This window comes from Prinia subflava, chromosome Z (assembly GCF_021018805.1).
Source record: "Prinia subflava isolate CZ2003 ecotype Zambia chromosome Z, Cam_Psub_1.2, whole genome shotgun sequence".
Lineage (NCBI taxonomy): Eukaryota > Metazoa > Chordata > Aves > Passeriformes > Cisticolidae > Prinia > Prinia subflava.
Genome location: NC_086283.1, coordinates 3,980,800 through 4,047,739, shown reverse-complemented (window position 1 = coordinate 4,047,739; position 66,940 = coordinate 3,980,800). Strand labels below are relative to the sequence as shown.

General features: G+C 40.5%; 1 protein-coding gene across 1 annotated transcript; it reads right to left on the bottom strand.

Moving 5' to 3' along the window:
* Window positions 1–6,288: 6,288 nt before the first annotated feature.
* Window positions 6,289–49,999, bottom strand: GATB (glutamyl-tRNA amidotransferase subunit B). Its single transcript, XM_063422963.1, has 13 exons — window positions 49,804–49,999; window positions 47,728–47,878; window positions 33,793–33,906; window positions 30,495–30,693; window positions 29,374–29,496; window positions 26,410–26,523; window positions 25,263–25,347; window positions 24,863–24,907; window positions 22,780–22,969; window positions 16,173–16,306; window positions 15,731–15,809; window positions 8,993–9,127; window positions 6,289–6,745 (listed from the first exon to the last, which is right to left on the bottom strand). The coding sequence occupies exons 1-13, from the start codon at window positions 49,968–49,970 to the stop codon at window positions 6,617–6,619; spliced, it is 1,665 nt and encodes a 554-aa protein (XP_063279033.1). The 5' UTR covers window positions 49,971–49,999; the 3' UTR covers window positions 6,289–6,616.
* Window positions 50,000–66,940: the final 16,941 nt, after the last annotated feature.

Sequence of the window (66,940 nt, the reverse complement as noted above, 5' to 3'; positions counted from 1 at the left end):
GTGGTCAGACCCCTGCTCTGACTAAATGCACTTTATTTTTTAGTGGCCCCCAGCTCTTCAAAGCATGTTGTGGCCCAGCATCAATGTACTTCATTTGTTACACACTCAGTTGGAACCTCTTATTTATAAAAAGGAGCATTACTTGGATTCTCAAATATGTAGGTGCTTAAAGTGGTGTTTTGTTGCTGACTGTGCAAATCTTCTTTTTGTTCATTGATTATAATGGTTCTTGTGTGGCAGCTGGATTAAATTAAGACTGAAGTCTCTGGGCTAAAAGCCCTGATGGAACTTTTGTGCACATGCTGCATTTCTCAGCTTTGGCACTTCAGCAGACTGTCCGCATACAATTACGTATTGTGGACTAAATACCTGCAAACCTACATCTCTGATGAAGCCAATGCCACAGCAGCTGTGTTTTATTGCAGTCTACTTTAAAAATAACACGCCTGGATTTAGACCAAAAAATAACATGGACGAGTCAAATCTGAGACAATTAAACTGTGTCCAGCTCACTGCTGCTGTGTCAGTTTGGCCAGAGCTCAGATGAAATGCCAACTCGTCCTCAAAGGAGAGGGAGTGGCTCTGGGTCTCAGAATTCCTTGCTGCAGCTTGAGCCAACAACTCGTGTCTCCTGGTGTCCAAGCACAGCTCGGTGTTTAGAAACACTGATCAGTGTCTTTTGTGAATCTCCAGGGTCGTAACATTGGTTTCTGAGCTTCAGTGTGAAAAAATCTAGCAGCTTCTAAGACCACCCAGAAAGCGTGGCCTCTTGAGCAGCTAAAATACAATTCACTGAAGGTTATGCCTGCCTAGTGGGTTAGACAATTACAGCTGTGGTTGATGCAACCGTACGCTAGGAAAACTTACACAGAAGGCTGTGCATGGAGGGAGCATTCCCTACAGTGAAGCTGTTGGCTCTTGAGAGGATCACGGCACTACAGCTCTGCAGCTGCAAGTACTGAACCCAGCTGGAGGCCTTTCTCCAATGGCTGCCATGACAAGGCAGGGAATGGTGCATGGGTTACTTTGCAGCCTGTGTTACGAAGCGGGATAACGCGGGATCTGGCACAGCTGGCACCAGTCTTCTTCTTGGACAAAGCCAGCAGGCAAGATGGGAATTGTTCACAGGGTCATGAATTGGACCCCTCCACCCAGATAAAGGGGAGAAACCCAAGGTCAGGATCGCTCACCAGTTATTTCTGCAACTGGTCAGTAAATGCTGGAGACAGTTGTGAAATGCCTGTACACCCTACAGGAGATCTTAAGGATCTGGGACTAGGGTGGTCCTAGAGGGAAGGCTCAGTTCCACTGGGAGCATGCACAGCTGTGTTGTTCATTAAAGTACCTTCTTTCTGCTGCTTTGTTCCCTCATGGTGGCACCTGAACACTTCCGCAGTTTGCTTTATTGCAGTTAAAATTCAGGCTGTCTAGCCTAATGTGGGATGTGGGCTAGAGTACCGTCAGAAGAGAAGTGGTTCCCAGTAGTTTGGTGTTTCCACTGTGGACACCCCTAGTTACTGATGTGGCTTGGCACAGGGACTCCTGAAGAGGAAGTCTAAATTTGCCATCACAATGGGCAGAAAAATGCACAGCAAATCACAGGTCGTGACAACTTGGGATTTTGTGTTTTACTGCATTCCTCACACTTTAGCAATAGAATCCTCTCTATCTGTGTATTACCTGCACATTTGCAGCTTCTGAGGGGACAGGGGACTACTTGCACTTGAAGCCAACCCAGTGCAGGGAAGCATCTGAGCATTTGGGTTGATAAATGTAGACTTTGTGCCTGCTGTAACTTGGTTTTAAGTGGCCACTGCCTGATTCAGAATCCGATGTGTGTATGAATATGTGTAAACAGGATTTTAAGAAGATGTCGGCAGTGAGGGCAAACCAACCAGGAGCGTGCTATTCCTTCTCCCTTGTGCAATTTGAGAACAGAGAGCTGACTGAAAACCCAATTTGGGGTTTTTTTGTGTGTGAAAAAACAAACACTCTTCAGGTTGAGCCTGCCCACAAGGCCATAAATCCCTGAGGAGGGGCTGCTGAGGTCAGTAGTTGTGTAAGTGTAGGCGGAGGGTGCTCAGAAGAGACATGAGAGCATCCCAGAACCCCGACGCCACACCGCAAAGCAGGGTGGAAAGGGGCCACACTGAAATCACAGCTGAACACTCTGCTGTAATTTTTTAGTTAAGGTTCCTGTCGTGTACTTCTATTTTTAACACAGTTAAAATTAAACTCTGCAGCCAAGGCTGAGTGCTAGAAATTCTTTCTTCACTACTTAAAGCATTGCCAGCATCTTTTTAGACAACTTTCTTCTCCTCTTCTGCAGCCTCAGGTACAGAATACTTCAGCTATATGGGATAGTAAGTATCAGCTCTCCGCCCTCAAGCCTGACCTCCTAAAAGACTTCCAGCAATGAGCAGATGAGATGGTTGTGACAGTGTCTGGTATCAGCTTTTAATTTGTGAGCATTTTCCTTGGTCCTCTGTTCATGGATACTAACTGCTGAAAATCTGCATGGTACTGTCCTTAATTCACCCTGCCTGATGCTGTTGCACAGATGGCATCTGCAATCATTAGATCAAAGAGCACTGGAGTAGCTAAATGAGACTTCCAAGTTGGGGTCAAAGCCTCAATTTTCATTCTGGAGTTCCAGCCACGATACAACCACACTTGAAACAGCCTCCTCGTCTGCAGGATGTTCTACACCCAACACTTCAGTCAGGCTCTGCCTTCTGTCCTGCAGACCCACCTGTCCTGTAGGCTTGTTTTATTTGTGTTAACAATAGCAGGCACAAAATTCCTTGAGGCAGCTTCTGCTTTTTTTATGTGCTCATCAACTGCTGCTAAGCAGATACAAACCAAAAGCTGTTTGTTTTGCTCAGTACAGTACTCCACTTGTTGAGTAGTTAAAATTTGCCTTGAGCTCCATTTAGGGGAATGGGAAGGTGGTGGTTGTATTTGGACTGTGGTATCAGGCCCGTGGCATGCAAAAAGGATCCCATGTTGTGGCTGTATTGGTTCAGTCAAATTGGTTCAGGCAAAAAGGATCCGATGTTGTGGCTGCACTGGTTCAGACTGATGAGCCCCTTAATGCAGGCTGGGATAGTGGGAGTGAAGTGAGCTGGCCCTACTGAGCCTTTCCATCACTAGGTCTGAGCACTGCCAGCTACCACTGCTTTGAAGTTGGTAGCTGATAGCTCTACAAATGTTAAAAAGCTTCATTATCTTGATCTCAATTGACTCAAACCACTTTTTTTTCCTATCAAAAAGAAATTTACATTTCGTATGCGTCTGCAAAAGAGTTCTTAAAAAATTTCAGGCGTGACTGTTTCATAACATAGTGCAAAATTTATAGAATATGGCTGTTCTTTCCCTTCTCTGGAAGACTATTACAATTATCCATTTTTAATCTTTCTTGTTATCCATTGTGTCTGGCAGGCGGAGGTGAGAATAGATTGAGACTTAACATAAATCACAGAGTGGTTTGGGTTGGAAGAGACCTTAATCTAGTTCTAACCCACCCTCCCCACCATGGGCAGGGACATCTTCCACTAGGGCAGGTTGCCCAAAGCCCCATCCAACTTGGCCTTGAACATTTCTAGTGATCAGGCATATACAGCTTTTATGGGCAACCCGTTCCAGTGCTTCACAGTAGAGACTTTTTTCCCAATATCCAATCTTAAACCTGCCCTCTCTCATCTTAAAGCCATTCCCCCTCATCCTACCACTACATGCTCTTGTTGTTCTCCAGCTCTCTTCTTGGCCCCCCTTGAGGTACTTGAAGGTGCTGTAAGGTCTCTCCAGAGCCTTCTCTTCTCCAGGATGAACAGCCCCAACTATCCCAGTCTGTCCTTACAGGTGAGATGTTCCAGGCCTCTGATCATCTTCATGGTCTCCTCTGGACTTGCTCCAACAGGTCCCAGTCCTTCCTGTGCTGGAACCCCAGAGCAGAATGCAGCACTGCAGGTGGGCTCTCAGCAGAGCAGAGCAGAGCAGAGGGGCAGAATCCCCTCCCTCACCCTGCTGTCCACAGGGCTTGGGATGCAGCCCAGGACACATCTGGCCTTACAGGCTGCGAGTGCACATGGCCAGGTCTTGACAAGTTTGTCATCCCCCAGTACCCCCAAGTCCCCCTGATTAAGCCTGTCCAGAGCCCTCTGGATGGTATCCCTGTCCTGCAGTGTGTCAACCATGCCACACAGCTTGTTGTCACCAGAGAACTTGCTGATGGATGAGAGAGCACTCGGTCCCACTGTCCATGTCACCAGCAAAGATGTGAAACAGGGCCAGGCCCAGTGATGACCCCTGGACAAGCCCACTCATCACTGGCCTTCACCTGGACATCAAGATGCGGACTTCAGCTCTTTGAGTGCAACCAGCCAGCCAGTTCCTTATCCTCCGTAGTGGTCCACCCATCAAATCCATGTCTTTCCAGTTTAGAGATAGGGATGCCATGCAGGGCGATGTCCAGTGCTTTGCACAGGTGCATGATGCGCTGGCACTGACTCAGAGAGAAGCTGGCTGATGATTTTTAACAGATTTTTGCACCATATTAGCAAAGTACAATTCTATAGTAAAAGAGGGGCTAAGAAGAAGTACCCATGGAGAGAATTATCAGCAGTAGCCCTGCTACATCAGTTGAGATCCTTCTTTTAAATCACCTTAACTATTACTCTTCCAAATACCTTGTTTCTTTTTAAAAAGCACCCAATACAGCAGCCTTCTGCTGTGCCACAGCAAACTCTAACCTTGGAGGACCACCTCTGGGAAACAACTTTGTTTTCTAAACTGAAGGAGGGTCTCTAAACTTCAAGATTTCATGGAGAAACCTTCGTGCCTTCTTGTTTCTTGCTGCCATGGCAAGAGTTGAACAGAATTCCAACAGTTTGTTGTATAATCTAAACCTTTATTGAACACTTACCTGAAAACTCGTACCACTCTTAAATAAAATCAATAGTTTTTGGTCATGATGTGAAAAGTGATACTGGAAGTTTTAGTGTGAAGGTCAAATTACATGAAAATCCTGGGCGTGGTTACTGCTTTTTGTAAGCTGTATGATGATGTTTGAATTGTAAAGGTACTTTTTTGTGAATAATAGGTATACATCTTCTTTGTTAAATGTATTGAAAACCAAAGGGTTTTTTCCTTCTAATGAAGGATTTTGCACTTGAACCTCAGCCAGTTTGTACAGTAATGTGCTCCTCAAGACATAACAACAGTGCTGTCACTCAGGAGGAGGAGCTGCCATCTTTGAACTAGCCTGCTTTGAACTAGTGCTGCAAAAACGTTTGCCAAAGGTGACTGAAGTCCCAGGGCCACACCTGCTGCACTCCTGTGACGATGTCTGCCCTGCAGGCACATCCTAAAAAACAATTCTGAAGAACTAGCTATGAGGCCTGAGGTAGGTGTGATCTTTAAAAAGGATGGCATAATCTCCAGGAAGGATTTAAGAACTTCAAGCATCTGGTACTAAATAGAATTTATTTCCCTACTACATGAAAATTTGACAGGCTCCTTGTTGCATTTCTTGTTAAAGACTCCATGAATAAAATTGGTTGGGATGGGGAAGTTTATTCCAGATCTCTGCATTTCAGTGAGTACTGAAAACCAGGAACTGAAAAACAGAAGATGTAAAAAAACCCCAAATAAAAACTACCAGCACAAAACACCCCTTAGGATTAAGTAGTGGAGAAGTACTGAACTCCAGCTGAATCCCACTCAGTTTTGGTAAGCCAACTGCATGTTCCATTCCTTCCCCAAAGCAACAGAGTTTCAGATGACAGCAGAAAACCACGTGCCAGAGAACAGCAGCCCCGGGCATTAGGCATTTGTAACACACGGCCAAGTTCTTGCCTGCAGAGAAAAAAACGCAAAACTGGCGCTAGGGCTGTCCTGTGCAGGGCCAGGAGCTGGACTCCAGTGATCCTTGTGGATCCCTTCCAACTCTAGCTGTTCTGTGATTCTACTTGTTCTGCTGTAGATTGTACAGGGCTGGCAGAAGCCCATCTGCTGTTCTGAACCTCTGAGGCCAGAATGGGATGTGACCCCCAGAAGGGCTCAGGCACACACCTCTCAGGCACTCCTCAGAACTGAGAGCAGGCAGCAGGTACGTGGGTGCAGAACTGGGAGAAGCCGAGCAAACAATCTTACAATCTCGATTACTTCTGGGTGTTTTAGTCATTGTTGCTGTTGTGCTCACACTGACAGTCAGTTACAGTGTGCATGCCCAGACTGAGTATTTGAGACTGTAAATTTCCCTTCTCATAAACAGGCAGACAGAAAAGCTGAGTTTGTACCTGCTTTATTAGAAAACTAACCCATGCACTTTCAGCTCTCTGCATACTCACAGACACCTCTGGGAGCTTGTTTCCCAGGGCTGTGTGGAAATCACATTTCCAAGTGCTACATCAAAGCACGGGAGATGCAGATGGCTGTATCCTGCTTTTCTCTGGCCCATTTGCCTTTGGCTGCTGCATCCAGGGAAGGCTGGGACTTCAGGCTGCTTGAAGTATAACCAACAAGCACAGTGCTGCACAGTGAGACACCAAAGTTCATTTGCAGACAGAATGAAGCACACGCTTCTTTAGTTGCTTGTGTGCTTTTTCTCTTGTGGCTACTCTGATAGCTTCTTCTCTAATAATTGCTTCACCAGAACAGGATTGGACCGTCCTTGTGTCTTCCTTTGTACCAGACCAATTAACTTATTTAGAACTTTTCGATTTCCTGCCTTTATTGCCATAACCTTTAAAGAAAAAAATGCAACAGACACATTGTTACAGGAAAACCGAACATCTTCACTCATTCCCAACCAAGATATGAATATTTTTGTTCTTTTGACTATTGTGATAAAAGACTGCATTTTAGGCTAAAGTTTTATTTATAAAAATTGCCTTTAGCTTTGCAATAAGCTCCTGCTCTGCTCCCATGGGAGACCAGCAAGAGTCCCTACAGCAGCAGGGCCGTACAACTAATAGAAAGAGCTCCTCTTATTGAAAGAGTCAGAAGACACTTTTGGATTTTATAGTGTCTGCAGCTTGAACAGCAACTTCCTGGGAAAGAGCCAGAGAAGTGAGATGGACTTTCCTTGCTAACAGGATCTACTGTTTTACTGAACATAATGTCCTGTAACAACAGATAATTTGCATTGAATCAAAATCTATTTAATAATATTGGTGAGGTCCTTCAAGCGCACACGTAGGTGTTTTTTATTTCCTTCAAGTGCATAATCCTTTGCAACAAGATGATTAATTTAACTGGTCAATTATGACCTCCTATCAGACAGCCTTTAATACACAATCATCTGCTGCATTGCAAGGCCATGTTTAAAAGCTGAAAGGATCAGAGATTTCACCTTTGGGCCTTCTTAAAGGAGATGCTACTGCTGAAAGACAAGCATCTGGCCTTCCTACTGTTTGTGGGGCAGAGAAGGCATTCTCTACCTTGTCAGAGTACCGGGCAGAACACAATAGATGCAGAGAAACAGGATGACGTATTTGCAGATATGCAGGGAAGGGCTGCAAACACAGGAGCCGTGCACTGTGCCAATACCAAATTCAGATGCAAATACTGCTTCTCATTACAGTCTTTGAATTATTGCCAGTCTAAAGTCTTCTCTGTTACACAGTGGAAAGGACTCATTACTGTGGATCTGCTAGAAATTACCTATGTGGGGCAGAGTGCGATACAGTCCCAGTCCTGCACAGTTATAAAGTGCTCAGTGTTGGTCTGAGCAGCTGTTTAGAAGCTATTTCCTTTTGAAAAAAGTTACTCTCAAAACACATTGAAGTAGGAGTCTGGTTATGGACCTTCAGCTCCTGCACTTCCCAGTCAGTTCTAACATTCTCTCCCTCCCTGCCTGTGCTTTCATACCAGCCTGAAACACAGCAGCACTTCTATCAGGCTCTGCAAATGAGTCAAGTCGGATGGAGGTCATGCCGACCTACTGCAAGCTCATTTTATCAAAAGCTCTTGCAGAGCTGTTAGCATCCCCCAATGAGATCTGGAGTGGGTGGTATTGTTCTCAAAAGATGTTAATGTTTTTTTCGAAGTGGCAAATGGAGCTAGACATTGTTTATATTAGAAGCATGCTATTCACTTCTGCTTTTACATTTTTGCTCCAGAGAATATATAAGCACTTGTTTTCATTTCGCTTTTTATAAAGCAGATTATATAGACTCTGTCAAGATCCCTTCCCACTCCTCCCTTTCATGATCAACAAGGGTTTTTTCCATTTTTTTCCAGCCCAGACCTTGTTAGGCTGAGCCACACTGGCTGCTGTGTGTCTTTCCAAGGAGATGGGAAAGAGCCAATCATCCCCAATGAATGGGCATTCATTGGAATGGGCGGAATGGGCAGCAGCTGTGGAGCCACTGCTGCTGCCACAGGGCTCTGACTCCTCCCCACCCCACAGCCACTGTCAGGCAGGAGCGCCAGTGAGGCTCCTCTCCTTGGCAGTGGACAGAGACAAGGACATGGCAGAAAGTCAGGTGCAAGTAGAATTTCTGCCTTGTCAGCTCTGATACAGTCTGTAATTCCATGACTAATATATGCCTTGCTGGCAAGTAACTTCAGTCTCCAGCTTCAGAAGAGTTTAAAAGTGTTGCCCCAATATCACAACAGATGACAAAAAAATCAGAGTTATGTGGCTGGGTGGCAGGGTCAGGTTAATGGCAGTACAGCTGGAGAGGGACAGGGCTCTGCAGTTTTGCTTTCCTGCATTAAAGTTTTATGGGCTCTCAGAATGACTTAGCACATTAGCCAGACCGGTAATTTGTTTTGCGGATCATTTTGTGTAAGCTTCAGTTTCAAAAAACCCACTTAGTAAAATAAGAAAGAAGAAAAGCCTGATAATATCTTGGCAGCAGCTTTACTGCTCTGGCTCTAAAGCTCAAATGCCATCAAAAAGGAAAAAAAAAGGAGGCTATTTTAACCCCCTTTCAGAGTTACAGACTGCCACAGTGCAGAAGGTTCCCAGCACCATCATAATCACCTCATTTTCTTGTCCATCAATCACTGCCTGACAGATCTGTTCAAGCTCTTTCTGATCCCGTAACAGTTCAAGTTTCTGTTCTTTAACAATTTCAAGGGGAGTCTTCCCTTCTCCCTTCCACAGTTCTGCGAACACCTGAAAATCACAAAAAAAGCAGCAAAGGTCAGTGGCTTGACTTACCAGCATTATTTACATGCAGAATTTCGGTTATGGATCCAAGAAGCCCTATTTTCGCTAAGAGGAGATTGTCTAAACGTGAACAAGCCCAAGATTAATCATGTGACTCTCTGAAAGAGCCCTCATACCCCTCTCCTTTTCTGCCAGCTGTACTGAGACAAAGCATTGCCACTTCCTGCAGTCCAGGTTAATGGTTCACAGCAGGTGCTGTGCAGCCTCCTGCAGTCCGGGCCCTGCCTGCTCCCCCAGTGCCAGGGTCTCTCCAGGGGGATTTTCTGAGCACAGCCCCCTATTCCTCATGCCTGGAGCTGCCACTCCCTGGCTGGGAGAGGAGCCACCACAACAGGGAGGGCTGCAAGGCTGCTCCTCCATCAGTACTCCTGCTCTTCTCACATCATTCACAGAACTGCCTGGGAGCAGCAAGGAAATGCATCTCCATGAGCAATGACTCTGCCTGGGAACTGACGATTAGCTGACTATTGCACCAAGTACAATCCCAGGTAACTCATCCCATTACCAGTCCACTCCAGCAGGCTGTAATGAGGATATGTATGACAAAGCAGAAGAAAAATGGTGCCAAGCAGAATGAATGCAGCAGCTCCAGCCCACCTATGCATCATCTCCAAGTACTGGACTGCTGGGCAAACCCAGGCCTGTGGAATAATCACTTGTTAATGCTAGTGTTTTCCTACACTGCAGCAGGGCTACTGCACTGGAATACACTTGAGAGGAGAGAACATTTATAAAAAACCAATTTCCTTGGGCAGTCATTTTCCGTATTCCCTTTGCTTTTATTTCAGGCCATGGGAGGAGAGTAAGAAAACCCTTATTAAAACAGCTCGTTGTGCTCCATCCTGAGCTGAAGATATAATTGTATGTTTGGGCCATTGCTGTGTCCCAATATGGAAATGAATGTCATGTCAAAGTTTCAGCACTAAATATTCCCTGTAGGATGAAGAAGCGGCTGGCATAGGAAGACAAGGAGGGGCATTCAAACAGCATATTAAATAATTTGCAGGGCAGCAAGAGAACTCAGGCAGAATGAAGCACATAGGATGGGATCTTAATTACCCCAGCAATTTGCTTCAGCATGACAAATTTTCAGGTACAAAAGACCTTTGGTTAAAGAGTTCTCAAGTCACAGCAAGTATTTAAGAACCGTGCATTCATACCATTGCTACAATAGGATATTTGTTTGCCAGTGGCACTCTGAAGCTTTTTATCGGATCTTATCAACTCTTCTGGAGACCTTGTGAGAGGGTAATGACACATGGCTGTATTATGGCAGCTACATCTTAATTTTTCCTTGTGAGAGGGCCAAAGGCAGATGACAATACTGAAGTTACTGATAAGCAGCCATAGTTTCAATAGCTAGAAGTAAAGCTTTCAGATCCTTTCACACAGCACTTAGAAGATGGCCAGGGTATCAGACCCAGTCAACATGGGTTTACAAAGGGTAGGTCATGTCTGACCAACCTGGTCTCCTTCTATGACCAGGTAACTCGTCTGGTAGATGCAGGAAAGGCTGTGGATGTTGTCTATTTAGACTTCAGCAAGGCCTTTGATACTGTCTCCCATAGCATACTCCTATATAAGCTGGCAGCCCACGGCTTGGACAGGAGCACTCTGTGCTGGGTTAGGAACCGGCTGCATGGCCGGGCCCAGAGAGTGATGGTGAATAGTGCAGCATCCAGCAGGGGCCAGTCACCAGTGGTGTCCCTCAGGGGTCTGTACTGGGACCAGTTCTATTTAATATTTTTATAGATGACATGGATGAGGGCACTGAGTCCTTCATTAGTAAATTTGCAGACGACACTAAGCTGGGAGCATGTGTTGATCTGTTGGAAGGGAAGAGGGCTCTGCAGAGACTTAGATCAGTTGGATGGATGGGCAGAGTCCAACAGCATGAAGTTTAATAAGTCTAAGTGTCGAGTTCTACATTTTGGCCACAAAAATCCCCTACAGGGTTACAGGCTGGGTACAGTGTGGCTGGACAGTGTTCAGGCAGAAAGGGACCTGGGGGTGCTGGTCGACAGCCGGTTGGATATGAGCCAGCAGAGTGCCTTGGTGGCCAAGAAGGCCAATGGCATCCTGGCCTGCATTAGGAATTGTGTGACCAGCAGGAGCAGGGAGGTCATTCTTCCCCTGTACTCGGCGCTGGTGAGACCACACCTTGAGTACTGTGTCCAGTTCTGGGCCCCTCCGTTTAGGAAGGATATTGAGATGCTTGAGCGTGTCCAGAGGAGGGCAACAAGGCTGGTGAGGGGCTTGGAACACAAACCCTGTGAAGAACGCTTGAAGGAGCTGGGGTTGTTTAGCCTGGAGAAGAGGAGGCTTAGAGGTGACCTTATTGCTCTCTACAACTTCCTGAGGGGAGGTTGTAGACAGGTGGGGGTCGGTCTCTTCCACCGGGCAGAACAAGGGGACACAGTCTTAAGCTACGTCAGGGAAGGTACAGGTTAGATATTAGGAAAAAAATTTTCACTGAAAGAATAATAAAGCACTGGAATTGTCTTCCCAGGGAGGTGGTGGAGTCACCATCTCTGGATGTGTTTAATAAAAGACTGGACATGGCACTTAGTGCTGTAGTCTAGTTGAGGTGTTAAGGCATAGGTTGGACTTGATGATCTTAGAGGTCTCTTCCAACCTCATTATTCTGTGATTATACTGAATAAATCAGTACTGTATATGATGTCTTCTACAAGATCTTCCTTCTAGTGTAATATTTAAAAAATCAACATGCCAGTGCTACATGGAATAACCCTAGAAATAAATATATAATATCCAACAGAGATTCAGCCTGTTGGCTGCTTGCCTTTTTTTATGGTGGTGTTTTCTTGGTGGTTTTTTTCTGGGGGGGCGCGGTTCTTGTTTGTTTGTTTGGTGGGTTTTTGTTGTTGTTGCACTCCATTGCTATTCCAGGCAACCCATCTGCTTCTTCTCTGAGGGATGAAGAAAGGTTTCTCTGTCCTGGAGGCCTCCCAAGGCACCCATACTGTATGTCACCCCTCAGAATGAGCCCTGTCCTCGCCAGCCACAGCACAGCCTCTAGCAAAACACCTTGGAATGTCTAAAGTACCGCGCAAATCAGAGTGGACAACAAATAAGCCCTTTCAGTCTCCAGGAAAAAGGCAGACAGGATTTTTAGGACTGGTACGTATTCCAGCAGGATGCCATGGGCTGCAGGAAGAGGAAATCTGCAATGAACAGAATCTGTGCAGCCAACCATAGCAGAGTTACCCAGGAGCAATACAAACATCAGGCTGACTTAGATCAGGGACAGGACAGCTTGACAGAGAGAGATCCAGCTCTGATTCCCTGTTATGCCTATGCCAAATATTTCCTGGCACTGACGAAAGCTTGCCCATTAGAAACCCTGAAGGGACCAGATTTTCTCTGTGACAGCTGCATCATGTGTCCCTTTCCATTTGGTAACAAGCATCTCCACTTAGTAGAGCAACAATGTTATCAAGGCCCTTGCTTGTTTACAGGTATATAGGAAAGCAGAAAGAGATGTGGCCAAGACCTGTCACAAGACGCACTTTTAAAAAATGTGTTTCTTCACTTGGCAAGGAGTACGAATCTAAAGAAAGCAGTTTAAAAAATTGTTTCAGCTCATTTGCACAAAATTCCTGCACCTGCACAGGAGGATCAAATTATGAAGTCTCCAGAGCCAAAACGTGAATCTCAGGCCTCATTTCCATCACTGGAATCTCAGTAGCTTCTACTATTGATTCTTGCCTGAGCGTGATTAGATTTTAATGATGTTCTGTAGTCTCCACCTATGCAGGCATAACAGCATTGGTCAAGATGAATTAATCAGGACTTACATGTCTGGCTGTCATGGGCATCATATCAAACATTTTGCAACTGGTGACCGCGCCAGCTAACTGCTGTGCCTAAGAATGCTCCAACTGGAAATCCTATCTGCAGTGATCTGCTGCCAAGGGCAGGAGGAAAGCAGCAGGCAGCATCACTCCAGCAAGTCCTGTGGGCACCTCTCCTTCCAGTGACGGAAGCCTTCACGTCTGGCAGGTGTTCCTCAGCCTCTCAGAGAAGCAGGGGACAGGTTGGGTCCAGTCCTCCAGATGGTGTATTCGTAATTGTCAAAGCAGATGGTTCTGTTTAGATCTGGTACTGTACTCATTTCCCTGCTATCTACTTTAAAGTAGGGGTGCCAACCAGGTCTGTTGAAGTTATTCCTACGTGGGTGACTTATGCAACTGCAGCTGCCAGCAAAACCTAAGGTCTGCTCTGTTCCACAGCCTGCTGGGTATGGATTCCCCATGAACCAGTGACAAGTGTGTCTGCACGGAGTTGCTCCACCATGGCTCTTGGCAGCAGGGACAAGTTTTCACTTCCCTGGCCCAGGAACCAGCCTCCTCCCATAATGCCATAACTCAAAGGCAGGTCTGTTATGCCAGACACTGACCTGCTGCCAGCCTGGCAACTTGAGGAGCAAGGCCCATTGCAGGCACATTCCCCATCAGACTGGTTTCAGCCCTGGGTGAGCAGCACTTACTCCTCGCACCGTGGGCTTCAAAATGGTGCCTCTGGGCTGGGCCACAGGCAGTGTGTATCCACCTGATCCAGGACATGCTCACCCACAGCCCCACATGCCAGCAGAGCTGGAAGCTGCTCCCTCCTTTGGACAGGCATGCCAGCCTGGAACTGCTTCGGAGACCTCTGGAGTGGGACACTATGTTTGATGGCAAATTGGGCCTGAGCTCTGTAATTACCTACATGGTAATTACGTGAGCACACAGTGCCCTTGGCATCGCATCCTACCACACAACGCTCGGTGTGTACAGACAGTGCTCACAGCTTTTTTCTGCCTGTTTTACTGCCTTAGCAGAGCCCAAACACAAAACCTTTTAAATAATTTAAGTGGTTAACAGCTTCCTGCAGTGAGCATGTATATGCACACATGTCTGTGTGCTCACCCCATCGAACCCTTCCATCCCTCCCCATTGGATCGGTGTCTGCCACTGCAGATCATGCTCCCCTCCCCAAGAGCTGCAATTCATCTGCTGGTGTGTATATATAGCCCTTCCTGCCCTCGGGCCATCCAGCGTCTCTGCCTACTGCTGAGAATTGTTACAAACATTTGTTACTCTCCTGACATCTAGGCAACCAAAATACTTTTCTAAATGTGGCAAGGTTTCTGCAGTTTGATAGCATCATCACTCGGTGAGGGCAAACACTACTGCGATTTCTGGGTCCAGTTTCAGATCACTGGGGACAACATGCACATTACAAGGAGTTGGTAATTAAACAACAAATGCATTTCTGAAATTCTTGACACTTCATAACCTGTCAGAAGTGCCTGGCACACAAATATATCACAAAGCAGAAAATCCCATAGAAGACCCTATCCCTACCTCCACAAGGAAGAGACTTCAGACTGAAGTTCTGAAGCTTTCTTTTCAAACACAGACACCAAACTGATGGGTGTGCCACAACCCTGCAAGCACAGAGCTGCTCTGCATTCCAGTGCTTTTCCTATTAATACTTTATCTCCTTTTTGAAGCTTTTACTTTTCGAATACAAAATTTCCAACCACACATGCCTGAAGCCAGGCACTTAAATCCCTATTTATGATGCTTGTCTTATGCAGCTGGCTATCCACAGACACAGACCAAATTAATTAAGAACCACAAGCATCTGCAAAAAAAGAAAATAAACTAGAAAGTTCATTCACAGTTCATTAACAGTTTCACTGATAAAAACTGAAACAGTCACCTAATGCACTTATCTACAGAATAATAATTAATCTGAAAAGACCAATCATTCCACATAAATGAGCTTGCAGCAATTTAAGGTGAATGACTGATTATGGCCCATCACAAAAAAGCCTCTAAATTTTGTCTACCAACACAGCAGTACTGTTCCCATCATAATCAGTTCACAATTTTAGATATAAATCATCAAGAGCTGATTTTTCAGACTTAGGTAAGATGGAAAAAAACCTCCAGCTTTACTTGTTTGAGAGCTTCATGACAGCACTTGCTCAAAGAAGCAAGGATAAAAGAAAGGCCAGACCTCTGCCACTTTTGACTCAGATACGCCAATGCAGAACTCCTTTTGTGACTACACTTGGATGAATTCTATCCTTTGCCATGTGCTAATGCTTGGGAACGTAGACCTTACTGTCTCCAGGAATCTAGAAATTGATACCGTGATCTTAACTGCAAGCCATGGATTAGCCCCCCACTGACCCTTCATGAAGGCCTGACTGGAACAGTGAAATCGAGATCTCCTGTCTGCTCTGTTCAGAAGCAGGATTTATTTGAGTTCAGTTCACATTGTTTCAGTCTACTATTAGGCTTCTGCCCCCTTCTAACAGGGAATATGCAGATATAGCTCTAGGATTATATACACACATAAGGCACTTGCATCTATTATATGCATTTAGTATAGATACAGAAATTATCCTTTACCAACACTCTAATTACCCTTTAAAGCAACCATTGTACTGGTACACAATGATTATAAATTTGCTACACAACTGAAATAAGCAGCCACAGATCCAGAGTACAGCAAAATCAAAAAGGTACTTACCTGCTTTGCTGCTGTAGAAGAAATTTCTTTTTTTTCTAGAAGGTTCAAGAGTTCAGCCAGAAGAAAAGAACTGACTGGGCTAGGGAAAAAGTGGGCAGACATTAGCTCAGAGAATAAGGTGACCTATAATAATGTATCTGTTACTGCTGCTTGCCTAAAGATCAAAGAGTTTAGTATGACAAGCTGTTTTTCCTCATGTTTGGTACTAATGGACTGACTATGCCTTTCCATCATAGCACTCTAAAGACTGACTGCTGCTCATGATCCTCTTCTCTGCCACATATTTGTCTAACTCCATTCAGCAGGACAGAGCGAAGGAATGCCTGGAGTAACAAACTTCACAGGTAGCAACTAAAGCAGCCATGAGCAATGGAGTGACATGGTACTAGTCATGAGAAAAGGATCACTTTGCCTCACTACTGTAGCAATGAAGAAGACTGACCTTTCCTTTACTGTAAGGGAATGTTGTTTCAAGTAACTGAGCAGGTCATTCAGAATCCAGCCGATTACCTTCTTTGGCTTCATTTGGGTCTGTTTTACCACACTTTCAAAGAATTCTGCTAGTCCGTCTTCATTCTGTTTAAGAAAAGTTAAAGGTATCAAAGGGATACTGGAGGGCAAACGTGATTACAGAATCACACAATCGTTAGGATTGGAAGGGACCTCTGGAGATCATCCAGTCCAACCCCTCTGCCAAGGCAGGGTCACCTGGAGCAGGTGACAGAAGTTAGAGTTTACAATTAATTATACAATTATACTCGGCATATAAATGCTCAGTTCTAAAGCAAACAGTTGTGAATTCACTGGACAGTGACAAGACTTAGGAGTAGTTTTACTTGTAACAGCAAACAATCTTATGCTTTGAACAGGAACATACAGTTTATCTGTCATCCTGTCTGGTGAAACTTCCAACAAATAAGTGATCATTTTTCTCTTAATGCCTCCCTAAAATTAGCATTTGCACAGAAGCTTTCTCACCTTTGCAAGTGTTTTATGTATAATGCTAGAAAATACAATGCTGCCATCTCACAGGCTGTCTTACTCTTTACATACCTTTTACCAAGAAGAGCCTTTTCCTGAAATTGTCTGCAGCTACTTCACTTTTGATCTTGAAATCACTTCTATTTATTTTGGATTGAATTAATAAGTTTAGCTTACATTTACCCTCAGTGATATGGAAAGGTCATATGTAAGAAGCAGAGGTTTATTTTTCCATTTTTTTTCCGAGAAGCTATGGTAAGCTTTTGCTCAGCACACTAAAAGCTCAGAAGATACAACAGTGGGAGATTCAATTTATAGCCTAAGTGAATTCTGAGATTGTTTTTAGAAGAACAGATACTGTGCAGTCTGTTGAATGCTGTGGTGTTTGTCATCAAGGCATTGATGGACCTTTACATGCAGCACAGAACTCATTAAGTTTACTGAGGACTGAAGAGGTATGAAGTGGCAGCTCCTTCCTTTTAAAGGAGAAATCCTAATCCAGCATGCCACTGGACTTCTGCAGTATGTGCTATAAACACACAGAAGGACAAGCCAGCTCTCAGAAGTCAGGAGGTAACAGCTTAGCCAAGGAGCTAATTCTAAGTGTACAGTCATCACAGCAAAAACATTTCTCAATCACATACTGACTGCAGCCAGATCTCTCAACAGTTATGAGCAAAAAGAGAGCAGGGCAACCAAAAACAAAGCCTGAGCTCCACTCACATCCCACCAAAACAGTGTCATTTGTCCTTGTTAAAGGCCATTTACTGCCATAGCAGTATAGAATTTTGGACTTTCCTTCTCCAAACTTTCACAACACAAACTTCCTAAAGCTCTGGATACCACATTTTTCATTAATAATGACGACTTTTGATGGCTTTTGAGAAGACTGAAAACTACTGATCTCTATTCTGTAAAACAGAACAAAATTTACCTAGATTAATGTCTGTGCTGTAAAACTGGTGTGACAAAAATCAGACCCATCCCCTTTACCTTCAGACTATGACCAAAGAAACCAAGTTGTCAGTCTGGGAAACTACTGAGGTCTTTTGTGAACCAAGGTAAACCTTCTAACTCCCACTAGTTATCTATCTAATATACACACACATCATTCTCTTCTTCTCCAGCATTCTAATTTAACTGACAGTTACTCCCTAATCAAATTATGAAAAACTAAGGCTAAACAGACTAGAGGAATAAATTCAACTTAAACAGTAAAGGAATGACATGATTACCAAAGCACAGTAAACTTGATTAAAAACTGTGTATGTTAAGCAGAATTCCTAGAATGATGTATTGCCAAGTACTGAACTCTTTCTAATTCACCACAGGATTCAACAGCACAAACAAACACTCATTATTTAAATAGTGGGTTCCTTTACACAGCAACGATTGTCCAATCTAGGTATGAAAAAAGTGAGCATGTCTGAGTGCTGGTTTCTTTACAAATGCTGCAGCAGGTTTTATAAACATTCCAGGCAGAGTAGGTCTAGCTACAACATTATGCCCAGGCAAATAATGTCTACAGATGCCACATGTCTGAATGCAGCTACACAGCTCAGACGCAGCACGTCCAGCACTTCCCTTCATGTACAGGCTACAGAATGTATCCCTAGCAGTGGGCACATCCACATTTCTGGATACTTACAGGCTGGCTGGAGTTACAGTTCTGATCCTGCTGCCAGACCTTAAAAAAAATCAAGGACAAACATATGCAGCCTTTGCATTTTAATCAGATGTTTTCCAGGCAGCAAGTGCAGAAAAGCCCAGGAAAACTCTGGGAGACAGACTTGCATATGTTATCAAGTCTCTGAACCCCATACTCATCACTTGTGCACACATAACCAGATACATTCTCCAAAATTCCCTTGCATTTCACTTTGGTTTTTTTAAAGTGACTGTCATTTTCTGTAGCCAAAGAGAAGGAAAACCCAGTAATGCTAGACTGAAGTAAGTAAGGCAGAGTGTCAAAACATCAGAATGACTGACAGAAATGAAACATTTTCCTTATATTCTTGTCATATTAAAAAAATGCAGTCATAACTTGATTAGCTTCAATTTCTAGATACTGCACTACTTGACTTTAATTTGGTTTACATTTTGGTAAACTTTCTTCCTGCCAAATTCACTCCAGCTACCAGCACACTCACAGACCTGTCCCTTGCGGCAAATCTGAGCTGAAAACCACTGCATGCTCCAACATGCTGGATTCACAGGAATGCTGACTGCCTGTTCTCTCTTCATTCTGAATATTCTAAACTTCACTGAAAGAAAACCAGAAATCTGGAATACTAGCATCATGTTTGTGATCCAGGCCACTCCGTGCTCCCATTGGACACCAAATATGCTGTAATTTATTTATGCGAGTCTCACTGGCACGAAACTTGACATACCAATATTTCAATCAGATGCAAATTTCTTTCTTAAAAATGGATTAAAATGATAATTTCATAGCACCAAGATGTAAAAAACCCTAGCAGTGTAGTGATTTCAGGTACCCTTTAAACAAGCTTAAAACAATATTTTATTTTACATAATACCAGGCGTACACTCTTTAGGGACATTGGGACTGTAATGCAAACTTATACTTTTAAAGACCAATAATGTTTCCCAAAGAACTAAAGAAGAAAACTGCTTCAATGTTCACAAGTAAAATGTCATTTGCTGCTTTGTTATTCCCATTTTCACCATCACATCTCCTATAATAACCAACTGTGACGTAACAACTGCTGCAAAAATGTACAAGCTGTCAGGGTAAAAAAAACCCAGAACATCCAGTAGACAAACAAAGTTCAAACTTTTTCCTAAAGCTTCTTGTAAAATTATTTGAATTCTAAAAATTAGCACAAGTTCATCTGCACACTAACGTATGAGAAAGGCATGGCATAAAACAAAATGGTCAAAACCAATTTCTCCAGCAACCCACTTCTGACTGTTTGAAGGAGTCACCAATGTGATTGTTTCACCAGGGCAATCAGCCCAAACGGAACAGCCACTTTTATCTGAGTAAGCTGAAGAACAGTAGATGCACAGGAAGACTTGGAATTCACATGACAAAGGAAGTGATCAGACTGGTTTTTTCTCATGCTGTACAGTGACAATTGCTGTATTTTCTGGTTGGCCCTCAGCACACATTTTGAAAATGAAGCATTGGGTTAACCCATTAATATATTAATGTCTACATTAATGTCTACGCCAATAGATCTTATTTTTTTACTGAACAGATAGGAAGATGAACATACTGTGACACCATAACTGGCAAAATTGTCAGAGATCCTTCCTGACTGATGTATCTGCTGGCTTACCAGTTTACAGAGCATGTAGAAATTCAATGAAGAAACTGAGTACCCAAATACCATGGAGTCTACATGGCTCAAAGAATTATAATCTTATGAGTAAGAATAGTTTTGCATGATGAAAAATCAAAAACATAGTTTATTTCTGCAATTCATATAAAACTGCCAAAAAATGAAGCCATTTACATTTAAGGCATTTCAGACATGAAGACATTAATAGGGTACTTCTTCCCTTTCAGTACATGCTGTATTAGACAGAGGAGGAATCTCAGTTTTTCAGCACCACGGTAAGTACAGGCAGCTCCTGCATATGAGGACAAAGCTCTGGAAGCAAGCTCAGGAGCTAACCCCTGCGTGCTGCTGCACGTATGTTTGATTGTAACTTCAGCACAAAATCTTTATCGAGTTGGTACAGAACACACTTTGCATTTTAGAGCCATTCCTCTACAACTGCCATTTATTTAATGAGCACTCCTGGGTGCTCTAACCTGAAGGAATGCTCATTAGATGTGTGCATCTGGCCCTGTCAGCAATCCCGTGCAGCCTCTGATGCAAGCTGAACGCAGTGCTGGACACGGCCCTTCCCGATGAATTAACGTTAACGGGTGTCCCAGTGCACAGGCAGGCAGCTCTGGTGGGGAGTGTGCAGGCTGACATTCTAATGCACAATAAAAAGAGACCTGCAACGTAGAACGTGCTCACTTCATGCATTCAAATGGATGCATTAGCTTATTGCAAGCTGAATCCCAAATTTCAGCTTGGAGCACATTAATTGTTTTACACGTTGCAAAAACGAAAAAAAGGAAAACGGGAAAAGCAAAGGCAATAAAGGCTTTCAGAGAACAGCTGAAAGAAAGTGCAGTTGATTAGGCAAATATATAAGGCTAGTTGGCAGAGATGACAGAAGCCACCCATATCAGCAACTTGATATGCACAAAAGGCGGGTGATGCCAAGTGAGAGGAGTGGGTGCCCTGGGTGTGGCTGCCATGGAGTTTATGTTCTAAAGAGGGTGCTGAGGTTTGAATTTGTGACAACAGCAATGCCAGCAACACACAGGTGTTCTGGCTACTGCTGAGCAGCACTTTCTTTTTCCACTCTGTCCCCCACAGCAAACATGCCAAGGAGAGCACAAAGGGAGGTGGGGGACACAGTCTAACAGCCAACCCAAACTGGTACTATTTCATGCCCTGCTCAACAAGGAAAACTGAGGGAACGGCATTTTGGGGGATGTAGTCAGTGTCACTGGCTGTAGACTGGCAGCACGTCACTCTGCTTGTGGGAGTGGTGAGTGATTGTATTTACATCACTTTTAGGTTTTCCTCTACTCTATTCCTTAAGTGTTTCTCAAAACAACAATCCTTACTTTTGTTTTTCCAAATCTCCTCCCTGTACTACTGGCTTGGAAGATGAGCAAGCAGCTGTAGTACTTAGCAGCTGACAGGACCAACACACTACAGAGAGGAAGAAGCAGAAAAATTCAGAAAAAAAGGATGCAGGACCTATCTACCCTTTCTACTCTTACGTTTATTTTAATATGTTAGAAATATGTGGACAAATGCATGCATGGACAGGAATACTGGCCGCAAAATCATGTTTTGCAGCTTATACAATGAAACAGAAAGGTAAGAACTGCTGACACCTCTTAATATTATGACTGCAGTCTTGTGACTTTGATGAGAATTATGACTCACCTGCCCACCAAACAGTCTGCAACTCACTAAAATGGCACAGCAGCACAAAAGCAGTTTTCCTAACAGCTTTCCTCAGAATGCAGAATAATTTTCTTTCTGTGGAATCAGCCTCTGTACAAGTGTATTAAATTACACACACACAAAAAAGGGATATGAGGTAGTTATGTGCACTGCTCTCCCTTCATTTATAGTCAAAGGAAAGGATCTCCTCCAGAGGACAATTTAAAGTACTTACAGTTCTGCTCTGAATCTCACTCTGAAAAAGTCCTTTTCCTTCTCTCTCCACTAATGACAGTGGTAACCAAAGCAGGACATTCTCCTAGCTTAGCTGAGTATGTGAAATGTCTAATCTAGGATAAGTATAGTAACTCCCTCCCCAGAGTTACCACTGTCAAAGAGAGATGGCAGTTTGCATTTAACAAGCTCATAGTCCTTTAGAATAATTTTGAGAGTTACCAGATTTTGCTGTCACTTCCTTATTTATAACTGTATTTGTCATGTCATGTCCCTTCTCCCCTCTTCTGAAGCTATCTCTGGTAAACTGCACTATGAGGTCACAGTTGATACTGTGCAACCATTGAGTATATTTCCCTAAGAATAAATCTGGGGGGAAGTAGAGGGAGTTTTTCGAATTACGTGGAAGGTAGGTCAAGGACGTCAAGGTTTAGACTTTGGATTTTGATTCATGTTCATTAAATATGGTCTGTGTGCGCAGCCTTGCAGCAGGCCCAGAGCTGAAGAGCAGACACTTGCTGGCAAGGGTCTGTATCCAGAAGCTGTACATTTGTTGCAGCCAGTCAGGGGTGCATCGATGTCCAGACAGACAAGATCAATATTAAGTACCAGTTATTCGACTGCGCTTTGCGTGAGAAACGCTTCTTGGCACACTGTGTCTGGTTCATTTTTTTCCACCATTCTATGGGTATGGCTCCAAAGTACCAAGTATGCATTGGACACACTTCCAAGTTAGAATATTCATAAGGACTGACAGCTGGTTAATATGACATTTGTAAATCTTTTCAAGAATTGTCCAACTCTGACGTTTCTAGGCTTATTTTAGCACTTGATCAATAGACCTACCAATAAGGTGAAGCTGTGTTCAGGAAGAATCCCATACTGTTCAACAAGCTTTTCTCTCTTCACACTGGGGAGGTCAGGAAGTCTCTCATGAATCCAATCAATATTTATCACTTGCTGATGGTTCATATTAGCTGGCAAAGATTTTGCATCATACAGAATCAATGGGGGAAGGTTTGGCTCTGGCATGAACCTAGTAAAAATGAAGAAAAACTCCTTTATAATTATTTTCACTTGGAAGCTGAACAACAAGGAATAAAATTTATATCACAAGTTTATACTTCTCTGAAAGTTGTATCACCCTTTCAACTAAACAAAATATTAAAAATTAATGACTTGGTATATCACTGGTAAGTAGAAAGATATTAAGGCCCCAAACTGTTGCAAAGCTTTTATTTTTTTTTTCAGGACTTTCCCACCAATTGTTAAAGAGTTCATAATACAGAAGGGGTAATTCAAACACTTCTGCACCAACAATAATAATAAACAGTCCCAACAGCACCAGTGAAAGATATGGAAACAGCCCACTCTTTCTGGCATCAAGCATAAATTACAGACCTGGACAAATATGGAAGTGGGCTGGCAGGGAAGAACTTGGATTGACAGCCAACTGCCAGGAGTGATCTGGGCAGGTTGCAACCTTTTCCAGACAAACTTCAAAAACCTTGATGAAATCTCATGCTGTGCTAAAAGCAAAGTTACTGTGCTCAGCAGGGTGCTATCACAGAACAAAAGGCTCCCTTAAAGAGAAGGCCAATTCAAATGACTCAAATAACTGCGATTGAAGCAGAAACTTCACTCTTACATGATGAAATGAGGGGTTCAAAACCACTAGAATAAAGGGCATTGGGCTATAATGATTTCTATTTAAAATCTGCCTAAACATGGATTTTAAGATTAATGGATAACGTGCAGCACTAAGACACAAAAAACCCTAAAAAACACAGTTTACTTTTAAATACTGTTCATAATCTTAGTACTAGTAATAATATTTACGGTCTTTTTTAGACTCATCAGCTTTGTCTAGGTTTTAATGAATCTTCTTTTGCATTTTTTAAAATTAGTCTTTTTAAATAAGCCGCATGCCTGCCCTTACCATAACAAGGAATTCACAAATGATCACTGCTGCATTTCTACAAAAACATAATCTAAAAGGCAGATTTAAATTCAAAGTTTGTGGGATGTTCTCAAAATTGTTGCTCTGCTGTAGCAAGATCAGTGGTAGAATATAATATCTAACAGCAACACAGAGCTGACAAAGCTAAGGGGTTCTGGAAGTTCTCCTGCAGAACAGCATGTCTCCTGCTGGAAAGTGAACTCTGGGAGTAATAGGAAGCTCTCTCTGGGATGCAAAGCTAGGGAACTACTGGGAGGATTGGCACTACAATGGCCCTAAGCAGCTGTGCTGCTGCCTTGCAGTGTTGCCTCAGAACTCATTTCCTGCTTTCCAACAGGATCCATGTGTTGTTCCCTTGGCCCTACAGTTAAATCCTTCCTGGGTGACTTTACAGTTCAGTGATTGTCATCTCACACTTATGGAAGGCAAAGTACCCAACAAGGTAACACCTTCATTAGGTCTGCAAAGAACTTCAAGGTAGAAACCTGCCTATGAAATGCTGACACCTTTCAATAACAGCTAGGATTTTCAAACAGTGTTTGTGATCTGTGATCACAGAATCTAAGCATGGAGAGGCAGGGCCTGGTAGCTGAAAACCGTTTCCCTCGTTTACTTAAAGCAGGTGCAATGCTGAACTCGGAATATTCTGATGTTTTATGTCAGGTATTCTTACGAATACACTTATACTGCCATAAAGTAAACCTTCAACTTTCCCACTCTGAGCTGAAGTACTCCCAGCCTAGTCTTTGGGACAGGTCCAGAGGTTTTACCAGAAATGAGACACAAATCCAGATCTGAACTGCTCAGACTAGCATGCATTTTGATAGGTCTCTGACCCTTCCAGTGGAAGGTAAACTTCCAACACATACTCACAGTACTGACTAACTTTACATCCTTATTACACTGGCTACACTTCAGAAATTTAGTAAATTCTCAGTTTGTGAAATGTTAAGTCTATTAAAAAAATACCGATAATCCTGTTTTGCTTCTTTGTCTCTCATTGGTACTGTGCACCTAAAATAAAAACAAAACAAGATGTGGTAAGAGATACATCACAGAACTAGTTTTATGGCAAAACCACAACCCAAAACCTCTCCCTCATGAAAATCAGGAGAGCCTCTTAAAACCACTTCAAAAAATAAGTGTAAGAGGGCAGTCGTTTTCACAGATAAGTCCTGATACAGCACACAATCTGTTGTGAAAAAGCCTCAGCCTGAAATTATTCCCCATGAGGAGGCTATACTTGTGAACATTAGCTTTACAAGACACAAGTTGAGCAACATTATATTACAACTCCTGATCATGTCAGTAGGTGTATGTGGGCACACAAAAGCAGCTATTCCTGTGTTCCTCCAAAATAAAAACTCACCCAAGCTTGGAATCAAAGGCTCTTGTTTCATTCAGAATTGTCCCTCCATTTTCAAGTTCTTCAATTTGCCTCTGTATTTCATAGTCTGACGTTAATAAAAGAGAAAAGAATAAGCTTGTTAGACTACACTATTAGCTTTAGTGCACTGCACTATTTAATTTTTCACTGCTACGCCACTGTTTTAACCTTGATGAAATCAACAGAAGTAGTTATAGGCAGAATTATCAGTCACTGTCTCTCCAGCATGGCTTCTTTCATTTTGTGTTTTTCTCATCTGGTTTCATTTCCTTTAAATGGAAACCATTTTCTCCCAGGCACTGCAGTCAAGTCATACATTGCTGGTGACCTTGCAGTCACCTAGTTCAGCTTTCTTTTGGAGATGTAACAATCAGCATTTTTTTCCTCATACCCAAGCTGCATCTGAACTTCACACACATCATGCACCATACTCAGGGAAAAACAATCATCTCCACTGGAGGACACAAAACCACTGCTACCATATTTCAGTACGTGCTAGGCACTGCACCAACTGCTTCATTCTTCTCATAGGCAGAGGTTTTACTGCAAAAAACCTGCAGACTAATGCCTGCTCCTCCAAGAGTATCCCATACTATGATTTATTCTGTCAGAGGGCAGCATGAGTGGGGCTACTCCATAAAGAGGGATAAGCCAGGAGTAGAGGGTGACCAGAGCCCAGGCCGTGCTCTCATGGTCTGATGCTGTCCCACAGCACTCTGAACAGCGTGAGCAGGAGCGGGTGCTACTAATAGAGTCTTCTGACAGGGCCAGTTGAGGTGAGGGCATGAGCTGAGTCCCGGGTCCACTCAGAGAGCTCAGGGAGAAGCAGAAGGAACTAAGTCCTGAGACAGGACTGGGAACAAGACTACAGAACAGGTCCAAGGTCTATCAGGAGACAGGACTGAAAACTGGCACTCCTGTGACACAGCCACTCAGGCAAGGTCTGAAGGTCCCAGCCTGAGCCTAAATGGAACTCCTGTACCCACAGGCAAGTCACATGGAGGAGACACCCAGGTGAAGCTCACCAGGGCATTTAAGGCAAATTACTGCATTCAGGAGCCTGATATATTTCATCTCAGACCACATAAAATACCTAAAATGCTCTTATAATGAAGCAACCACCGTTTACCTATTGCTTTTGCCAGAAATCGTAAGCTATTGATATTCTTCACTTCAGTCCTCACTCCATAAGGCTCTCCAGGATGATGCACAGAAACATTGGCATCCACTCTCAGCTGACCCTCTGTAAAAGGAAATTTTATTAACAGAACAGCTTGCCCTGTACACTGGAGTTAAGAACCTTGGCATGCATTAATAAACTGCATGTTATGTGCAGAGCCTTAATAGCAGACTTCTCTATGTTCAGAAAGGAGTAACAACCACTTCATCATAGCCTTCTGTTTGTGATTCCATCTCAAGGCACTGCCTTGAATCATTCAAAATAGTTTTAAATCATTGCTAATAATTCATCTCAGAAACTGCATGGTGCAGTGCAGCACAGATCCTCTAATCCATACAGTGAAAAGAGCTTCTGATTCACAGCTCTTAAATAAACGCCAGAATTAGACAAGCAAAGTGGTGGATTGTGAGCTTCCATTCCTCTCAAAGCAGCACAAAAATACCTTTTGGAATTACAATTTGATGGATATATACTACCCTAACATGGAACACAAGAACTTAAGGTTATGCTGAACAGATTTACTGAGGTGTTCTTAGAAATTTACAGCTCAAGGACAAAATGTGAGAAGCAGTTGATTTTTTTGTAATTCTCATCCTCTCCTTCAGGAAATTGCAGTCTTACCTCCCAAAATGTCCCTGGCTGCCAAAAACTGTACAAAGTTTTATATAAAAGTGTTGTGTACTCTCAGTCCAAAATGGACCAATCTCCTTAAAAAAATGTAACGACTCAACCACAAGGAAATCATAATTGTATCTTTCTAAGTATTGTCCCTCTAAAGACATCTCTTCTGAGAAGAAAAGATTTGCCACAGTTATCAGCTGCTGGGAATGCACAAACAGGAGAGGTTATATTACATTCTGGAATGTTAAGAAACATTATTTTCCCCATATTACACAGTGAACATCTGTAGCCTTTCCCTGTGTTTTTTTTAATTCATTTTTTAGTTTTAAATACAGATAAAAAGAAACAAATGCCTATTGATTGGATACATTATATGATAGAATTATAAATGAGTGCAAAATGACTCAGTGTTAAAACTGTGGAGACGCTATGGCTTCAGAACCCATTCCGGTCAATAGATTTAAATTGACCGGCGAGGCTTTGGTACAATTTGTAAAAGCAGGCTGGATGACAGCACATTAATTTCCTCTGTCTTCACAGAGCCTTGCCAGACATGCAAATGAGACAAAGATGCTGGAATGACCCAACATCTCTTTCAAGGGAAGAGTTTTGCATGTGCTCCCTCTTTGGGGTGAAACTTGTACTTGTTCCAAACGAGGAATAGTCTTGTCATGTCCTTGCTTCATCTGAGACGTGACCCGTTTCTACTTGGATGTAGGTGTCAGTGTGACCAGACAATGAATTTAATCAGGCACACGTGAAACGTGAAAGACCCAGGCTGCAAAAGTTCAAAAAAAAAAAAAAAAAAAAAAGGCGGCTTTTTTTCTTTAAGCCTAGATTACTTTTCTTTCACTTTACAATGAAAGCATCTTTTCATCTATTTGTTGTTAATGAAATAACATCTGATAGAAACGGGCATGTCTTCACTGTACATGCAAAAGCCCCTAAAAACCCCTACTTAGAAAGAAAAAAAAAATCCAAATACTTTTATAGCTAACTACCCTGGAAGAAAAATATTTCCAATATTTTCTCAATATTTCCAATTTTCTCATATAAAGTCAGAAATCTCCCTGTGATAAAAGATATCACAGTGCAGTTCCAATGGCAATCTTAGGGCAAATTCAGTAGTGAAAAATGATTGTATACATGTATGCCCACACAAGGCCCTTGAAGAAGCATCCAAACTGGCTGCTTAATACTTATTTGACATGTGGGACACTTATGTGAGAACAGATTCAGAGAAATAGATAATGACTAGCTATTATTATTTCCCACTATATTAAATTAAAGTTGTGTAAGTAGCCAACATTTATTGGATCCCATTAATTGTGTGATACACAGACCACTCTGACTCAGTTTTTCAGGAGACATCCACTTGTATAATGGACTGAATTTGTTGCCAAATAGTGAGGCCAACTGTCACAGGCCAAAATATAGCTTACACTGTGAACACTAATAAGCAGCTGCTAATTGTGGATATGTGTGGAGGGATGAATGCCTGAAACCACTTACAAATTCTTAAGCAGATGTCTGCTATATGCTACCTGTAACCATGGGCTGGTTGTAATTGGTAACTTTAAGACTGAGGAAAAACGGCATGATCTGAATCTTATAATTAATGAGATAGAATCACAGTTAGGAGACTGAATGCAGGCTATGCTTCTGCACATCACCTACTGTGAAAATTGGAGCCTTAAAATTACAGAAAGAGCTGGTGTAAGCAACATTTGCTGCAAGAGGAAGTGATGTCAGAAAGATAGGTAATCTGGGCTAAAATTAAACCCAGCACCTATTTCTGTACATGCTGTTGTTTACTCCATCTCATCTATGACACCAGCACAAGTCTACTGCCTACATCAATTTATGATTAGCTGAGACCTGACACTTAGAAGATGATCCACGCTCCCACTGCTTTGTCTCTTTGTCCCTTCCATACTCTACAATTAATCCTTGCTACAGATCTTCTGTGCTGCAGTGCTGTGGCACACAAGATGGAGAGAGACAGGGAGAAGCACCACAGGAACTCTGAGGACGTTTCTTCCTGCCTAGCTTTATCCTGTAAAATTATTGTGTGAGTAAACGCAACATCTAGCATGGCAAAGCTCTGCAGACAAAGGCAGGCCTATAAGCATGGCAAACATTAGGACAGACTCTGAGAATTGTAAAGACAACAGCTAGAAAGGGCTATGCATTATAAGCAACCACAGAGCAGAATAACCAGAAGCTGCAAAACTCCTGCAAAATGCAGAGAACTACTGGTGACAGGGGAACATGCCTTCCTCCCCTCAGCACCTGCCATGACTGCCTGGCTGCTCCCAAGCGTTTGCAGAATGAGCTGAAGCTCTCTGACTGCTGCAGCTGCTTCTTCCCCACAGCACATATCAGGCTCCATGACAACCTCCATGAGACCGACTCCTATCAGGGAAAGAGACAGGAGATTTTCAACAATAGCTTTTGATCTTGGCATAAGAGAGTGCAACTGGCTAACAAATGAAAGAACTTGGGCTTCCTAAAAAAAAAAAAAAAAAAAAAGCATATAATACTACCCTCATGTATTATTTAGTAACTGCCGCAATGGGCCAAGCTACAGATTGCTATAAAAACTTTTCCTGATATTTTTTTAAAGTAATAGACAAACTGCAGGCAACTCTCCACCCTTTGATGACAAGCAGATCAGAAGGACCCATTCCTCTTCTGCCTTTCTCTAAAAGGACTCTCACTTAAAGATAGTTGGGTTCCAGATGCAAATTTATTTATCTTAAACCAACTTTGGAGCAGGCAGAACTGTAAACAGATATAGTCTAGTTTTTAGCTTCAGGACATAGCTTTCAAAGAATCTGAGCAGCCACAGCCCTCAGCTTCAATGGACACCAGAGTACTTCATCCCAGTTAGGCTAGGACAGCCAGTTGCTGCCCATGTTGTGCAGTCCTTTGGATCACTCCATTTACAATTTCCAAGTTGAAAGAGAAAATCTACATTTCTTCAAAGCTAATAATTAAAAGAAATGTCTGACTCATGCACCAACAGATTCCAACAGCTGCTCTTTCTATACACAAACTTGATTCACTATGTTATATTTTATTTTTTTTAACAACACATACAGTGCAGAGCTTAAATAGCTGAGTGGCTCTATGTGACTGACACAGTTTTGAGCAAATTGGAGCCAAGAGATTTCTAACTTGCTACTGCCAATTGCCATCAACCAACAGCAAATGAGAAAGGTTTACTGGCCATTAAAAAAAACAAGTATTCATCTGTTTCAAGTGTAACAGTAATTTCCACAAATTATTTTTTCAAGGAGAGAGCCATAAAGCTGTTTTTATTTTTTGCCTGTTTCCTGTCATCTATTTACCTTTAAAGACCCATCTTAACCCAAAAGAAGGAGAAAAATAGGAAAATAATCCAAGCCTACCAGCCCTATTCAAGTCCACAAGGGTTTGGCACCTTGAGTCATCATGGAGACTTTTTCCACTGTCTTGCTCCAACTGAATTTGTTTAATCCTCACAGTTTTGGTCACCATATGGTTCATCTTGTTATCTATGCAGAGACTGTATGACAGACTTCCATTCACTGCAATAGGAACTCTTTGCTGAGTGATTTGATAGCCAGCCTGTCAACAAAATTAGATTTATACTCAACTGAAACATTCACTTTTCAGAAAGCAGACCACGTGCAAATATAATTGACTAAGAACAAAACTGAAAATGCAACATCTTTCATAGTGATCTATATAAGAGGAGAGAATACATGTACATATAAATTCAAAAGTTACTCTTCTTAGATGGAAATGCTTGCTTAAGCTAGAAGATGAGTTAGAATTCAACATAACTGGAAGAAGTCTGAAAAAAATATGAGAGTGAAGTCTGGAAAAAAATATGAGGACTCCTCAATACAGATAAATATAGGACACCATACTAATGTGAAATAATCAATAATCAACTGCACAATCTCTTGCCAAGTATGACAGAATTCTGATACTGCCCTGGGGCAGGAAGTGGACTGGAGGAGGTTCTTCCACGCCTGTGGTCCCATGATCATGTTACATCTTGTTTGAAGCCAGTTACTGTACTTCCATCCCCAAGCTGGGGCTATAGCTCATCTTCCCAACAGGTTGCATATCCCTCTCTGTCTTTCCAAACTGTACTCATTAGAGGGGAGGAGAGAGAAGGGATAGAGGTGTAGAAATCAAGAAAATGAGAAAGCTCTAGTTCATTAATTTAGCAATTCAAAGACAAGACACTGCAACCCCATGTAAGGCACATGGCTGATAAATGCCACCTCATGCCCGGGACTCCACTCAAAGGGGAAACTGCTGGCCAAACTGTGGCTGCAAGGTATTGGAATAACTGCAGTGATGTAAAAATAGAGAAGTCAATCAATGACAGCTGAGGTGGGGTCCCCTTTGCTTCCTCCTACCTCACCTGCCTATGGCGCTAGTGGTGAAAAATTTTAAAAATTTAAAAAAAAAATTTTAAAAAGCCAGACAAAGTATTTGGGAGGAGTATTTGCATATTTTGCAGGGACAATGAGCTTACTCTAAAATCTAGAGATGGTGAATTCCAGGATGCTGCAGAGCAGTGGTCTGGCCCTGTCAACACCCCAATTTATATATGCAGTGAAGTGCATGACCTACTAGACATAATCACTGTAAGAAAAAATAGAGTAACTGACTCTCTGCAGCCTATGCTAATCACAGGCTCTTCTCATCTCCTAAAAGTTCTCATTAAAATGATTTTTTTAAAGCCTGAAATATTGAGTGACAATAAATAATATGAATCCCATTTCCCATCCAAAGCCCCATTTTCAGGAGTAACAATAATCTCATTGTCAAATGACCCTATGAGCTGGATTTATCTGTTCTAGTCAGCTCATTAGCCTAAACTCTGCATCTTATTACAGGGTTCCTGACTAGACTGTTCACTATGAAATGCAGGTCATGCAGTTTATTGTCAGTGCTTAAACTGCAGAAGTTAGTCAGTAAAAAGCCAGAATTACATGTTTCAAGCTAATAAAACATGTCAGCATCTCCCTGACCAAACCTCAATGCTTATGTGACCAGAGGATCCTGCAATTCATGTTGGCAGAGAACCACAGTTTATTCCACTTCAGCTGTTCTCTAGGACACACGGATATGGATTCTTTCCCAGGACAACATGCACCTATATGGCTGCTATCACTAGACCGATAGCAGCAGACATCACAAGAATATGAGAGTGATTTCAGTTCAACAGAGAAAGCACTAAAGGTAATTTGCAAACAATTTGTCTGTGATGTTTTTGATGTTTCTTCATGACGCGTAAAGAGATTTCAAAAGTCATACTTATTTCCTGCTATTTCACCTTTTTCCCCTTCAGGTTTGAAATGGGCTTTAAGATAGTTCTACACGTTTTAAAAAAAAGTATTGGCAATTCAAACTGCTAAGTTTGCTTTTCACATTCCCAGCAGGTCACTGCACAGCTCCCAATAAAAGGGCCTCTTAGTGGCTTACAAATATTTGCAAAGTTATCCCTAGAAACCAAATCAAAATTATAGCAACTTCACAGAAGCCTCACCCACCTAGAAGAAAATAAAAACAGAAAATAAAACCAGAAATCTCTTCTGAGATCCTGGTCTCCAGTGGAGAACTATAATATAATTCTCTTTCTAAGGTGGGAAGCAATTGTATTTGAAAATGTTTTGTGTAACTTCAAAATATTTTCAATGCCTGAACAAGAGTGGGAAAGAAAGTAACTTGATTAATAATACAGCATCTTTACAGACTCATCTGGGATCTGAGAGGTCTCCCACTCTGCTTCTCTGGATGCCTGAGACTCCTCACCTAAAGAGAGGACAAGCTAACATGCCTGATCTTTCCCAAATAAAATAAACCCATATATTTTTATTTTAATGTCATCAGATCTTCACCCCAAAAACACAGAAACTAAAAATAACTTCCTCCCTTTGATAGACTAGTGTTAAACTGAACATTCTGTACAAATAAGCTCATGCAAAAGTAAGTTAAAAATTAGAAAGGTTAATAACATTAAAGAGAAAAAAAGGCTCAAACACTGCTGCATCCTGTTGCAAGGACAGAAGTCAGGTTCTTAAACTACTTCAATATTTCTACATCCATATCAAATGCAGCAAAATACATCTGACTTCCAGTGGCACATTCTACACAATATGAAATCTACCAACAAATCACACTGCAAAGACTCGATTTCTCAGTTGTTTCGTTTTTTTTCACTTATTGGAACCATGACTGGAAAAGTTTTGAAGGGAAATTAAATATTTTTAGGTCCCTAAGAACACACACAAAAGACACTATTGTGTATCACAGACAATAGTGACACTGGAGCCTGTGTTTATACATTCACTTTAAATGAAGGACTTTTATCAGATTGCTTTTACCCTAACAGACAATTAGTACAAAACACCAGGAACGGAGAACTTAAGGGACAAAGCAGCTCCAGCTCCCAATCCAATTACATCAGGCTACTGGAATTGTGCAGCTAAGCAAGGAGTAAGCAATCACAGCAATCATATTCAATCAGTGAGCACCAGGGCACAGCTGCCTATTCCATCAGGGCACAGTGCAGCATCCTGTCGGGGTGAGCAGAGCACTGACTGCAGACAGAAAAAGCATCTCTACACTCCTCCCCTACTGCCATCCAGACTCCGGACTTGTGCTTCCTCCAGCCAGGAGGGACTAGCCATACTGCATACTTACAGGAAGATCTGCATAGAAGTAGTGTTTTCTGTCAAACAAGGACTTCTTGTTTATGCTGCAGTTGAGAGCCAGGCCTGTCATCACTGCTGCTTCTACACATCTCCTGTTGAGAACCTAAGGAAACATGACACATGGTTTTGCTCAGATACTCAGTATGTTACAAATGTGTCTCCCACACACTGCCTTATAAGGAGCACATATTCAATTTCACTTGCCTTCAGTCACCATTAGATCTCTTTCTTTGTGTGGGTAGTTCTTATTCATCATTAAAATTGTGGTAGCTATAAATCTGCAAAGCTTTAAGATGAAAAAACAAGCTATTCAGTCATTTTGTCATACCACATATGGAGGTGTGCACTGTTCTGGCTTGCTACTTTTGCAAACATTCAGTGCTTTTGAATCTTTGAGGGTACAGGAGACAAATCACAGCACATAATAACTGACTTGTAACCAGCTGTCAGATCATACTGGGAATTTGAAACACAGTGGATTTGCACTAGGGACTGCAGTGCTGTTACAGCAGAACACCCCAGAACACCTGTAACCCCAGAACCACAGCGAATTGATGAGTATCTACACAAACCATAGATTTTAATGCTTTGCTTAACCAGGACGAATTGATGCAAACTTACATCTTCGCTAAAACAGAACCCAAAAGAAAGCAATTGATCCCATGGCTACAAGTATGCATGTTTCCAGCATCCAAGAAACCCATGTGATTAAGGTTTTGCAGAATGCCATGTGATGTAAAGATCCAGGAAGGTCTTCACAAATAAAATAGGTAGAAGAAATAAAAGGTAAATGCAGTTTTTCACCATAGACTCATCATTCTCAGCACTACACCCTTCCATCTCCTCAGCAGGGTCAGATCCAGATGAGAAAGAAAATTTCACTCCAAGAGCTACTGACAAATGATGGTTTTTTTCAGATGTGCTCTCATTAATTTAACAGTTCGTTTAACTAACATCAAATGGATGAAACTGAAAAGGAAAAAAGACTGAATTTGTCTTAGTACAATTCTGACATGCTCACACTTACAGCATTTTGTAACAGGAACAGAACTTTATCCATCTTGTTCTGCACTATACAGCTGCCAAGAAGTCTATTTCTAGCAGGACCATTAAAGGAGCACATTATGTAAAAGAATGAACATGACTTCATCTGCATTGACCAGAACATAAAAGGCTTAAACAATGTTTTCTTCATGTTTCTGACAGTATTTACCTTTTATATTCTCCAGCCTGATTTCTGAAAACATATTAAGCAGCTGTACATTTCCCATCATCCCTTCAGCCAGAAAATTAATCTCTTTTACTCATTTAGTTTTTAAAAATCAAAATAGTAAGAGAGGACATGGGCAACTCTTCATGTAACAAAAACTTTAAAATTGCTTTTACAAAAAAGAAATTAAATATTTAAGACATTTAACAAGGGAACTTTCAGATCTTTAGTGTAGCTATATATGGCTAACTAGAACACATCATCTGTTCAGGCATATTTTACTTATTAAAAAATTTAAGAGATACATAAAGCAAATTCTAGACAGGAAAAAAGGAAGAACAATCTCCCTTTGAAATATCAATCCACAAGAAAATGCACAAAATTAGTCCTGACTCTAATCTAAACAAAACTGGTAACTACAAAATTTTAATTTATTTTACTAGCATAACTGCAGTTTATTATATAGTAGATGATCCTGTTTTCAGTAATTAAATGCTTCCAGACAGTACAGACACTTTATTTTACTGTTTAAGGAATTCTGTAACAGTGGTAGTCAAACTGTTTGATGTTTAAAATATCATCATATTTCTAAATATACATGCAAATTTCCTCTTCCTAAAGCCTTATGGCACAATCCTGTTCAGCTTTACAAATTAGGGAGGACCCTGCCAGTCAGTCCTTTAAAAACTGGCCACCAGAAACCCACTAAACCTCCATAAGGACTGGTAGACTCAAAACAGCACTGCTTCAAAGCAGTGAGCCGTATCTTGCTACAATTCCTGATGGTGCAGGGGTTGACTGACTGCAATCAGCAAACAAGACAAACTCCAGCTCCCGAGTCACAATCAGCGAAAGCTTCATAGCACTTCATTGCGCTTCAATTTTTACTTCAAACAGGGTACTCTGGATCTTACTTACTGTCCTAAGCCATAGCACTGTTTTGAGGTGAATCAAAGAATCTCCACATATATACTACTTAAACAGAGAGACTCTTTTGCTCTACTGCTGATGAAACATTTTGGCGGGTCTGGAGTAAAAACATAAAGAATTATTTTTTACGTAGTATTACTAAGCATTTAGATGACTCTGATGTGTACGTGTCCCCAGCGGACTGGTCCGTAGTAGCCAAATTATTTTATATGCACCATTACTCATTCAACTTCCCGTGCTATTCCTTCACCAATCTCAGTGGCGAGAGAAGGCCTTGCAAAGCAGATCCTTCCTGCTATGGCACACTGAGATGGCTACCATGCCAATCTGCTTCCTCTGTGTGCCTTTAAATAAAAAACCCAAACCCAACCAGATTCTCTTCTTTTTCAAAAATCAAAACTTATCTAATACTGCTTCATGTCTGAAGTGACTTTTACTACCCACTGCCATGACTCAGGCTGTAGGCACAAAGCAGAATTGTTAAAGCAAACCACTACCTTCCCTTCAAAACAAGCCTTGCTTTTCAAATAATCTGCAGTGATAAACATCAATTCAGTATGTGAAACTTCCCATACTAATGACCTAGAGTAAGTCCTCTAGCTTGTTTATACAGTAAGCTGTTATTAAGTTGACAGCTTTGACTAGCACCAAAGATTTAAATTACTGGCTTGAATTGACAAGCTGCCTGTCTGCTGTGTTAGCAAAGTACTGGACTTGAAAGCAAGCTGTGTAGTTCCTGCAGTAGCTATGGACAAAATACAATAGCCTATGAAGACTTCTTCAATATTTCTGCTCTTCTAAATTGGAAGCATCCCTCCTAGCACTTGAAGAAAATCCTAGAGAGTGATTACAAAAGGCAATGTAAACTGTTTGTATTGAAACGTGTATGTATGAAACTCATGAAAAACCTTAACAATGGCATCACAACACCAGCACCATTTCCCTTGTAGCTACGGTCTCCTGCTACAGCACCATGGTAACTGAGCACTGAAGGAATGAAAGAACAGTCCAACCAACCTCTCCTTTTCTGCTGCTTGTCTATTCCTTACATCTAGAACATAAGTGGAAAGACTCCTTTTAAAAATTTATCTTTATTCGTAAGTTCAGTTTAGTCAAGACCTTAGTTTTAAGTATAATATTCAATAGCTATTCAAAACTATACACAATACCATCAACAGTACAAATTCCCACCAAAATAAATTTTCTAACATATTTTTCTTTAACAACAGGTTTAGTCCTTATATTAATATATTAAAGAAAGTTGGCACCATTTTACGTAACATAAAGATAGATGTTTCTGTATTTAGTAAATTAGCATGTTTAGATTTTGAAGAGGGTAGGTATGCAGCTTCTTGTTTTGCTAATGAGTATTATACAGGATAATTGGGGGAAAAAGAAGAAATACCTAAATAAGTCTCCTGAAAAAAAGTTTCTTTTTGCTACCTCTTACAAAAAACCAATAATCTCTGCAGTAAGATTTGCACCCAGGAAGCATATCTTACAGAAGAAAATATTTCTTGTACTAAAAACAGTAAAATCAAAATAAATCCCCAGAAATTTGTGAAGTTTTTGATTGTAGGTCACACAATAATAAAGTAGATTTAATATTCACTGGTTATCTTAAGACCTTCAATCCTACTTACAATCATGAAAAAAACAGCATTAATCAGATTACCTACAGGACTATTTATCTAAGAAACATTTAATTTTAGCTCCTTTTCATTCAAAAAAATATCTGAAAGACGGAAGTAGTACAACATACTCAGCCAGCTCTCTGTAGACCAGACACTAATCTTTAGAAACCTCAATAGATGTATCTAATCACATTTTCAAGTACTCCTATTTCATCTCACTCTGATTTTTATTTGCTTCTACTACTGGATATACTCAGTCTTACTATTCTAGCTGTGCTAAAAGTACAAAATTGCCGCAATATATAGTTCTTTGAAGTGCAATCGTAAGTTAAACTTCAAAATAGAATACCCTTATATGTACTTAGTCCCAGGGTAATTGTGGCTGTTCAGTCTGACACTGTAAATGACTACTTACTGCTCTGCAGCATTCTGCCTTGGCATCCTCCCACACAGAGAGAAGGGACCAACTGGAGCTATGCATGTACATTCTGTACATGCAATAAATCAAGAGCTGACCACTTCCCAAATTTACTTCAATAGGTTACAATCAGACTCCATCCCCCAAAACATAAAAACAAAAACAAAAACAAAAACACACACACACAAAAAAAAAACCCACAAAAAACCCCACAAACACAAACAAACAAAAAAAAAAACACAACCAAAAAACACCACAAAAAACCCACAAAAAAACCACCCCAAAACCATCAAAAACAAACAAACAAACAAACAAACAACAAACAAACAAATTTTAAAAAAATCAAGACAACTTAAGTCCTGTCATTTGTTAGGTGTTCAAAGAGTCCACATTCCAAAATCTGAGGAATCAAATTTCAGAGAAAAATTTAAAAGCTCCAGTTACTGTCCTCTGCTCTTAGTCCAGCATGCTACTTCACAGCAGGTTTGCTGCCCCAGTATGAGCATTATGTTCTTTTCTCTAAGGAAAGGGGCAAGACAGAAGAGATGAAGCACCAGACATTTTAAATTGATAGCTTTATCAAAAGAGATTCCAGCTTAAGAGAACAAAATGACAACTCATAAACTGAAACAACAAAGGCGATCAGAGGCATTAAACATACTTAATGCACTTTGTAACTTTACTTTTACATAATCTGGTACCAAAGCTATACACTGCTCTACAAAACATACAATTGCTGACCTTGTCTAGTGGCAAAGTGGGCTTGTGGTGATGCAGCACACAATGATTCCAGTCATATCTAAAAACTACGCAGTTCTGTCATCAAGAAGTTCTGCCAGCTCCCAAACACACTGTTTCAGGTGTGCTCAGCAGAATAAGAGCTTGTCAAAGCTGAACAGCTAGGCTGAAAGCTTGTATCACAAGGCTTAGGATGGAGGAAGCATCTTCTGGTGTCACTGATGACCACAAAAATGCAGCAGCAGTAGGGGGAAATGCTGATCCCCGGGAGCAAGAAAAACGGAAGGTAACACCAGATACAAAGACATTTCAAAAATGACACACTTGAAGGTTTCTCAGCCCAACAGCAGTTGCTAGAAGAAACACAGAAGGAAAAATCCATTCAAACCACTGTGCAGGCGAAATGCTCAATGGTCTCAATAGAATAAATTTGTTTTCTGGGAAGCAACCAATCAAGATCATATCTCTGATCCCATCAGCAGCATCCAAAAACAAATAAAATTCTACCCAGCAGAACTAGTTCCAAGGAGAACCCACAGAGAAGACAGGACAATGCAACAGTGATACAGTGGTTCATGAAAATTCATAACGAAATGCTGTGTTTATGTGGTGCTCCCATAAAGAAGTTCAGGACCTCTCTAATATCCATGCTCTCCTTGTTGACATCAGTCTTCTGCATCTGCCACATGGTGGTTTTTGACCTGTCCTAAGGATGCTCCCTCTTTACTGCCAGCTGGAATTTAAATCCAGCTGCTAATGCCATCTGATCCAGGACATGTTTAACGCAGGAAGACCCAGGGATAATATTTCACTGCTGCTGGAGGTAGGGGACTGAGCAATGGCTAAAAGTTTAGTTACAAACTATGATCAAATCCAAAGGCAACAAGGTGTTTAATGAGAACCATCTCAGACCTTTCTTCCTACACTGAGTTGCAGAAAAAAAGAAGATACTTGAATGTAAATATCACCTGCCTTCTTCAACATAACACAGATAGTTTAATTTCTTAAAAGAAGACACTCAGAGCATTTAGGACAAAATAGTTTGTAAATGAACTCCTACCCTGTTCCTCCTAGCAGACAGTCCTTTGCTTGTAGGCTTGTTGAGAGCCAGCTCTGTGGTTTTCTGAGTCACAAATCCTGATCTTTGATATCCATTTACTGTCACTTTCTATTATTTCTAAGTCTTGGATATTTGCTCCTTCTTGCAATTTTTGTGTGTCTGAGAGCCCACACTAAACTCTCAGCCCCTTGCTCTGATTCCCTCACTCCTTTTTTCTCCAACAGCTACCTCCCAAAACATGCTTATTTCTTCTCAGCCATCCTTCCCTGCAGGCTGACCCAGATCTCTTAAGAGAGCACAATATAACAAATCAGGAGTAAAGCAGAAGTGGTCTTTTACCCATAGATAAAAGATTATACTGATTCAGGAAAGCAATAGGCAACGTAATGCAACAAGTCTTGCAAAGAGCTATTAAGAAATTATTTGAGGGAAATTGCAAGAGAGCAAAAGGAAATTATTTGCTTTTAACAAAGTTCTTCTGCAATAGCAGAACCAACAGAGACTAATTTCCTTTAAATAACATCCCTAGTTTGTTTTACCTAAGCAGTGACCCCAAAACTCTCTCTGCTGTGACTCCTCTACTTTCTCCTCCTTTCATCAAACATCCCAAAGTGAGTATAAAGTGTCACAAGTATCTGAAGAGCAGCAACCCAAAAAAAAGCTGAGATCAGTGGGGAGACTAAATCGATGATTTCCTCATCATATGCTTGCTAATATATTCATAACAACCCTCTACCAGCCTAAAGATTTTTGGAGGAAAATTTGTCGGAACTTGGCAGCAAAATTGCAAAACAAGTATTTCTGTATAGAAAACAATAGTCCTTGTGGCAAAATCTGCATATGTAACTAATACACATCACTTGCAGAGGTTTACATAATCCTCCCAAAATCAAATACAGTCATATTTAAGGTGGCAAGGTGACTGATAATCAGAGAGAACACAAAGAAATTAATTTTACCCTAGGAACCAATTGCAGCCTAATTGTGCCAAGATAAATTTCAAACAAAATACAAAAACCTGACAGTTATGCAACATTACTCACCAGACAGCTAACCACGAAGATAACAAAGACATAGTCTACAATTATCTGTCATTACTGTTGGACAATGCTTCCCTAAACAGCTTTTAATGAAAGACTCTTCAAAGAAACAATTGCTAAGAAGAAGAATGAAGTAGCAAGATGTTTGTTTGCAAAGTTAAAATGCTAAGAAATTGGCAGAACCATGAAACTTTTAAGAGAGCACTGCTTACATGCACATATATACAACATACCACCCTGGATTTCTTCAAATGGAGTCACCTGGAACCACACTGTCTACATACTGTGAGAAAACAAAATCAAATCAAAAACTCAAGGATGCCAGAACACCTATAGTGACTGACAACAGAGGTAATAGAAATCTGCAACAACAAATCCCCTCTCAGGTACAACTTAAATTCCCAGACCACTGAGAAAAGCTACTGCAAACATCTAACATGCATTTCAGCAGCAATTTCGAAATGAATTCAGAAAGGGGGGATACTGTCATGTCATGCAGTAATTGTGCTGTCCAAAAGTGTCAAAGATGGCAGAATAACTGCAGAAATAGGACTGCATGATGGCAACTCCTGCTCCCACACTAAGAAGTAGAAAAATAACTGTGTAAAACAAAAGGTAAAGCAATTAAAAATAAACAACACAAAAGGAAGCAAGAGAAAATACACAGGCAACATCATTGATGCATCGAAGAATCTACTGAAATAGGTGGTAACAAGATTTTGTATCAACTTAATGCCATCCTAACTGGCAAGTTTGCATCAGCCACAGGGACCAGTTAAGGATGAACAGTAAAGCCAAGGAGAACAGAGAGCTCAACAGTTACTAAGGTGCTAAGGAGACAGCCCAGCCTGAATTGTTAGCCCTGACAAAAAGATGAAAACACTCAGAATGAGGGTCAAAAATACTCACAAATATATGAGACAAGAGCAAAAAGTGAGAGAAAATGTTATAAGAAACTCCTTCAAACCTTAAGAGAGGAGCAACAAATGTCACAAAATACTTCAATACACAAGAGCAGACGTCTCCAGAAAAAATGGCCTAAGTATGATATAAAGTTGACCTAAGCAACTGCAGGAACAGAGGAAATACAACATTTCTCAGACATAAGTGAAGGAGCTTGGTTCCAGAGGTAAACTCAGGGCTGTGAATGATCCTATGGTACAAGAAGAAATAGAATGAGAAACAACCTACACCATAGCCTAGTCCTGAAAATCACCTGAAGCTAGCATATCTTATAATCTTTCAAAGGCCTTTTCTGACCAGTACAACAGCTTTGAACTGACTAATAGTTTGAAATTATGTAGGCAGGCTTTAATTCACCATGAACTTGGACATTGACAGGTCTACAAACCACAGAGTCATCCTCAGGAAGCAATGGTTTAAAAGCCTAATTCACTCCTTTAGTCTTTTTCTAAATTATTTGGGATTTTCTTCATAGAAGCTTTCTGGACTCCAAACCCAGCAAGCTGGGACTGTGTGAGCAAGAAAAAGACTCCCAAGCACTGACTATTCAATGTATGCTGCAAACCCAAATATTATCAGGAAAGAAAGAACTGCAACAGAAAGCTACCATCAAATTCTATTAAAAAAAGTCCTCTTTTGTTCTCCTAAGTACAATTACTACAGTTTTAGTGAAATAAGTAATGAGGAGTTTAACTGAACCATAGGTAAAGTGGCTTAAAACAAGCATGAGCTCACTTTTTTCATCAGGCCTTGCCACTAGTTTATTTTTAGAGGAGAGCTCATGGATACAAAAACCTAGCCATCATATAGTTTCAAAGAAAAGAAGTAAATGTATGTAATGGAAGCTAAAAACCATCCATACAACAATCAGAAGATTTTTCAGCTCCCCATGAAAAGCGCATGCAATTAAAACTGTAGTTATCAAAAATCAAGCTAAGAAGCAGGCTTTTTTTCAAAACAAAATAGTACAAGAAGTGAGTAAATTCACACGCATGCCAGCAGGAATGTTAAAACAAAACTGAAATCACAAGTTGGTAAAGCAGCTGTTGCAATCACCAGACTTAACAGGCACAGGATATAAAAAAAAATAACAAACCCAGTTTTAAGCTGTAATATATAAATTCTGGTCTCAAATGCTGTTCCTGTTCCAATATGAATAGCTGACAGACAGATCCACCAAAATCTCACACAAGCATCTCAGAGCCTTCGGAAGCAAATGCATCAGATAAATCCTGTATATTCTGATGAATTGTGGATGTTATTTAAGTCTGATAATCCATCACCCAAAACATCTGGAAAAACACTGGGTACCTGCCACTGCCAAGAATACATGGAGACTCCCTCTATAATGCCAAACTGGGTATTAACCCTGTAGCATGCCTGGGCAGCCCCCTCAGCAGCCCAGCACTGCAAGGCAACAGCCAGATCCAGGTGCTCTCAGTGACTGCGCAGTGCTGCGCTGGCATCTGCCAGCTTTGGACAAGCCCAAGCTCAGAGGTGAAGGTGCCAGAGGTGCAAGGTCAGAAGAAATAAGGGCCGATAACTGCTCTAGCACTGCCCTCCTCCATGAAAAGGAGTGATCTGGTTGCTGCAAGTGTTTCTGAAAAGTCTGCTGTAAAAAAAGATAAAATAGGTGCTCTTCACACTAAGAATAGAATGAAATTCAAATGCATGAGAAGTATTAAAAATTCTGAAATATTTAAGACTGTAGGGCTAATATTCATTCAAATCTTATATATTTAAATTTTGGATATGTAAATCCTGGATTATTTCTTTATATACTTGCCTACAAAAGATTGCCTACAATAGGATCATGGTTTCTCTTCAGTCATGCAGGAGACAAATGTAAAATGTGTGACAAAGACTAAGCACTGACAAAAAGGTTTCAGCCTTTAGCTTCCAGATCTACTATCTTATTTCTGTAGCTGAGCTATAATTAACTTTTAGCCAGCCATCTCCATCATGAAAATAGATAATCATGGATTCTTTTTCTGTGAGCCCAGTTTTAACTTTAAAAACCTTTCTAAAGCCTCTCAGAATTTTCAGAGGCTAAATCAGACTGGAAGAGGAACCACATTTATGGATCCTCAGAAGAATTTTAGTCCAGTCTGCAGTCTAATGCACTATTTGCTACTATGTATAGAATAGTTTTCCGAAGATACCAAGCCAAGATTATTGCCAAGTCCATTCACAAGGTAAAAACCCCAGGCTTTTGCAAATTTCATTACATAAAATGAAATGTATGCAGTCAGATGTAGTCCCAAATTGTCAGTGGACAAAGAATTGGCTGGATGGTGGCACTGTAAGTGCTGTGGTCATGCATTCAATGTCCAAGTGGAGACCAGTGACGAGTTGTGTTAAGTGGTCTCAGCTGGGACCAGAGTTGTTTAATATCTTTGTCAGTGACAGGAACAGAGGGGTCAGGTGCATTCTCAGCAACTTTGCTGATGGCAACAAGCTGTGTGGTGTGGGGTGGTGTGGAGTGGTCAATATGCTGGAGGGCAAGGATGCCCTCCAGAGAGATCGGGGCAGGCTTGAGAAGTGGGCCTGTGCAAACCTCATTAAGTTCAACAAGGTTAAAGTGCAACAGATCAGGGCAATCCTAAGCATCAACATAGGCTGGACAGAAAATGGACTGACAACAGCCCCAAGGAGAAGGACTTGAGGGTGTTGGTTGAGAAAACGATCAGCATAAGCCAGCAAAGCACATCTGTAGTCCAGAAAGCAAACCATGTTCTGGGCTACATCCAAAGCAATGTGGGCAGCAGGTCATGGGAGAGGATTCTGCCCCTCTGCTCCGCTCTTCTGAATTCCCACCTGGAGTGCTACATCCTACTCAGGGACCTCCAACATTAGAGGGACATGGACCTACTGGATAGTCTGAGGAGCGCCATGAAGACTACCAGAGGGCTGGAACACCTCTCCTATGAATACAGGCTGAGAGAGTTGGGGTTGTTCAGCATTGAAAAGAGAAAACTCTGGAGAGACCTCACAGCACCCCCCAATACCCAAAGAGGATCTAGAAGAGAGCTAGAGGGACATTTTACAAGGGCTTGTAATGATAGGACATGGTTTTAAATTGACACAGGGCAGGTTTAGATTAGATGTTACAAAGATATTCTTTACTGTAAGGGTGCTGAGGCACGCGCACAGCACATGCCCAGAGAAGCTGTGGCTGCCCCACCCCTAGAAGTGTTCAAGGCCAGGCTGGATGGAGCTCTGAGAAGCCTGGTGGTGGAAGGAGGCCCTGCCAATGTAGCGGGGCTGGAACCAGATGAGCTGTAAGGTCTCTGGTACTCAAACCATCCCAAGATTCTATGATTCTATCATCATTTCTTCCCATCTCATGCCAAATAGGAGGGCACCTGCATAGCTCCCCTTGCCTGTAGCTGCCTCTCAGAGGCACTTTATGAGAACAGCACAGTGAAATGGCCATGCCACTTCCACTGTGATGACCCTCCCAAGGCCTACTTGCAGCAGAAGCATAAAATAAGCTGTATTAACCTTACAGGAAGCAAATATAGAAAGGAAAGCTGGAGGAGGGGTAAACACATTCTTCTAGTTTCACCTTTCCTGTCTAGAGCACAGCAAAAGCTCACAACAACACCCACTGTGACCCAGAAATGCACAGCAACCTGAAAAGCTCCCTTCAGCACCATCATTTCTGGTCCCACAGTGAAGGAGCAAATACTAAGACAGCTCTCTATCACAACCATCTTGTTGTCACACAGTAAATTTAAATCCCTGTGACGCTGAAAACTGTCCCTACAATTCTCTGGTTAAAACAGCAGTCATTCTCTTCTAGAGACAGCACAACAACTGTGTAAAAACTCTAATGCTATTTTTTCATTTTTCAACAAAATGGAGTCCAAAAGAAAGGCCAAATATTTCTCTTCTAAGTATTATTCAGCATTCCTAATAACCTAACATTCATTAAAATGGTTTTTGTTGGTTTGGTTTTATTCTTTAAACACTCCGAATTTTCAAAAACTACCTTCCATCTTTCAAAATTTACCAAAATCCAATTCTGCCTCAGATACTATTACCACGTACAAATTTACATATAGAAAACAAGCCCATCTGATTCCAGAACAAATGCTGGTCTCTCAGCAGCAGCAGGTACAACAGGAAAATAAAGCTATGACTACTGATTGGATTTTGCATCACATGCTAACGTGCAGGAACATGTCTTTTGTAACATCCACTTTCAATTCTATTCTCACCAGTACTACAGTAAGAAAAGTCTTTCTTCTCTTTGTATAGATAAAAAGCAGCCAGTAGAACCTAACACAGCATCATTACTTTAAAATTAACCTAATCATTCTGGATTTTTTCTTCTGAGGTGCAGTTATTTTCTCTACCAAAGCCCACATGTACTGGGGTCTTCTCATAAAGGTCATACAAAGCCTCACTTTAAAGCCTCACTAATAAAGAAAACAGACACACACACATACTGCACCCTTGATAAACAGTAAGGAACAGAAAAATTAAACTCTTCATAAATACTCATTTTTGTTCACTCAAGAACAGCTTTTTTCTTGACTGAAGACCAGCATCACATATTTTAAGAAAATTTCTGTGTATTAACAGATTAAGTAGAAGGTCCAAATCCAGAATCTTGAACTCATATATTTTCTGACTAATCTGGCCCTGGCCCCAAATGAAAGTAACTAATTTTCTGTCTTTAAGTCTAGCTAGACTCTTCTAAAACCTAATTATTGCATAAGATTTCCATTATCTCCTCAAAGTTTTCCAAATTTCCATATAGTTAGATCTGAAACTCAGCTCTGAATTGCCACTGCAACCAGAGTGAAGTCCCAATTTTATCAGCATCTAAACTTCACTTACTTAGTTTTCAACACCTTTGCAAATACAAAAATAAAAATAACAAGGTAATTTTCCTTTCTAATGATCATGACATACTATCAAGACCCTAGAAATCTGGCCCCAAATTAGTTCTCAATTTTAGATTATCTGAGGCTATTTTATGGTGATGAAAATCATCTTCAACTAGATTTAAAAATATATTTCTCTAACTGAAATTCAAATCTGCACTTAAATGAATATTGTCAGTGAAACGTTTCTGCTTTAAATAATTAGACCCCATTATAGTCTCTGCAGAGTTGTTGCATGTGGCAATGCTAAGTATTCAATATTTATTTTCACTGTATTGTGAGAGCTTATGTTATAATTTTTTAACTTTTATTTTTATATTAAACTTGTTAGGTACTCAGAAAATTCTACAGCAATACTGTCATAGCCATCATGGTTATAATTAAGCTGTGAATTCAAACACTTATTAAGTTTTCACTAATAAACCTTACTGCTAAGTGCTAGCTAGTTATTCTGACCTATTAATCCCCAATGTCTCACACAGATTACTTTTTTTTTTTATTAATTGTTTTGCTCTGGAAACAGGAATGGTTGACACTTGCCTAAATTGGAGACTTTCTACTCAGGAAGCAAACTAACTCCTCAGTGAGACATTCCAAATGACAAATGACAGCAACATAAACAAACATATGGCAAAACAACATCAAATAGCCACTCAGAAATCTAAGATGTTCTTCTCTCACTGGACTTCAGGCATCACTCATATTTAAAGAATTTCCTGTATGGCATACTAACTAAACGCTACCACTCTGGCCTCAAAGAAATACCACAATCCATTCACTGTGTTGAAGAGACACTCCTGATTTTTGTCCTTTGCAGGGAATATAAAGTATCTGAGGCAATAGCTAGGGAGTGAGGAAATTGAAAAGAAACAGACCTAGGCATCTCATGTTATGAAACAAACAGAAATTAGAAAAGTAAGGAAAAGTAGTCACATATGTGACTTTAGTCAAATCCTGGGAAGAATAAAATATTAGATACATACACAAAGTTGTCTGACATTAATCCTGACATAAATATAATTGCAGCTTAACTTACTGGTAAAGTTCCTGGTAAAGAGGCATCAAAAAAAGATACCAAAGAGTTAGGAGGTGCTGCAAACTGGACTTGGGAACCAGAGAAGAGTTTTGAGTTGGAACTGATCTGTGCATGAATCTCCAGACCCACAATTGGTATCCATGGAGCAAATCTGTAAAGGAAAGAGGAGAAGTGAGAAACAATTTAAATATAGATGATGTTAAAATCCATGAAAACCTAGAAACAAAAGAATTAGGAATGCTTAATTTATAAAAAAAATTAAACTGTAAGCATAAAATCATTGTAAACAGTGTTGTAAATACATCTACACTGTAGTGGGAAAAGCTGTGCTGTGATACTGGACAACAGAAGCTATGGGGACTACATGGCAGTGTTCATTATATGCAAAAAAGAATGTCATAAAAAATGTAATGGTTTAAAACTTTTAACTTTTCCTTACACAAGAAATCTCAGAGAAATTAATGAGGCACACTTGCATGCTGGATGAACCCTAATTTGGTGCCTCGTGAAATCCCCAAATCATCATAAATATGAATTACTTCTCAGGTAGTTTGATAAATCTCCAACAGACAGGTGGCATAATAAATTATGTATTCTCTGTCAGATAGATGCTGGGAAAGGTGGCTCTCCAGAGCAGCGTTAGTAGAATATTAGCATAAACATTAGTAATCTGGTAATAGAGAAATCATCATTTCAACTGGAGAGCTACTGTTCTCTGAATGTATTCCACAGAATAAAGCTTCTTCATATCATCTAAAAAGTAATTGCAATTCTCACATCCATAACCTTTATATGGACAAGAGGAAAAGGTCACCTTTACAGTATGAATTGCTTGACAGTTTCTGTAAGTAATTATCTGGCCTTGTACAAATGAACTGGCACAAATAATATTTCAGTGATGAAATCACATTTTTGTGTCAGAATACTTCAGCAGTGTGAGCACCCAGATGAATAGAGATAAGCAAGCTATGGAAAAACATCAAACAAATATATCAAGTACAGCATTCTTTTCAAAGGTAAACATTCTACCTTGCCAGGATTTTAGTTCTCCATCTGCCCCCCAACAGTTGAGGACATCCCTACAAACACCAAACTAGTGATGCACATGCCACTTATATTGATGCTTTACGAAGAAGAATGTTATCATGAAAGATTAAGGTTCAGATGTTTAAAGGAGCTAATACATTTTCTTTACCTGAAATAACATTATTCTTCAGTATTTTCAACTGATCATACAAATGCTTCAAGGTTTAAGAAATAATGTGGGCTTTTACGCTTTAGAGGCATATTGTTTACTGTATTCTTCAGAAATGTCTTTCTGTCATATCATGGCATTAAAAATTACACCAGGCTTTGCTTAATCAGTGTGCTGGCTTACACTCAAGAGAAAAAGGTACTGCATCAGTCAGTCCTTCAATCCTACTAACAACACTCATGAGGCACCTGGAGCTTCTTGCTGTGTTTGTTCAAGGACTGTGTTTATCTGTGTCTCTAAAGAATAAGCAGCACACTTCTGCCGGTGTCTACACAATTTTCTCGAAGTGATCAGCTGTGCAGAAACTCGTGGGACACCAGAGAACAGAGCCTGTTCAGGCCGTGGTTTCAGCTGCAGCAGAAATAAAATGCTCTGTTTCAGGCACGCTGCCTAAATCTCATAATACTCCACTGGAAGAGGAAGCCTCTTCTGGACTAGAATGACCCAGGAAAGCACGCTCATGAAAGCGGGTGCAGCCCCGGCTGTTCATTCCCGGCACACGTGAGCGCTCACGCTTCCCGAGCTGCGGGCTCTTATCGCAGCCAAGCGTGTCAGAGGGTCACGGCCCCGCTGCCGCAGCAATTACCGCCTGCGCCTCGGGGAGGGCTGCGAGATAAACGCGTGCTGAGCAGGCGCTGCCAGCAAGCTGTGCATGCCTTACACCGCTCAGAAGCCGGAATTTACAGCGGACCCCGCTGCTGTCGCCGCCGCTGCCGCGCTCAAGCCCGGAGCCCCAGACCCGGCCCCGCCCCGAGGGCGGGATGCCCCATGGCAGAACCAGCTGCACCGGCCCCTCTCCCCGCGCCGTACCGGCACCGTACCCGCTCTTCCCCGCCGGCACCGCCCCGACTCTCGCGTTACAGGCGGCAGCCCTCTGCCCGCCGGGCAAAGGACCGGGCCCGCGCCCCGGCCGCCCCGCGCCGCACTGCCGCGCCCGGCGCCAGACCCCGCCGCAGCCCCGCGCCGCCATGGCCACCACTGCCGCCATGGCCCCGCTAGCGGCTGCCGGGCGCCCGCAGCGGCCCCTGGGAAATGCAGTCCGCGATGGCTGCGCGAAGCGCGGGCTGGGCGGGCGGACTACAACTCCCATCAGGCCGCTCGGCGTGGCGCCGGCTCCGCCCCCACGGCGAGGTCTGTGGCTGCAGGCCCGGTGCTGTTCCCGGGAATGCTGAAGTGGGGGCTGGGCATCGGTCTTGGCTGTTGTTTAAAACACATTAGGTGGCTCAGGTCCTCCAAGTCGGTTGTATGTGATTTTCTTCTGGGCTCACGCTGACACAAAACCGGCTGCTGTTTAATCGGCGGCCGTTTGCAAGCCTTGGGCATCAAATGATGCAGCAGCACGCGGTTGAGATCTTGGAGTTTCTCTTACGTAGAGCAGCAAGGCTCAGTCTCGGCAGGGCGTGGGGATGTTCTGTGGCAATAAAGGATCTTGTCCAGGGCGTATGCAAACATCTTTAATACTTATGTAGCTACGTTGCACAGATAACAGAATTAATGACAGTCCGTCCCAAGCCACAGGTGTGTGTATCTTAAATGGGAATGAACATGAGCTGTTGTTGCTTGCGTCTTCTGTGCAGCGTGTCAGTGACTGCCAACAGAAGCTGGCCAGCCACACACACATCGGTGAGGCTGATTTCTTCCAGCAGAGGACAGCGGTGCACACAGGCACTGGAAAATTTCTTGGAACCTGTATGGCCTCTTGTCTTCCCAAGATCCAGTATGAGAGGCTAAATGGTTCTGAATCATGCAGAAGATAATATACCCAAGTAAGAAAGTGTCTTATAAATATAGTTTTGTAGCACTGATTTTCTGATGTGTTTATATTTTAAATAAATTACCTGGAAGTGCTGTATCAGAAGAACGAGTTGAGAGTTCCCTTCAGCAGACACTGATCTGTAGATACTTGTATCTTGTTTTAATTAGTTTGTCACATTCCATTTTTGGGATATATCCTTCCCTTGTACAAAAAAGAGTGACCAAGAAAAAATTCCTTTCTGATAGAGAAGTGACCACAGGTCGTCTCACATATGTTATGGACATGGAGGAAACATTGGAGTGACCTTTTTCCTTCTCTCCTGTGGGAAACCTCTTCACATATGAGGTAAACTAATATAAAGTCTGTATAGTAGTCTTTAAGCCAATGAAGAATTTAAGAAATTTCAATAATTCTGATTTGAGGAAAACCCCATTTTCATTTGGACTTAGCAGGGACCTGTGCAATGTCTTGTGATGAAAAATGGTTTTCAGAGTGAAGCTTTAGTACATGGTTTTTATTTCTACAACAAATTTATTCTCTTTGCAATTGTCATCCATGAACTCTGGATTTAGTTATTATTTGATACTTTGTAGGGATTGGCAGGTCATTTCAACCCAGCTGTCAGCATAGGTTCTAAATATAGCTCTGAAGTGTTTCTGCTGATATAAAAATGGTAAATTTCATATTATTTGACTGTCTTTTAAGCCTGTTATCCTGGTGTAATGGAAGATTTCATAAATAGTCACTAAGAAGCTAAAACCTAATGAATATTAAAATCATGTTACTTAAAGCCTTACTCTGCCTTGGTTGCACAGACTTCTGCCCTTTGCACGTATTATTTAGAAAGGAGTAGATAGCAAAAAAGGGTTGAAATCCATCCCAAACAATTCCTCTGGAACTTTTAGCTGTATTAGGTGTTGTGTTACAGACAGAGGAAGACTGGGAAGTGCCATTGTTTGTGATTTAAATTGTGTCTATGTTATTTAAATTTCATTCTCAGAAAAAAATCCCATTAGAAGAACCTTTGCAGCCTTTTGCCAGTAACTGAATAAGTAAGAAATGAAAGCCCACACAACCACATAAAGGAAGTTGATCAATCACAGGGAATAATTGCCTTTCCCAGCAGCTTACTTGGAGGTGGGAAAAGCTACATACTTGTTCCTTATTGCAGTGTGTTTATAGATCATGCTGTGGCTTGGAATAGAAAAATAGCACTGCATAAAAATTTGTGCTATGATAGTTCAGTACTATGTAGACTCATATCTTAGAGAGGCTAGACCCAGGGGACAGTTTGCTCTGAGTCTCTTGCTACTGTAGGAATTTAACCAAAGTCTGAGATGGAATTGGAATTTTGTAGAGAACAAAAACCCAACAGCATATAATTTAAGCTGTAATCAAGCAGCCTATCTCATTTATTTCAAAGAAGATCCCTCTGAAATTTAGTTTCTAGGGTCTGAGCTCTAAAATGTGTTTTCTTGCAAGTCATACTTAGCACGCATACTTACTCCTTTTGTGGACTGTGCAGTCTCCTTTTGGTATAGCAGGGAATGGGATAGTCAGACTGGGTGTTAGATATTTCACAGGCTGCACACAGTGTCTTATTTCAGCATTTGAAATAGGGATCAGACAAGAATCTCTGCTAGATTTTGAAGCAGAGGTTGCAACTTTGGGAAGAGTAGATCCATAGTCTATCAAAAAATCAGACATTGGCCTATAGGGAGGAGTAATAAAGCAGATTGCTAATTTTGGAAGCAAACTATGGTAAGGGATATTTTCAAATTTTTAGGCCTCTAGGATCACCTGTATACCTTGAAAGGCTTTTTTTTTTTTTCTCTCTGTGGGTATAAAGAGAGAATTTTTAGGGTTTTTTCCTGCAACTTTGAACTAAAGGTGACAATGAACTATTTCAGTCTGGAACATGGATTCAACCTGTCTATCTACCAGTAATGAGACATGACAAATACAAAAATGTGTCCTTGATCTTGAGGATTGGGAAAGGATATTTCAATTGTCCACAGGAAAGAGTATTTAGGACCTAATAGAGCTGCCTTGTATGATCTGCTGACCATGTGTGTATGCATGCATGCAGTGATAAATTGGGTAATATGAATAGTCTCATGGTTTGAGGGTTCTTATATCAAAGTGCCACCAATTTCCTAATTGGAATGTAGTGCCATTTTGTTTTATTTACCAAAATTGTTATAACTCATGAGCTGAAAAATAAGGGCCAGACTCTGCTAGGAAATAAAACACCACAAGAAATACATATGCCCAAGAAATTTCTATAAACAGTTATGAAAACATGTAAGTTACATATAGGTCCTGGCGTAGAAGATGAATTCACGATTCCTCAGAGGCTGTGTTGTTGAAGAGAACCAGTATCCATGGTTCAGCCATGAGGAACCTGTGTATTGCCACCTTTCTGTACCGGTTTCATCCGGTGAGTCTTGCCTGGGAGCGCTGCACTGAGCATTGGCTACACCTGTGATTTGAATCAGGTGTTGACAACCCTGAAAACTCTCACTTAGGTGCACCGTACAGCCCTTTGTCTTTGGACCCTGAGCTGGAAGTGGTTACTGGGCTTGTTTTAGCTGAGGTCCGTGTAAACCCATTTGGCAGAGGAAGTGTCTGAGGAAGTGCAGTGCCACTAACCTTGCCTGAGGGTGAGTACTGAGGAAGTGCAGTGCCACTAACCTTGCCTGAGGGTGAGTACCACTCTAATCTCATTGTTTAATACATTAAACCCTTATTTTTCCAGTGAAGTTCCACTCTTACAGGCCTAAGAGGATTTCCTAGCATATAACTGCTGTCTTGGTATTGCATTTTGATGAAGTTGTTGGAAAATCTACATTGTGAGCCTATGCTACCTTTAGTGTGATTCGTAATTGCCTAGGGATTGGTTTCTTTTAGTTGAAAATCAATATGATTTACCTATAGGGTGATCACTCTGTTAGATTTGGACCTGCTATAATGCACAATGTTTTGTAAATGTTTGAGCTGTAATTCTGGAACTGTGTCAGGTTTATACTAAGATATAGTTTAGTCCAAAAGGAATACGTTGCAGTGGTTTTTATAATATATTTTTCAAGCAATGGAAACTGCATTTGGAAACAGCAGAAGCTAGGCTAAATTATCTGTATTAAAGTTGAATAAACTTATTGTGTGGACTGTCTGTGATGATTATGCAGAAGGAAGTGATTGATAATATTTAAACTGATCTAAATTTTACGAGTATGTTCTCTCTAATCATATTGGTATCTGCAAGAAAACATTTGAAATGTCTTTCTAGCCTTTGGTTTTTTACATTGGTCCATTTAGAATATGGAAGAATAGAGGGAAGGGCATGTAGAAGGAAGACTAATTTATTCTTGCGTTTCATTTGCATTGAATTTTTGTGTAATGTTTTTCTTCTGCTTATAATTTTCAACTGAAATTTTCAGAGCTGTTATGTCTGAGGCCTGTTATGTCCTAAATTAAGATCCATAACTCTTGTAGCAGGCTATGACTTTATATCTATCTATATATATAAAAGTTACGAATCTTACATTTCAGCAGCATCTCATTTCACATAACTGATACTCAAACAAGAACTTCCATATTCTTGGTTATAGGGTTCCAGCTGATGGCTCAGCCCTAGGAAAAAACAGACACAAAGATCTATGCTAAATTTGTTAAAGAACAAAAATTTTAGCTGAACAATCAAATTGGCAATATGCATCAAAGTGTTTTCCCTAACTAAGAGATGGTATTAGGAATCAACAAAGCTGTCAATTATTATTGACTTCTCTGTCATGAATAAAGTGAAGGAATGTTTTGAAAGAGTTGTCAAGCAACATAATGCTGGGAGTAAGCTGGTTATAATGATGTCATTAGTTTAGTCTAAAATTAATTTTTTTAATGAGAACAAATCTAAAGATAGTCTAAAATGTTAATTTCTGTCAAGTTGCTGCTTATAAGAGAGGGATTTCTTTAAAACATGAGATTACTAGTAGGTTGAATCCAATTTGAAAATGTGGTATTTAAAAAAATTATTCCACAACTTAGCACCTTGGATGCTTCCAAGGGTTGCCTTTATTGTTCTTAATGCTAAGGATTGATTTTAATTGTCTAAAGCAATAAGGATGCAAACTGAAACTGTTGTCCAGATGGAACTTTGTGTTTTATTACTTCACTAAAAGCATGGCAGAAATGTAAATGAAGGAAAATACTGCAGATAAATTTTCAAAAGCTTTGAATGAAGTTGCAGATTCTGAAGTGAGACAGCCCTATCTTTTCCCTATGTAGGAGCATATACCTCTGTTTTAGTTATTTAGGATTGATTTAGGAGTTAGCTAGTTATTTTCAAAACTTTGTGTATATTTATTGCTTTCAAATGTATATACCTATATATTGTGTTAGGTATAACCCAGGTGGGCTTGAAGAACATGTGTTGAAACCTTTGTACAGGCGGATATAATGTTTTCACTCTGGAACAGGAACATAATTTTTTCTTTCTTTAATTGCATAGCTGCACTGCTGTCTTGATCTTCACACAGCGCCAGTGGCATTCAAAGCAAAATCTGGTTTATGTTCTGCTTTTGAGTAATAAGTGACAAGAATGTTTATGACATGTCTGCCTTTGTTTCCCCCTCTGTACTGTATTTATGCCATACTTATGTGCTTGGTAGCTTTTCTTACAGTGAAATAAAAAATGTAAATATCCTGAGAATGAAAAGAGAATTGCAGTGCCCTTGAAATAAACATCCATCTCACAATCTGATGAAGTTTTGAATTGGTTTGGGGATTTTTATGGGGTTTTTGGGGTTTTTTTCCTTTCCTGCAGACTCATCGCTTTTGCATGCAGATTATGATTTCTGCACGGACCAGGTAAAGAGTGTGTTAGGGCATTAACCAAGAGTTTGCAACTGGAGACAGATCATGACAACCTGGAGAAATGAGAGCCTTTGGGTACCAAACAGGCCAGAACACACAGAGGCAGTACAAACGTATTTTCTGTTTTGTTACTTGCATATCTAGTGTCCTCATGGAAAACACTGCCAAAAAAATTCAATCAAGGGTTTCCTCTTAAGTAATTTATTCTATCCTTGGGCTTTCTGTGGTGCCATCAGTTATGCTGACTGGTGTGAACTGCTACCCACCAGTAACCACAGCTGATGTGAAATAGGCTGATGACTAACCAGAGCCTTTTTATTTCATTATGAACTTCACCTGGGAGTTGTCCCTTCTGTTGAAATTGTCCCGGGTTATTCCTTGCTCATGGGATAACTTGACCCATTGAAGACTTTCAGTGTTTCAAACATACTATATCTCAGTTTGTTTTCCAACTTATTCTTTGAAAAAAGTATGAATATTTGTGCAGTCTTGTGGACAACAGACATTTTAAAATCCTGTGCCACTGTATAAAATTGATAGTAGAATACCTATTTAAATATTATTTTAAAGGTAAGGAAAATTAAGTGCTGGTATTTGGTTTGGTTTTGTTGTTCAAGCATTTTTTTGGGACGTAAGAAGTTTGGGCTTGGGATCTTTTGATTTTATGCAAGGCTTGTCCTGTATGTAGGGATTTGTTTGTTTGTTTGAGGGGGTTGAGGTTTTTTTGTGGGGGTGGTTTTGTTGTTGTTGTTGGGTTTTTGGTTTGGTTTGGTTTTGGTTTTGTTCGTTGTTTTTTTTTTTACATCACCTCAGATTAGATGAGATTAGATTCTTCCATTGTGAAATTTTCTCTATAGAAACTTTTATTAACTGGTCAATCAGTAACTACTTTGGGACTGAAGTGATTCAGCAAGTGATTTCATCATCTCAGATTAGATTAAATTCTTCCATTCTGGAAGTGAAATTCTCTCTGTAGGAACTTGTATTAACCAATCAGTCAGTAACTGCTTTGGGACTGAGGTGCTTCAGCTTCAGTAGGTGATTAGTAAATTGCAGTCTGAAGCCAGACTATAAGAGGTGTTATGTGCTTTGCACATATTGGGGCAGTGGCTCATTAAGTTTTAATACATTGAATAATCTTTGAAGTTTGTATTTCCTCCAGGATAGCAGCATGTGCAGGGAATTTACAGCAGCACAGGATACTTAGACTGTGTCAAAGGGCTGCTTCTACAGGACCTACCAAAACTCTGGGTGATTTGATTCCCCAAACCATTGCTAAAGCATACCCAAAGGAGGTAGCATGTGTTAGGTAATTGCAATAACAACTTTGCCAAAGGGTCTTTAGAGAGCAACCTTTCCAACTTTGCCATATGTCCTTCTCTTTCCTTTCTATATGTTAGAATTTATAGTATGTTAGCATAGAGGTTTTTGTTAGAAGTATTTTCATTCTTCTGATGCTCACAGTAGTGGCCAAAAGTAGCAATAATGGCATAAGAATACATTACTGGCTTTTGTTCTAAACTCTGATCTCTCTTCTGTCATTTTTTGCTACTATGTAGATTAAGGCAATGCATGAGTGATGGAGTAGGAAGACACTTTCATCAGGGTAGTATCTGTAGGAGAAGAGGCACTCTGCTAAAAACACAGACTAGTCATGTTTTTACTGCATGTAAAGGAGAATCTTTCTGCTGGGCCAGGCCTGCAGTAGCAACTGTATCTGAAAGTTACATAATGTAACAAAAGCATGCTTTGGATTACGGCTTCCTGTGTTACTGAGGTGGAAATTAAATGACACCTTATTTTGAACAGATATGCATGCCTTATGCATGACTGAAAGAAATATATCTGTGTATCAACATGTTCTATTTTTGCAATTATGATCTCCTTTCTCGTGGTATTAAATGGGAACTGTCTAGTTCAGGAAGCATTTTATTTACTTCTATATGGGTTATGCAAAGTTTGCTGTTTCTTTTAGGTCCTGAGAGGGAGAGATTTTTACTTCCTCTTGGACTCTTTTTCAAAGCATGTCTAGTTTTGTGTTTTGGGTTTGTTTTTTTTTTCCCTTACAGCCTTTTGAAATATGGACTCTTGCCTGTGGGTCTTATTTGTAATTATATTGACTTGGTCTTTCCCAATCTCCATCTGTTTAATTTTAAATCCATTTTTATTGTTACACACAGAATACAAACATATACCTCTAGCCAGGATGATTTTACTCTAACATGAGAAGAAAGAATGAGAATTTTAATAAAAAAATATAGTCAGCATATCTGCTAACCTCTTTGGAACTGAACAAAAATGAATTTGTTGTCTCTTTTTTACCAGAATGCTTGAAAAGTTTGCAAATGCATGATAACGGCTTAGTAAATAATCAACATGTTGTAAATGTATCTTTTAAAGGCTAAGAAATAGCTTAAATGTTCTTTCAACTTGTGGATGATATAAAGCATTTCCAGTTGGATCATGTATAGAGTAATTACTTTTGACAAGTTAATTTTGCAAGTGTCCAATTAAGCTTTTCATTCATAGCTTATCTCTTCACAGTGTGGCTGTATTCACTTAGCTGTTCAGGCTTGACTTTCTATTGTGCATTTAAATATGGATCCAAGTTCATGGAATGTGGTTTCATTGAAAGGGCAGCTCTTAGTGTTGAGAGTTTGAACCCCCTCAAATCACATTACAAGACTGACTTTAAATCAAGAGGGATGTAAAGCTATATTCTTTTTTTTTCTTTTATTTTCTTTTTTGTTTTCCTTTTTAAGTAGTAGTAAATGATTGGTAATTACTTGGCTTCTATTTTTCTAAAACTGTTAAGATTTATAGTCTCAGTTTTTCTTAAAATCACTTTAATTCACAATATAAAGTTAAATTTAAGGGTGTGATTTCTCATGAAGCTACCAAACTCTCAGATAAATTCTCAAAGCTGAGACTTTAAAGTGAAATATCTAATATCAAAAGGTAGAGGAGAATTACAAGATACTGAACTAGCTCTTATGAATGTTATAAAGTAAGTATTATGGGAGTATAGAGAATTGAATCTTTGAGATCCCAGGATAGCACTAGGTATTTTCAGTTGATAATGGAAGCTGTTGATTTAATGCTCTTGACAGGAGTGGAAATAAACCAAGTCAGCCACGTACTGTGATTATTCAAAGGATTCAAAAACGTCTGTAACCTGCTTCAATTGGTCAGATGTTTGGATTTTTGGAATGAACTAATAAAGTGCATTAAAGGTGGACTTGGGCCTCTAGAAGCTTGTAAAAAATAATCTTAAAAGATTAGTGTCTAATGTTTATCCTCTGAGTGAACAGAGCAGGATTAGAGAACTGCTACATGATTAATCAAGCTAGAGTTTATACCAAACTGTAAACTCAAGGGGCCAAATTTACTCGGCAGGTAATTTACACAATCTGCCCTAGTATTAGTGAGGCAAATTCAACAAGTTGTATGATAGTGGTGGCAGAGAGTGTTTCTTCCTACCATCCCTCTTGTTTTTCACTTGCACAGAAATGTCTCTAGTAGTAATAGAACATAGCTGAACCTTTATAGTTCTTTGCTGCTACACAGAAGTCTGTAGGTTGCTATTCTAAATCCATCTGAGTGGGGATAGAGAGAAGCATGATCATCATAGTAATGATGAAAACCTGGAATAATTGCACTGGACTTCCTGCCTCTTCCACCCATTCTTGCAAGTCAACTGTCCCAAACTGAGAGTATGGATCGAGCGATACATGCACACACATCCCCACACCCTCCTTTGGTTGAAGTTCAAATGGACACTCACACACAGATCTGAGTACTGCATTCTTTCAGTTCCTTTGTCTATATTGACACTTCAGCTGTAAATGGATCATGAAGAGGGTTTCACACAGAGGTCTTGATATTGGGCTGTTTCATCCCACACATATTTGTGTTAATTACATATCTATTCTGCACCTATGGCATTGACACCTGGTTGAACATGAAAAAAGTCCAGCTTTCCCCTGCAATGGCTAGAAGCCACTAATGAGATAGAGGCCAGGCCAAGCTGGGCCAGAAAAATACGTATTGGGATAGAAAATTGAAAGCTCGTAATATTAGTTGAATTTTTAGGATGGATGGGTGAGCCCAGCAGATTTCCATCAGCAATCTTCATTACTGCCACCCCACAACGCAGTCTGTAAGCAGCAGCAGTTCTTTGTTTCCCAGACTCTATGTAGCTTCACTTTCTCAAAACACTGCACTCTGGAGAAGACTCTCTACTTTAAGTTGCCAAATGGTTCAGCATATCAAGAAATTCTGTCTCCTCTGAGTCTGTCTATCCAGCACATGGCTTTTTAAGTACTTTTGACTTAGGTTTCCTAGACAAGGCTTTTCTAATGCTATTAATCTACCTGCTTATTTAACAAAACAGAAAAAAATTACCTCCAATGTTGGGCTATTTCTCGGAGATTAATTCTGTAAGAGCTGAAAACTGCTTTGTATATTGGCTTTCATATCACACTGTGGAATTATCTAGAGGATAATAGTAATATAAATCTTCCACACAGATGTTATGGAATTGTTTCTACTATTTTTTTTTTCTGGCGTAGTTACACTAGGTCTGGGTTCAGGCTCAGATTATTTCCAGTGGCCTTGATTTCAGTAGCATTAACAATGCAAAAGAAATATACTGGAGGCCTCGAGTGCAGCCTTTAGAAAAGCACTAAATCTATGAGGATTTTCCAGCTAGGAAAGCCCATTCAGATATTATAGTTGTAAGCAGATTGTCACAAAGTTGGTGTGAGAAAGCTGAGGAAGAGGTATGCTTTTGGCTGAAGAAATAAAGCTTTATTGTTCTTTGTTTGAGTGTTAATAATCCTGGACTTCAGAGAAACTAGTCAAGTCCTACTGCAGAAATAGAACCGATGCTGCTTCTCAATAGTTCTTTGTGCTAGGGAAGTGTGGACATGGCTGAATGTTTGCTTCCCATAATCAGTGGCAGTAAACAGAACTGTAGTGTGGTTGAAGCTAGGTGAATGTAGTCAAGGTTGGGATTCAGTCTAGAAAGTTTTTATTGGGTAGAGGATTTTATGAATGGGCTGCATCTGCTCTGCTCCCTGGAAGTAAACTGGTGCCTGATGTTCTATGGCTTGGGCTGATCCTGCTGGGACTTGCCTCAGCAATTACTACTGGTGCAGTACAGTAATTGTGTATTGCATGTTGCATATTTGGGTTTGATTTGATTTTTCCTATTTTGATTTGATTTTGGTCAAAATTCAAAGATGTTTTAACCTTCAGTTTCACAGTTTGTCTACGTGTTTCGTAAGTACATCATTAGTAGATCTTAGAACAATTCTCATTGTACTTCTTATCTCATGTCACTGTGGTAGCACTAGAAATCATAATTTCATTGTTGTGTTTTTATTAGCATAGGCAAATACTAAGGTCTGGATTCACTGTCCAAGTAATAAGTAGTAAAATTATTTAAATACAGGAAAAATACCACGTTAGGGAATTAACGTAAGGCGGAGGGGGGAGTCTAATTTACATATTGGCACATGTCAGGGTTAGCCAGTGACTAACAACCCATTCAACTAGGTTGGAATGGAAATAGAGAGAAAATATAATCATACACATTTCAATAAACCACATTTTCTCTGCTGACTGTATGTCTATGGGCCTTTAGGGAAATTTCTTATGAGAGGGGAAGTGAGTGCCCTGTCTCTTCTTCCCTTTTCATGCAAGAGAAAATGAAACAGTCAGACCCACAGTCTGACCCAATCTGAATATAGTCACCAGATGAGCCTCTAGTAGGTGACAGAAACATTGTCACCTCTGCTACCAGCTCCTGGGGAAGTAGCTTTTGCTGTATCAGCCCTGTTCTCCACCTGTGTGCCAGGTGTAGGCACCACCTTCCCTGCACCAGGGAAAGAGGCACGTGTTTGTGCGTTGCTGCATGGGCACAAGCCAGGACAGAGGGTAAGTCTGTGCAAATATGCTGGAGGGCTGGCTGAAATACAGTCGTGGTTTTGCCATCTTCTCTAGGATTCCACTTGTGCTGCTTCTGTATTTGCTCCAGCAGTAGAATTAAGCTATTCACTTATTCTATGCCTCGCACTCATCCTTTAAATTGGTGAGACTGAGGTGTAAATTACTAGTCTTTATGAATATTTGACCTCATTCCACAGTTTATGTCAGAAATGGAGGAAACTATATTTTTGGATCAAACTTTCTGTCTTTTCTGGATAATTCCTTGACTGCACAGAGTCCCATAAGATTTCATACTCACAGAGACTGTTTAATCAAGTGGACACATGTAGCTTGAAACATTAAACAAAACTATGCTTAAAATATAGCAAGATTTAACATAAAATAAGCATAAGTACCAGTTCAGCTGTAATATTGATTCATTTGCCAGGTTTGTTGTGCATAGTTGCCTGAAACTTTGTACCATTCATCCTACTGAAGCATGTAGGAATCCTGTTGTTTTTTAGTTCTTACTGAAAGGTAGATAACATAATTGAAGGGGTTAATCAGTGCAGTGGTGCAAGACCTTTTTTTATAGACACCCCCAGAAAAGACTTGCCTGTGTGTAACACTTGAAATAATTATTATTTATTACCAAAGTATTTGTACCATCTGCCCCCATACTTATTACTGCAACTGTGCTATCCATTGATAAACCTTTTCCTTAACTCCTGGTTCTCTGCCACCTCCTCCTTCCATGAATAAATGCTGGAGCTGCTAAATCCTGTGTAACAGATGAACGAATTCTTAAGCACCTTGAGAAGAGAGTTACGTTATCTGTTTGATGTCATGATTTATTTGACAAATGAACCCTGAGAAGGATGAGGCATACAAATATTGCTGTGTTCTTGCTTTGTTACTTTTGAAATTTCTCTTTCTTAACTTCCTTTATTTCAGTCCCTAAGTACAATTAATAAGTGCAAGTAAGTGTCAGGTACCAGATGCTGTATATGTCTTTCTAGAATTTACATAGCTTTTCAAATTTTTTGAAAGAGAAATAAAATACAGTGTTCTGCATAAATTGACAAATGTAACATATTGCTTCTCAGACATGGTATGCATATCGTTGGTTTAGCAAGATTATTCTCAGGCCTTTACTAGCCCTCAAGAAATCTCATAGTGGATTGTACTTCCTAAGTTATTACTTCATTTTTTTGTATTAACTTTTTTTCCCTCCCAAATTCAGGTACTTTCTATATAATTTTAATCCAATAGACTTTATTTCAGCTAAAACTAGGCATGGATTTTAGTTCTCAAACCTAGTGGTTCTCCGTGCTACAGCTGTCAGTGAGTGAATGAACACTTGTACTACCCTAAGCCAAAAAGTGAGATGGGCTAAAATGCATAACAGATGCATTCTGCAAAACACTTTGAATAGGAAGAGGAGTATGTAGAAAATAAGGAGATACTGTTGAATCCCATGAAGTCATCTGTGTCTGGGCCTGTACTCTGATGGTGTTCCTGAAAGGTGTTTGTCTAACCTGTTCTCAAGGATCACTGGTAGTAGGTATTTCCTACTTTTTTTAGTCCTTCGCTATCTTCACTAATGCAAAATTTTGTTTACACAAACATCTTTTTTCTTTCCCCCCACCCTGTGATCAAGACAACTTCTTGTGGGTAGTGGGTAGGCAGAACAAATTTTTCTGCCTACCCTTCCTCTTTGTAGCAGTCTTGTATAATCCAGTAAGACTATCACTAGTACATTTCCATTGATGTCTTCAGGCTAAATAGTCCTGTGTATGTCTTTCTTCATATCTGTTATGTTTTAGGTTCCTGATCTCTATTGTTCTTTGAACTCTCTCCATGTGGCCTAGCTTTTTCTTGAAATGTCATACCTTGATGGGAATTCTAGCTTAACTGGTGCTGAATAGAGATACTTCAGTTATCTTTCAGCTTATATTTATGACTATAATTGGCATAAACATCTATGTTTTTATTTTACTCTAAAACAAAGAAACAATTATTAAATTAATATTTGTGATCCAATGTAACTACCAGATTCTTCCAATAGAAGTTATACCTACCAAGATGTCCTCCACTGTGTCTTGAGCAGTTAATTATTCCTGCCTAAACATATGAACCTGTGGTATAAACACTTTCAAATTGCTATTAGAAGTTATGTAGGTTTTCTGGGTGAACTAATTTTTCTGCTTGAAAGAAGGCAGATTCTACTAATTTCCATGTAAGAGAAATACTTGCAATTTTACTGATGGCAAATAATAAAAAAAAGGTGAGTCAGCCTTCTCTAGGGACTTTACCTGGTATTTAAGTCTAATGGACTTTTCAGTAGCACATTACGATTTCTCTTTTGAGTAGTGTGTTTTTTCTTTTTTTCCCCGCCCATACTCTGAAAGAGGAGAAAATTGAAAGAGGAGACTTGTTTTGAAAAGCCGTGCGTGCTTACAATGGGCTCACAGGCTGCAGTGGGGACTGCAAAATTTCCTGGAGCAACCACAACATGGTTTGTCCTGTCAGGTCCAAAACTGTTAGAATTTCAGAAGCAAATAGAATTTTAGGGATGTGATGACCTTTTCAACTCTTTTTTTTCTGCTATTTCATTTTCAAAATGTTCCCTTACAGGATTGAAATACAAGTGTACATTTGAGTGTTAGAAAATGTATGTATTTAAAGAACTGGTTTTAGAGAGAATAAATTCTTTTATGGAAAGCAAGAGAAGGTTCTTTTAGCCCACCTGGCTGGGACACTTGAACAACAGACGATAAACAGGTTGTAAGGTCTCCTGTGCCCGAAGTGCTTGAGAAACCATTACAGTGCAACCTTAGTTGATTTGATGCAAAGTATATGACCTGCTTTTAGATCATAGCATACATAGATTTTGTTCAGAAGCTTGACTTTAAAAAGAGCAGCAGCAAGTTTTTAAATCCTCTAAATAGGGAACTAAAAAAAAAAACCACAAACAAACAGCACCACAAGCAAACAGCAAAACTGAAGAGAAAAGCCTGAAGTGGCCCCAGTTCTTCCAGGATTCTAGAAACTGTCCAAAACCTAAAGTACTTTCCCCTCTTTCAGTAATGTGTTTCCATCAGCATACTTCATCAATAAAAGATGTTATTTTGAGCCCTCCATAGAGACCAAGATGTCTGACATACTGACTTGCACTGTCCAGCTGATTTCTATCTTAGGAGATGTTGCAAACTCAAGAGACAACGATGTTGATTATTAATATTTTATTATTATGAATGTGATACAATGGATTTTGTGAAAAAGAACTATAGCTGTTATGAAATTTGGTGACAGATTTGCATATATTATTGCATAATTACAAAAATAAAGATTGAGGTAAAATGCAACAAATTGCCCTAGTAATGATTTTTAAAGCACCATCTGTGGCCTGATACTTCTGGCTCTCTAAAAGTGGTTCTGTTCAGAAATCTGTTGAGTGGTATACAGGTGGCTAATTCTGTGCTTGCCTGCCATCAGCAGTAGCCTGTGTGGTGGGGGATATTTCCACAATGAAAGACAATGGTATTTATCATATTTTTGGAGCAGAAGCACTCCCCACAGGCTGTAACATGGTATTTTGTTTTGGTTGTAAATTTCCCACAAGACCAAGTTTCCTGAAAAGGATGAACAATAAGTCAAATGCTCATTATTTGGCTTCATGTATTTGAGCATAACACAGCATCAGACATAATTGATTCAATTCCACTAAGTAGCATATGATGATGTTGTTATTTTAGGTGCACTGTACAAGGAAAACAGCAGGAAGAAAAACACTAGTGTCACGTCCTTATCTAGTGACCTTCAAAGCTGACTGCTCTGTGTTACTGAATCTTAACTCAAAAAACCAACAATAGAGTAATCAGACACAAATAACAGCCCTCTACACTAAACCACCCAAAACAAACAACACCCCCGTGCAAGCCGCAATCCCTTAGGAGTAAGTCTTGAGTCCCCTGAATACATTAGTGAAAGTTGATGTCAAGTAATCCATATTTAATTTGTATACCTTTCTCCTCTCAACTCCTTCTGCTAGCTGTCACTCCTTTATGGTGCCCATATCAGCATAAATTATATTGCCTACTCTGTGCCATTTTACAAACAGAACCTTAAAGGGTAGTAGCAGAGTGGAGGGGTAAATAAATTCTATTCCAGGGAATTTGGAGGAGTTGTTAGCATTTGGCCAGTTATCCTTAAGGGCATGGCTTAGAGTGAGTTTTGCAGTCAGTCGTTGTCCTTGCTGTGGTAGTGAGAATTGTATGTTTTGCTGTCAGCTAAACCTTCCAGCACCTTAAAATTATCACTTGCCCCCATGAGAAGCCTGTCCCTAGGAAGACAGAGATTACCACGTGGGGAAAGCAAGCTAAAAATGTTCGTTTTACTGCATTGCTGTGCAGTGGCAGGACTTGGCAGTCAAGTTGGCATCCTGTTGTACTTCAATGCGTTATTTTACGTGCACTGAAGCATCAGACTGGAAAGTGTGATTAGAAGATGTGGGGCATGGTGTGGTCAGAGCAGAACTTGCAATTATTGTGTTACAGTGTGGCACATGACTATACTATCTCTGATAATCCCAGATCTCAGTAGTTTTCACTTTTGGCATTTGCTGTGGTTTTCACATGGGAGAGCAATTCTTGCGTCTATTGATATCCTACTTATTACTTCTGGGCACTAACTAATGTGTAGTATTAGTTACAACGTATTTCTGTCATATCGTAATGAGTTGGAAATTTTTAGCAGTTAACAGAAGATGAGTACTGATATGAGCTTTGAAAAAGTTTCTTCCAGTTAGGATAGGTTTTCTAATTCACAAGGACTGCATTAAAAAAAAATAAATTAAAAAGCTCATGTAGTATTTGCCCAGAGCCTGTCACCAAGGAATTGAAAACTACTTTTAAGGCGCTTCATTAACAATAGTTAGAATTCATGTTGGGTAGTGCTGGTCAGTTAGCACTTAGTTACTGAAGAACTAGATTCTCTCCCCTTCCTCCAGTAAATTCTGACAGAAAACTCTGAGACCTATAAAAAAGAAGGATTTTACTAGAAGATATTTGTTCACCTGTATAGTTTGAAGCTCATTGTACTACTTGCAACAGCTTTCCTTCAGCCACAAAAGCTAACCGTGTATCACTTTTATTTTGAAAATATTTTGGATTTCACTGCTTTCTGCCCTCAAGTTACACTTTGACTTGTTTATGCTAAAGCTTGTTTCAGTAGTTTCTGAAATTACTGTGCTGTTAAAAAGGATAGATGAGATTGAAGACTATAACAAAATCTGGTGGAAAAGGTTAAGGATTTGCAAAAGCCGGGTGAAATGTCTTGCAGAAATCTTTATTGCTGATAACCTTAGTTCATTGCAGAATAGAAACTATAGAAAATAG

Coding starts and splice junctions, on each gene's coding strand:
- GATB (XM_063422963.1), bottom strand. CDS start 49,970: ATGGCGGCAGTGGTGGCCATGGCGGCGCGGGGCTGCGGCGGGGTCTGG. Junction 22,970..24,862: donor GAAGCAAAACAGGATTATCG/GTATTTTTTTAA, acceptor CATTTTTACTAG/GTTCATGCCAGAGCCAAACC. Junction 15,810..16,172: donor TCCCTTACAGTAAAGGAAAG/GTCAGTCTTCTT, acceptor CTTTTTCCCTAG/CCCAGTCAGTTCTTTTCTTC.